Source organism: Oryza glaberrima, chromosome 7, assembly GCF_000147395.1.
Source record: "Oryza glaberrima chromosome 7, OglaRS2, whole genome shotgun sequence".
Lineage (NCBI taxonomy): Eukaryota > Viridiplantae > Streptophyta > Magnoliopsida > Poales > Poaceae > Oryza > Oryza glaberrima.
The window spans coordinates 10,620,842-10,692,930 of record NC_068332.1 but is presented as its reverse complement, the minus strand read 5'-3'; the positions used below and the strand labels follow the sequence as shown (position 1 = coordinate 10,692,930).

The window sequence follows — 72,089 nt, the reverse complement described above, 5'->3', positions numbered from 1 at the left end:
AAAGAAAAGGAGCACGACTTAAAAGCATGTGTGTTACTTGCTCAACTACAATGTGCTAAGAAGTGGTCTATGTGCTTCCACGTGGTTCTACTATCTTCACCATTAAATTTATAGTAAAATTCCGGAACCTTAAACCAACAATGGTATGGGATGTTACCAAAATAATCAAGATATGTCTTTTACACACTAAAAACAGTGTATTTCGTAAAAATACATTCTATACAGAAGTTACTTTAAAAAACATATAAATTTTTTATTCAAATCTTTACATATTATAAAAATTCAAGGTGTTTTTGCCAGTAAATTTTGTATGTCACCCCAATGGCGCACGTTTTTTTTTCGACTCCATCCCCAACTAGATCGCTCCCAATTTTTTGTGCAGCAAATTCCGGTAGAGGATTTTCGTCCGTTATGGTCCGTCGCCCACATCGCACACAATTGCCCCAATCTCAAATCATCACAATCCAATCAAAAACAAAATCCCACCTCCTCTCCAAATCTCAAATCATCACAATCCAAATCAAAAACAAAATCCCAGTCCAAATCCAAATCAGAATCAACCAAAAAACATCCAAAATATTATTACAAGAGATGATGAGAGGAGAGGGACGGGTGAGCCGGAGGCCGCCACTTGCTGCTCCTCGCCGGACCTCCTCCTCACCACCTCGCTGCCATGGGGATCCGCCGCGCCATCACGCCGCCGAGGAGCTGCCAACCCGGCGCTCCGCTGGATGCCGAGAGAAAGAGGGAGGAGATAGATCCCGAGCCGCCGCGCCATTGGAGAGCCGTCGACTTGCCGGATCCGACAAGGAGAGAAGGAGCTGGCGGTGGGGAGAGGGAGCGGCGCCACCACCGCCGCAGCCGCTCGCGGTGAGGGAGGGTGCCGCCGCCGCCGCTTGCAGGAGGGCAGGGCGCTGCTGCCGTCACCACTCGCGGTGGGGAAGGGTGCCGCCGCCGCTACTCGTGGGAGGAAGGGTGCCACCGCTGTCCTTGCGGGGGGAGAAGGGTGCTGTCGCCGCCGCCGCTGCTTGGTAGGGAAGGGCGCTGCCGTCGCCGCCCCCTGCAATAGTCGCTGCTGCCGCCACCGCTTTTTCAGAGAGAGAATGCGCGCGCTAGGGGATCAGGAAAAACATTTTTGGGTTAGGGTTAGGGTGCGGGTATTTATTTAGGCCCGGATCAATAAGGACTGTCCATCAGATCGGACGGCCCCGGTTTCTCCAGCGTTGGGCCAGGCGACGTTTTAGGCCGCCGCGCTATTGAGCCATCCCATGGGCCGCGTGTACGAAGCACAGAAGAACGTGCTATTCGGCCGGGCTTAAATCAATTTTTTCTCTCTCAGTGATTTTAAGTATTTTTCTATTTTTTTAAATAGCATTAGAACCATTTTAATTGTTTATGACTGCTTATTAATTTAATTCTATCTAAATTGAAGCAATGAGAATTTTGCTAGATGTTTCTCATGAAATGGATTTATTTTCAATATGAACTCTAAACTCCTTTCAATATTCTTTTTTTATTTCGAATTTCAATTCTTTTTCTAAATTATACTCTAGCCTCTTTTGGAGAATATTCTAGACTCCTCATCCAATATAATTTATAATTTCTGTTATTTATAAATTTTATTTCTATATGAACTCTAAACTCATCTTTCAATATTTCTTATTTTTAATTCCAAAATTCATTTCTTTTTCTAAATTGTATTCAACAAAAAAATAAAAAATAGGAATACTTTGTATCAATTTGTATATTTATATAGAGAGATTAATCTATCCAGCTTAGGCAATTTTTCCTTGCAAAAGATTTATTCTATGCAGATGTCCGATTGGACACTACATATATATAACGTGATCTTTTAGAAATAAAAAACAAAAGGAAAGTGTCCTCGTGTACTATGAGTTCTCCTTTTTCTTATTTTACTTTAATTAATTGGAAAATTTCTGGACCACGAGAGCTAATGTAAATGCTCATTTTTCTATTACTTTATAAGTTAATAGATAGATTATTACCATAATATTAGTTTTTCTCGTTGCAACGCACGGACATTTTTTCTAGTTACTATCTTCATTTCACAATGTAAGTCATTCTAGCACTTCCTACATTCATAATGATATTAATGAACTTAGATAGATATATATGTCTAGATTCATTAACATCAATATAAATGTAGAAAGTGATAGAATGACTTACATTATGAAACGGAGGAAGTAATAATAAGTAACACTTTATTAATTATTCACCTATGGTTTATCTCATTTTCCATGTCACTAAGCTAGCTAAATCTAACAAGTATGTCACGTGCGGAGGGCGTCAGTTTCCGCCTGGTTTTCGTCGACTTGTTTACATTAAAGATTTATTAATTGCTGATGTTTTTCAACGCTGGCATTGATTTTAAATGAACCGGCAGTGATACAAGGATTTAGATGGGTGTTTCTGTAGTACTCTCTTCGGACTAATAATATTAATAATATTAGTTGTTTTGAACAAAGGTAAAGTCAAACTTTAGATTAAATTTTTGACTATAAATAATTACTAAAATATTTATATTAAAAATATGAAAACCATATGTGTATATTTTTCTGAAAAAATACTTTAATAAAATCATATATTTGTTAATATTTCTATATATATTATAATAGAAAATAATTGTCAAAGCTACTTCGTGGAGATCGTGCTCTTGTTCAAAATAACAACTATTATCAACCCGGAGGGAGTAGCACTGCTCGGCAATAATACTACTGGAAGAGTTAACTATAGCTTCGTGAAGCCTAATAACATATATCCAGATCACATGACAAACACTACTTGAGAAGTGATCTTTGCCGGGTTCCTCAAAAACTATAATAGTCCTGGTTCATCAAAAATCGGGACTAAAAATAATTTTTAGTTCCGGTTTACAAGTGTATCGGGACTATGTGACACCACTAAATATGATTTTTAGTCCCAGTCGAAAAAGTTATCCGAGTCAGACCACAAACCGACTAACGATGAATTTTTATTCCCGGTTTTAATACCAACCGGGAGGAGAGCCGTAGAGGGATCGAGAGGCGCGCTAGCACGTCGTCCTTATCAACAACCGAGATCGAGAGACGTGCTCCACCTCTCGATTATCTTTCTCCTCCTCCCACTCCCGGCCCTCCTCCTCCTCCCCTTCTCATCTCTCCTCTTACTAATCCTCTCCTTTTTTTTCTTTCTTGTAGACTAATCCTCTTTTCTTTCTTCTTTCTTGTTGTAGCTGCGAGCCGCGCGCTGGGGGCGGCGGCGGCGGCGAGCCGCGAGCCACGCGCAGACGGGCGGCGGCGATGGCGACCCACGCGCACGGGGCGGCGGCCCGCGCGCCGGGCGGCAGCGAAGGGTGCGGCGACGAGCCGTGGCGGAGGGGCCCGGTGGCGAGCCACCACAGTTGCGGTGGGACGTGAAATTTTGGGGCGGCTGCCACCTTGGCGCCGATCTGGATCTGGCGATTTTTTATGTGTATTTTTGTTGTTTTTGATTTGTTGTTCTAGATCTAGAGTTGTTCATGATTTTTGGATGATTTGTCGTTGAGTTGTGGATGTTGTTGATTTTGTGAATGTAATTGTGTTGATGTGAATGAATTTGTGATGACCTGAGATTTTGCTTGTGTTGTGAATGAATCTGTGAGATTTTGCTTGTGCTTTGTGTGAATGAATCCTGATAACTTGCAAGCAAATAAGAAAAAGAAAAAGAACAAAAAAGAACTTTAGTCCCAGATGGGACCAGCAACCGGGATAAAGTTAATTTTTCAGTCACGTGGCGCTAAAGTTAATTTTTCAGTCACGTAGCGCTGCGATATTTAGTCCCGTTAGTCTTACCAACCATCATCATTCCCGGCTATTTTATCTGGGTCCCAGATTTGCTCTCCCGTTGTATAACCGAGTAAAGAGGGTTCTGAACCAGAGACAAAGATGCCTTCCCCAGCAGTGAAAATGCATTCCTGTAAAATAGTGAACGCATTCATGCGAAATATACATGCTTCCCACGATTATAACACGTTCGCCTGATTGTAAATACGTTCCCCAAAGTAGTAGATATATTCCTTTCAAACGTTCAAACGTTAATGGTGGAACTCAGGTAAAACCATTGGTTCTAGATAATATATCGTACTATTTGCGAGAGCTTGGGTACCATTTAACTCCTAGGAAGAATGGACTTGTCTTGAAATAGTTAAATTGAGAAAATAAATGTTTTGATGAGTGATTTAATCTGAATCAAGTGAGATGGCACGAGGGCCCAACAAATGATGAATTTAATCCCTTCATCGAGCAGCCTGTTGATGTTTGATATATATTCTTGCATTTACATATACTAGCAAGCGTGCACGTGAAAGACACGTCGACACATATTGAATAGAATAAATTAAAAAAAAACATCCATGATCCATTGCTAAAACCAATCTTGGCGCTACATGCAGCCGATCATTCTTTTAGAGACAACTCGACTTGGTTAGTACATCAAATGCAAATTATGTGCAGATGAAGAGTTTTTTGGGCAGATCATATTCAGAAAAAAAACAGCATTATATTCTAATTAACATTCATTTTTTCTTCAAATAATTAAGAATCTTATCGGGTAAATAAAACTGATAGAACAACAATCGTACGATGTTTCCTTAAACTTACTGAACCCATCAGGTAAAATAAATAAAATCATTGTCCACAATGCACAAGTTTTTTTAATTGGCAAGCATCTCAGATCAATCTTGCTCCCATAAGCATCAGCTAGATCATTGATGTAGCTGCTAGATCATCGATGTCCAAATATGTAATCAGCAACCTGGTCCAGGAAAGTGTTAAACAAGGATGTCAACACATTATAGTGAAAAGGGGCAAAAAAAAAAAAATTTCGTTCTTTAACATGTGAAAATTGCTGCTGCAATGAATCTCAGACAGAATGATCTATCTGCTGGGTTCAAACCATCAAACAAAACTATTAACAATAGATAAAAGTGATTACTGTATGAGGTAATAGAGGTCCTAGTTTTAGTCCATCTTTTCCATCCTTAGGACAATGATGTGGAGTATCACACGTCAAGTTGCATAGCCAAATGACAGATCGGCAATATCCATATAAAGCTCTATTTGATGTGAAACTCCATATTCCTCGTTCTGTAATTAATGAATGATATTTTGGCTTTTGGGAGTGAGTTGCAGTTCATCAAATGTATTTATATAGAATAGCTTTACCTGCATACTTTTATTGTGGAAAGCCTCTTTCCAGTTAAAACCAGAGTCAAGAGATACTTGATGCATGCTATTTAGCACATGAACATCGTTGTTCTGTACATTATCAGGTGTAGGCGAGCTGTTGCAGTTTATATGGCATATGCCGATGAAAAGGGAGTAATTCATTTTCCACAGGTGGTTGTCATTTGCAGCTGAATTCCAAGACCTTCTAAAAAAGATACTTGTCAACAATAAAGCAGTGCTTAATGAATTACATGGACAAAAGAAAAAAGAAGTACCAGAAGACAAGACCAGCTGCTACCAAAGAGCGCATGTCAAGAAAACAGAATATGAACAAGCACATCATATGGTATGTGTGTTGCTCCTGCAAAATGGGCCCAAAACAACGCAACATGATGACTGTCATTAGCTACTAAATATCTGTAAATGATGACTGTCAATAGCTAGTAAATATCTGTAAATTTGTTCTCTTAATTCTTGACAGAACACTGCAGCTTCAGCAGGTTAATTAGTTCAAAAAGTGTCAAAATCTACCCTAGCAATTAAGGCTAAAAAAACATAGAGAACAATTACCAGTTTCTAAATCATTGTTTACCATCTAGAGAGCAGTACACATGATAGTGTAAATGCGCATTATACATGATATAACACACTTGACTGGATCTTGTAGAACCCTAGCACGCCGCTTATGTGCAACCCCGGAATGCTTGAACTCTGTAACAGCTTGTGACTTCTTTTGCTTTGCTAGGGAACCTTCTACAGCTTGGAGATGACCATTTGCTGTGATTAACGCGTGGAGAAACCATATTTACTCCTGGTTGGAAACCCCCTTTAATCCCGGTTTTCCAACCGGGAGTAAGGATCCGGGATTAAAGATGTCCATCTTTAGTCCCGGTTAAAATAACCGGGACTAAAGATACATCTTTATTTCCGGTTGGTAACACCAATCGGGACTAAAGAGACAATAGCGGCAGTGCAGATGGTTCCTTTTTCTTTTTCTTTTTTCATTTTTATTTTCTCCCGAATCAAGTAGGCAAATCCCCAAATCAATCCCCAAATCTAACTAACATCTCAAATTCACATCACCAAATCCACATCACAATCATAAAGTTACTTATACACACAAATCAAATACATCACAATATCCTAAGAAATTACTCAAATACATCACAGATCTAAACAATGAATCACAAATTTCTAACTTCTCAGTAAAATACATCACATTGAATCATCACAAATTAAAAAAAACAGAAGCCGCTGCTGCCGCCGGTCGCCACGAACAACAGGCGCGGCCCGGCCGGCCGCCGGCCGCCACGGCCACGGCCCTGCCACCCGCCACGGCCGCCGCCACCTGAAACCCCGCCGCCGCCCCCACTGGGCGCGACCCCACCGGGCGCCGCCGCCCGCCGCCGGCCGCCCGCCGCCGCCCTCCGCCGGGCGCCGCCCCGCCGCCGGCCGCCGCAGCGCGCGGCCCCGCCGCCGGCCGGCCCGCCGGATGGGAAGGGGAAGCCGGCCGGGAAGGGGAGAGAAGGGGAGGAGAGGAGGAGGGGAGGAGTTGGAGAAGAGAGTTAGAGAGGATAGATCTGAGGAGAGGTGTGAGATTCGATCTGTCTAAGTTGTAACTATGGAGGAGAGGATAAGGGATAGGGATTATATACTACGTGCTTAATTTTAGTAGTGATGATCTTTAGTCCTGGTTATTGACATCAACCGGGACTAAAGATCCTCGGCCCCCTGACATACATCTGACAGCGGATGAACCGGGACTAAAGATCATCTTTTGTCCCGGTTGGTGTTACCAATCGGGACTAAAGATCAAAATTTTTATAACCGGGACTAAAAACAATCTTTAGTCCCGGTTCTTTTTGGATCCGGGACTATTGTGGATTTTGCCGGACCAACCAAAGATAGTTTCTCCACCTACGTGCATATCATGTTTGCACACTACCTCATATAATGAGTTAATACAAGCCCCTGAGTGCCAACTGTAAATACAATAGAACAATAACATTAAGTCAGAAATGTAGCACCAAACTACAACAAAAAAAGAGTAACTTATGAGTAAACCACCTGCAATGGAAGTTGGACTGAGGAAATACAATCAAAAAACCTCCTAGGCAAAAACCTCCTATAGCGTCGCTACTTTGCCAAGTTGATCCCGTGATCGATTAGATCACCGGATTGCTTGTTACTGAACACCACTTGTAACTTCTGTTTATTCATTCCAATATGTTTGATTCGCAAATTGTGTTTATTGTTCATCTTGTTCTTGCTGGTTCTTGATTGCTAGCAGGAACAAATACCCTTATGGTTGGGCTGATCATGCATCCGTCGAGATTCACGACCGCCTTTGAAGTTGGTGTAACGATTGCTAAGACGCAACATCCTTGGATAGTTGTAGTCGGATCACCAACGTCGCTCCATTCAATTGACTTATCCTTCTCATCGAAAGATCGGGACACCCTTGCGCACATCAAAGAGGCCGTGATAGGACCATTCGCACAACCCCCTCTAACCAATCGCACCACACCGCAAGTTTCGCCCCCGTCCCCAGCAGGCAACGGGCAGCCCCCCCTCCCCCCTCGTGCCATGATGAATCCGGCAGCCGATCAATCGGACACCCCGGCCAACCCAACTCCATCACGCCCACCCTATCCTAGGTACGTTAGCTAGAGGAAAGCTACACTACAAGCTCGGCCGTTACCCATGCTAGCTTGTGGTAAGTACGATAAGTTCTTCCAGGGTTTCCCGCGAACCAGTCCTTAATTGCCATGGACACGACTAGCAAAACCATGCACCCACAGCCCACCATGTAGTGTATTTTAATTAACAAACACCTTTGCGGTGGCACCAATCCAAAGCTATGCTAAAAGCCAATGTCTATGCATTAATGTTATTCCCCCTTTGTGTGCTAATTGAACTAAGAATGGCTAAGCAATTCCTAAACTAACATCAAAACATATTAAACCCCAGGTTAGCAAAGGAATATGACATACAATTCATAAGGCCGAGAACAGTAGGTAAATAGACTATTCCGTGACATTATAAAACGATGCAGTATTTAGAGAAAAGTAGAGCATTTGCAATATGGGAGCAATATCATCAATTAACAAGCATGACTTGCCTTGCTCTCGTGCTGACCACAGCAACGTCTTCAAGGAACCGTGGAGCGACGAAACGGCCGAAAACTACACGACAAACAAAGCACACAAGCAAAACATGCTATAAGACTACTGAAACAGGAAACAAAACCATTTTCAATGGATTCTACGGATTTTTATGAATTTACTGAGACTTGAATGGACTCAAGTGGAGCTCGGATGAATTAGTTATGATTTTTAGAAGATTATCTGTGTTTTTACTATCGAAAGAAAAGCCTTAATTAATTTTATTGCGCAATAAAGCCTAGGGCTGACGCCATCAGGGGGCGGTGCTGGCGAGCGGGCCCCGCATATCAGCGGTTTATAGGGGAGAGAGGGCCTCCTGGCAGGTGGGCTGGTCCACTGTGGACCGGGACCACGCGGGTGGTCCACCACCGGTCCACGGGAACAGTCCAGATCGGCCCCGAGGCTGATCAGACAGCGCCGGCGATGGCCGCCGGGCTCGGCTCGGCTTCAAAGCCGACCAGCTGGCCATGGCGACGCGGCGGCAGCGCGCGGCCACCAGCGGTGACTAGCGGATGGCGAGGTGGTGGTGACCAGCGTGAAGGCGGCGGCGCACAGCCGGAGCGGCGGCGCGGACAAAGGTTGCGGCGCACGCGGGAAGAGGAAGAAAAGGAGGGGGAGAGAGACCTCACCGGCGAGCTCGGAGGCCGGAGCGGTGGATGAAGACAGTGACCACGGCCCGACGATACGGAGGGGAGGACGGACGGGCGGCTACGGCACCTAAGGAGGAAATTGGAAGGGGTTAGGAGCGGAGAGGAAAACCACGGTGGCTTACATCGCTGGCCAGAGATGGACAAAAATGGCGGGCTCACCGGCGAATGTGGGGAATGGATCTCTGGCCGCAGTTGACGGCAACCGGGTGACGGACGAGGTAGCTCACGTGGCGGTGATGCTAACGGCAGCGGTTGCACAGCGCGGTGGTGACCCTAGCAGCAGCGACGCGCGGCTGAAGGTGGTGGTAGGTGGTGGAGCTCAGGAAGAGCTATGCGGGCGCGATAGGGCACGTGGGAGATGGCGGTGAAAAGGGGAAAAGGGAGAGGGAACACGGGGGATTGTTTTGTAGGCATGGGAGGGAGCGACATGGCCGGGAAGGCGCCCGATTTGGCCGGCGACGTGGGGGATAGTGGAGTGAGAGAGAGAGAGAGGGGGGGATTCAACCTCCATGTGGGTGCGCTTGAGCGGGAACCGCGGGGGAGGGGCAGTGATGTGGGTGCGGCGCGGGAAAGGCGCGGGATGGACGCGGACGGAGTGGATAAGGTGGGGCACCGGCGATTGGAGCTCCGGCTCCAACGGCTGGAGGTAGGAGACGACCGATAGGTGGGGCCCACCTGTCGGCGACCCGGAGGGACGAAGCGAGGGGTAACAGGCCGGCCCAGCAAGCGATCAGGCGCGGGAGGGAGTGGGCCGATGGCCCAAGAAAAGAAAAATGAAGGAAAAGAAAGAGGGAAAGGAAAAAGATTTTCCTAGGATTTAAATATTGCAGTTTATGGACTTTAATTGGTTAAAATTATTTCCAAGGCTCAAAAAATTCCACTAAAAATCCTGTTAATATATTGTGACATGTGGAACCCAAGAAATATCCCACAATTCCATTACCAATTATTGAATGCATTTATTAATTAAGGAATTAGCTCTAGGTTAAATTAAACAATTTATTAGCAAGAAAGGGGGAAACTTTAGGGCGTGACACATTTGGATTTGTTTCGGGAAAAATCTTGGATTCGTTCCTTTGGTATATGGGGAAAATATTGATCACTTATTCAATTAGAGTTTCAAGACTAGTGACAGTCTACTGTATTAGTAAATTTATTTGGAATTTATTTGACGGTCAGTCGGGAATTAATCGGGAGGAATGCATTAGGTCCTAATTAAGATTTATTGGTTGCAAATCTACTTATGTTGTTGTTGTTGTTGTTGTTGTTGTTGTTATTATTATTATCATCATTATATCTTTTTTTCACATTACTTTATTGCCTAGTTGTATCGATAGCATTTACTTGCTCTTACCTGGTTATTTATTTGAGTTCTTTACTGCTTTATTTAATTTGGATTTGAGCATGCATTGATCTCCATCCTTTGTCTCCTATAGATGGCTGACTATCCCTCTACACACCGTGGTGAGATCATGGACGGCTTCATGGCAGAGCCTGGCCGCATGACAATGGTGGTGGGTTCCCTATATGACCCAGAGTACACCAAGCTACGTCCCCTCAGTGGCAAGCTCCCGCACCAGGTTCGCTTGGAGGTTCACGGCATTCCCACTGTTCTGCCCAACATGGTGGTGATGGCTATAGGAGGCACCTTCGAGCATGCTTGTTAGGAGGTTGCTTCCAGGATGATTGCCAGGATAAGGTGTCGCGTCCCAAATCGACCCTAAAATACATCCCCTAAATTATGCCTAGAATAATTAAAATGCTTGTGAAAGCCTTCAAAAATTAAAATGTGCAAAGTTAAAAGTCAAATAGGGCTTGGAGGATTTTTGTATATTTCCTAAAAGCCTAAAATGTGTAAATAAATTTTAGTGGAATGTTCAGAGCACAAATAAAAATTATTAAGAAATAAACAAAGTTAAAATGATTTTATAAAAAGAAAAACCCTAAAAATCATCCTCTCCCCTCTAATGGGCCGGCTCGGCCCAGCTCCCTCCCTCTCCCTCCTCCTCTCCGCGGCCCATTCGGCCTCCTCCCCACGCGCGCGCCGCTGACGGGCGGGCCCGCCCGCCACCCTCGTTGACGGGTGGGGCCCACCCGTCATCCCCTTCCTCCCGCCGCCCCCGCCGCCTCGCCCGCGCCTAGCGCCGCCGCCGCCGCGAATCCCGCCGCCTCCCGCCGTCCCCACGCGCAATAAAGTGGGGGGAATTATTCCCCGGGATACCCTCCCCCTTTCCCCCCATTTTTCCCTCCCTCTCTCCCTCGGATTTGTTTGGAAACCTCTCCCCTAACCTCGCCGGCGCCATTAATGGCGGCCGGGTCTCCCGCGCCCGTTTCCCCCTCCTCCGGCCGCCCTCTCTCACTCCCAACCCTATATAAACCCTCCCCGAGCTCCCCACCACCGTTTCCGCCACTCACCGCCCTCTCTCCTCGCCGGAATCGAGCTCGCGCCGTCGCTCTCTCTCTCCGCCGTCGCCGCCGAGCTCCGGCCCGCCGCCGTCGTCGCCCCGGACCACCTCCCACCTCGGCGCCGCCTCCTTCGGCTTCGCCGCATCCTCGCCGACCTCGTCCACCCCTCCGTTTCGCTCGCCGACCGCCGGAGCGCCGTCGACCCCGTCCACCCAAGCCGCGCCGCCGCCTTCCTCCGCTCCGGTCGCCATTTCCGTCGTCGCCGTTGACCCGGGGTGAGCCATGGACCGCCGCTTCGTTTCCCCCTTTCCCCGCCCTCTCCCGGCCGCCACTCCGCCGTGCCTATGGCCGCCTCCGGGCGCGCCTAGCGGCTGCCGCGTGGGGCCCGGCCGTCAGCCGCCCGCCCCCTCGGGTGCGGCTGACGCGTGGGGCCCATGGCGCCGGCCGGTGTGAGCCGGGTGCACCCGGTCCACCGTGTACCGTGAGGCTGCCGCGTGGGTCCCACTCCCGTCGACCCGGTCCGCGCGCCCTCTCTCCCGGCTGACGCAATAAATATATTTTTAAAATTAAAATTTAAATGAAGAAATTCGCAAATATTCATTTAAAGAGCATATAAACTTCAAATGGTCATAACTTGGCCATTTGAACTCGGAATTGGACCGTTCAAGTCTCTAATTTTTCCTTAAGAAGTCAAGAACCCATTTTTGTGCTTTGTTCCTGCTTGTTATATGGAGTTTATTAGAGTAAAAGCCCTTTTATTTTCCGTTGGTCGTGTAGACGCTGCAGCTTCGGAAGATCCGCTCTTCGTGGAGGTTGAAGCCGACGTTTGGGAAAGCGAGCAAGGCAAGTCACATCATCCTTGAACATACTGAATCCCAGTTTATAAAGTTATTTTGATTTAAATTATTGCATTACTGCTTTATTTAAATTCCCGCGTTATCACTGTTTTATTTAGCCATGCCTATTTACCTTTGTTATGAACTTATTATTGTTATTGTTATTATTACCTTGTTCACCCTAGGATAAACAAAACCCCAACTAGTGGACATTTTATTCATGGTTCCACTAGTATGAATTTAGGTAGATTCTTCGCTGTTTAATAGGACAACATTAGGTGGTTTTATAACTCTAGACTTTGGCAATATTCATATCACTTGGACACCATGGAATGGTTGGATTATTGTGGAATTGGATTCACACCTCTCCCTCTATTCAAAACCCTCAAAATGGTTTTAGGCTGGGCTCGGGGTGCATGGTTTTGATGGTAGCACCTCGGCCATATAAGGACCGGTCTTCGGGCCTCTGTTGCAAAGCACTACCGTACTACCACATGTCTAATGGGTAAGGCTTAGTTTGTGGCTCAGTCTGGTTATAAACAAAAGTACACGGATGGAGATGGAGGAAGTCGGGGGTCGATGGACATCTCTAGGGCAAATGAAGGCTACACGAGCTGCGGCCCGGTAGTCGAGATGTCATGGCACAGGGCCGGTGTCCTGCTGCTAGGGGCTCAGTCCTGCCTACCTGTCCCGGGGGTTCCGGCCGTAGGTGGGGTTGGGTCGGTACTCTTGTCTATGGCTAGGATGGGTTGGAAACTATGTCACGTCTTCCGTCCGTATACCGTGGTGGTATGTGGCACGTGGTTACACGTGAGGAAGATGTGTCTTGTGGGTAAAGATGTACACCTCTGATCAGAGTATAATCTATTCAAATAGCCGCGCCCTCGGTTATGGGCAAGCCGAGCAATGTACCCAAGTTAGTGTTTTAATCCTTAGAACCTGCTTAAAAACTAAAATGTGGAATGGTTGGCCTGGGTTGGCTTGGGACGAGCTGGGACCCAGGGTCGGGTTGCCAGTTCGGTCTGAATCATCGTAGGCCTTGGGTTAAGGCAGGTTCGTGTGGGTTTACGGCCTTGTTTAATAATATTAAATAGTTCTAGGATCATGTTTTAAATTTAGCTTTGAGCAACTAAGGGTCTCTTAAATGCTGTTTATTGCAAAACCTAACCTCTATACTATAACTCCATTGTACTCCCTTGCATTTATTCTGCACTCATGGGTGTGTCTTGTTGAGTACGGTGGTTGTACTCAGTCTTGCTCAATTTTTTCCCAAACCCAGAAGAGGAGCCCCTGGATGATGAAGGCTTTGGTGTCTAGCTCGTGCCTGCCGTCAAGCGCCTGTGGTCGTCGCCTTAGTCTTCCGCTGTTTTTTTGGTTGTCTTTGAGTGTGCTGGGCCGTCGCTGCCCATGTAATAATTATTTAATTACGCTTCCGCTTGGTAAACTCTGAATTGTATCGACTTTGGGTGTACCTTGCCTCCTGGGACAAGGAATAATGCACGCACGTAAGGAACGCCCGTTGGGTTATTTCCGGTCGTGACAAGTTGGTATCAGAGCCCCCTTGACCCTAGGACGAGCCTTAGATCCCAAGCCTTAGCAATATTTTCGAAATAAAAATCCTCTCTTATTTGTGAAAATCCTTTAGTCTCTCTCTGTCTTGCTGCTTCATTTATCATCTAAAGCTGATCTTTAAAATATTTTCTCTCGTTTGTCCTTGCTTGTAGATGGCCGGCAGCATCAACCGTCGTGGCCTGGATCTGACCGGCTTTGTTCTGGAGCTGCGGGGCATGTGCGTTGTCCTGGGATATCCGCATGGAGTGGACTACCAGGGCAAGCAGCTCCCGGAGCAGGAGGGTGACGATGCAGAGCCCCACGTTGCTTGGGAGGTCACTGCAGTGATCCTCACTGGCTCACCTGAGAGGACTTCGTTGGCAGTCACCGCGGGAGGAGATTCCTTCTCCGCCGCTTGCCAGAACGCCGCACTCCTCGCCATCGGCACTCTTCACCAGCGCTACCCGGACGAGTTGCAGCACTCGCCCTACCGCTACCACCCTCGTCGCGGAGGAGCCCGCGACCACGCCACCTTCCGGGATGCTAGCGCGAAGGATGACGCTACCATCATGCACCTGGCGCGCATGGTGGAGGCGTACGATGCGGCCCGTATTGACTTCCATCATATGGTGCGCCGTGGGATGGTCGAGAACAACATGAAGATCCTGGAGCTGCATCAGGAGAATCTGCAGCTGAAGAAGGATCTAGACGCGCTGCAGGCGCAGCTGTGTCAGCTCAAGGTCGCCCAGGGAGAGGTCTGCCGTCCCAAGCGCCGCCGCGTCTGCCAAAGCCAGAAGATCACCGCCCGCAAGAGCACCTCCAGGCCTGAGCTTGTTCGTCAGTCCCTGGCGTGGACCTGCTTCGTGGAGACCCCTCGTGCCGAGCCCGCGCCCGTGGTTCCTCAGGAGGGGGAAGCCTCCGGCGTTGGTAGCACGGAGGATGCGCTGCTGCTCACCTTCCGCCCTGGCCCGTCGCAGAAGTATACGAGCAGTTAGTAGGCTTGCACGTGTGTTCTTTCTCGTTTGTCTTCCTGTTGGAGTCGTGTGGGGCATGGTTGTACCGGTGTGTGGTATAACTGTGTCGGAGCCTGTCTTTATTTTTATCTGCCTAAGCAACTTGAACCTTAATGAACCCATTTCAATAGTAGTAATAAATTCAAGAATTATGGTAGTCGTGGGTGATTAGTTTTAATAGTCTGTTCTCTCTCTTGGCTGGTTCTGTATGGGATATTCAAGATGGTGACAACCAGGAGAAGTGCTGCTACCGGTGATGGCAACCAACCCGAAGGCAGCAACCACAACAACCATGGCAGCCCACCTCCCCCTCCTCCCCCGCCTCCACCACCACCACCAGACACCAACACCATCGTCACCCAAATCCTTGCCCAGCAGGCCAACATGATGGCTGCTTTCCTCCATCACATCCAAAATCCGCCACAGCATAATGCTCCACCTCCACCCCCACCCCCGCAACATTCTGAACTCGCCGAGTTCCTCCGCATCCGTCCGCCTACCTTCTCTAGCTCCAATAACCCCGTGGATGCTTTGGATTGGTTGCATGCCGTGGGGAAAAAGTTAGACACCGTGCAATGCAACGATGAGGAGAAAGTCATCTTTGCCGCTCACCAACTGCAGGGGCCCGCATCTCTATGGTGGGACCACTTCCAGGCTACGCAGCCAGAGGGGCAGCCTATTACCTGGGCCCGATTCACCGCCGCTTTCCGGAGGACCCATGTGCCCGCCGGAGTCTTGACCCTTAAGAAAAGGGAATTCCGGGAGTTGAAGCAAGGCAACCACTCTGTGATGGAGTATTTGCATGAGTTTAACAACTTGGCCCGGTACGCTCCGGAGGATGTTCGGGAAGATGAGGAAAAGCAGGAGAAGTTCTTGGCAGGAATGGACCCTGAGCTTTCTGTGCGTCTCGTTTCCGGGGACTATCCGGATTTCCAACGTCTGGTGGACAAGAGCGTCCGCTTGGAAGCCAAGCACAAGGAACTGGAGTCGCACAAGCGTCGCTTGGCGAATTTCCGCAATCAACAGGGGGCTAACCGAAGGGTCCGCTACACCAATCCCTATCCAGGGGGATCCTCCTCGCAGCAGCAGCAGCAGCAGCAACCACGCTCCGCGCCCCGACCTCAATTCGTGGTGCGCGTCCCACAGCTGCAGCAACAGCAGAGTCAGCAAGGTACCCGTGCACCCCGTCCCCCTGCGCCCGTTGTGCAGCCTGGTCAAGGCCGCAGAGACGTTCAAGGTCAGCAGCGTCTGTGCTTCAACTGCTTCGAGCCCGGACACTTTGCGGATAAATGCCCAAAGCTGCGGCGCCAGCAAGGCCAAGCGCCTCCCCGCCCCAACAACGGTGGTAAGGACGTCGCTCGGGGTCGTGTGAACCACGTGACCGCCGAAGATGTGCTGACGACTCCGGACGTCATCGTTGGTACGTTCCTCATTCATTCCATCCCTGCTACCATTTTGTTCGACTCTGGAGCTTCCCACTCATTTATATCTGTGCCATTCGTGGGGAGAAATCAGCTGGGGGTAGAAAGGCTTAGGAACCCTCTGCTCATCACCACCCCTGGAGGGGTTATGACAGCAAAGTATTATAGCCCTGCCGTTCCTATAGAAATCCAGGGAATTCCTTTTCCCTCGGATCTGATTCTTCTAGACACCAAGAACTTGGATGTGATCCTCGGGATGAATTGGTTGGCTCAATTCCAAGGAGTAGTGGATTGCGCAAGACGCACTGTCACTCTGTACCGAGGGCCGGAACAACCGGTTGTTTTCTTTGCACCCCCAACCTCTGTTAGCAGTTCAGAACTTCATCAGATAGGACTGTCAGAAATCCCCATCGCCAGTGAATTCGATGACGTGTTTCCGGAAGAACTACCCGGTATGCTGCCCAAGCGGGAGATCAAGTTCCGGATAGATCTTGCTCCCGGAACAACTCCTCTGTACAAGCGACCCTACCGTATGGCAGCAAATGAACTGGCCGAAGTCAAGAAACAGTTGGAGGAGTTGAAAGAAAAGGGGTATATACGGCCGAGCACTTCCCCCTGGGGTGCTCCCGTGATTTTTGTGGAAAAGAAGGACAGGACAAAGACGATGTGTGTTGACTACAGAGCTCTCAATGAAGTTACTATCAAAAACAAGTACCCTCTTCCCCGGATCGATGATCTGTTCGATCAGCTTAAAGGAGCCACCGTCTTTTCTAAAATCGATCTTCGTTCCGGATATCACCAATTGCGTATCCGTGAAGAAGATATCCCGAAGACCGCATTCACCACGCGTTATGGACTGTATGAATTCACGGTGATGTCATTCGGTCTGACTAATGCTCCTGCCTTCTTCATGAACTTAATGAACAAAGTGTTCATGGAATACTTGGATAAGTTTGTCGTGGTCTTCATCGACGACATCCTGGTGTACTCGCAATCAGAGGAAGACCATCAGCAGCATCTCTGCCTGGTGTTGGGAAAGCTGCGGGAACATCAATTGTATGCCAAGCTTAGCAAGTGTGAGTTCTGGTTGTCCGAAGTCAAATTCTTAGGGCACGTGATATCTGCTAAAGGAGTTGCTGTGGACCCTGAAACAGTGACCGCCGTCACTGATTGGAAGCAACCCAAGACGGTCACCCAAGTCCGCAGCTTTTTGGGTTTGGCAGGATACTACCGAAGATTCATCGAGAACTTTTCCAAAATCGCTCGACCCATGACACAGTTGTTGAAGAAAGAAGAAAAATTTGTGTGGAGCCTGCAATGCGAGAAGGCGTTCCAAACTCTCAAGGAAAAGCTGGTTTCCTCGCCAGTTTTAATCTTACCAGATACTCGCAAGGACTTCATGGTGTTCTGTGATGCTTCGCGCCAAGGATTGGGGTGCGTGCTCATGCAGGAAGGTCATGTGGTAGCCTATGCCTCACGCCAGTTACGGCCTCATGAAGGCAACTACCCTACCCATGATTTGGAGTTAGCCGCTGTGGTTCATGCTCTAAAGATCTGGCGGCACTATCTCATTGGGAATCGCTGTGAAATATATACTGATCATAAGAGTTTGAAATACATCTTCACTCAGTCGGATCTGAATCTTCGGCAGAGAAGATGGTTAGAACTCATCAAGGATTATGATGTGGGAATCCACTATCACCCTGGTAAGGCCAACGTGCTCACAGACGCGCTGAGTCGACAAAGCCATTGCAACACTCTTGGCGTCCGTGGCATTCCACCGGAACTTAATCAACAGATGGAAGCCCTGAACCTAAGCATCGTTAGCCATGGCTTCTTGGCTACGCTGGAAGCCAAGCCTACCTTGCTCGATCAAATCCGCGATGCTCAGAAGAATGATCCAGATATGCATGGGATCCTCAAGAATATGAAACAGGGTAAAGCCGCTGGTTTCACAGAAGATGAACACGGAACCCTATGGAACGGAAATCGGGTATGCGTTCCAGACGACAGGGAACTTAAACAGCTGATACTTCAGGAAGCTCACGAAAGTCCTTATTCCATCCACCCTAGCAGTACGAAGATGTACTTAGACTTGAAAGAGAAATACTGGTGGGTTAGTATGAAGCGGGAAATTGCAGAGTTCGTGGCTCTTTGTGATGTGTGCCAGCGTGTCAAAGCAGAGCACCAACGACCGGCCGGACTTCTCCAACCTCTCCAAGTACCAGAGTGGAAATGGGACGAAATTGGAATGGATTTCATCACCGGACTTCCAAAAACCCAAGGCGGATATGATTCTATATGGGTGGTCGTGGACCGACTAACCAAGGTAGCTCGGTTTATTCCTGTGAAGACCACCTATGGAGGGAACAAACTAGCCGAACTCTACTTCGCTAGGATCGTGAGTCTCCATGGCGTTCCTAAGAAAATTGTATCTGATAGGGGAAGCCAATTCATCTCTCACTTTTGGAAGAAGCTCCAAGAAGAGTTGGGTACCCGATTAAATTTCAGCACCGCGTATCACCCGCAGACAGATGGACAGACCGAGCGTCTGAATCAGATCCTGGAAGATATGCTCCGTGCCTGTGTTCTAGATTTTGGGAAGACCTGGGATAAGAGTCTCCCCTATGCCGAGTTCTCCTACAATAATAGCTACCAAGCCAGCATACAAATGGCACCCTATGAAGCGTTGTATGGACGTAAATGCCGGACACCGCTATTGTGGGACCAAGTTGGGGAAAGCCAAGTGTTCGGGACTGATATCTTGAGAGAAGCTGAAGCTAAAGTCAGAACCATTCGGGATAATCTCAAGGTGGCACAGTCTCGGCAGAAAAGTTATGCAGACAACCGACGCCGTAACCTGGAGTTCGCAGTGGGCGATTTTGTGTACCTTCGGGTCACGCCATTGCGGGCGTACACAGGTTTCAGACGAAAGGGAAGCTCGCACCTCGGTTCGTGGGTCCTTTTCGCATCATTGCTCGACGCGGAGAAGTTGCTTACCAGTTGGAGTTACCCGCATCCTTGGGCAACGTGCATGATGTGTTCCATGTGTCGCAACTCAAGAAATGCCTTCGAGTGCCGTCCGAGCAGGCCGACTCAGAGCAGATTGAAGTTCGCGAAGACTTGACCTACGTCGAGAGACCGGTGAAAATCCTGGACGTCATGGAGCGCAGGACCAGGAACCGGGTAATCCGTTTTTGCAAGGTCCAATGGAGCAACCACGCCGAGGAAGAAGCTACCTGGGAGCGTGAAGACGAGCTGAAGGCAGCCCATCCAGATCTCTTCGCCAGTTCTTCCGAATCTCGGGGTCGAGATTCCGTTTAAGGGGGGTAGGTTTGTCGCGTCCCAAATCGACCCTAAAATACATCCCCTAAATTATGCCTAGAATAATTAAAATGCTTGTGAAAGCCTTCAAAAATTAAAATGTGCAAAGTTAAAAGTCAAATATGCTTGGAGGATTTTTGTATATTTCCTAAAAGCCTAAAATGTGTAAATAAATTTTAGTGGAATGTTCAGAGCACAAATAATAATTATTAAGAAATAAACAAAGTTAAAATGATTTTATAAAAAGAAAAACCCTAAAAATCATCCTCTCCCCTCTAATGGGCCGGCTCGGCCCAGCTCCCTCCCTCTCCCTCCTCCTCCCCACGGCCCATTCGGCCTCCTCCCCACGCGCGCGCCGCTGACGGGCGGGCCCGCCCGCCACCCTCGCTGACGGGTGGGGCCCACCCGTCATCCCCTTCCTCCCGCCGCCCCCGCCGCCTCGCCCGCGCCTAGCGCCGCCGCCGCCGCGAATCCCGCCGCCTCCCGCCGTCCCCGCGCGCAATAAAGTGGGGGGAATTATTCCCCGGGATCCCCTCCCCCTTTTCCCCCATTTTTCCCTCCCTCTCTCCCTCGGATTTGTTTGGAAACCTCTCCCCTAACCTCGCCGGCGCCATTAATGGCGGCCGGGTCTCCCGCGCCCGTTTCCCCCTCCTCCGGCCGCCCTCTCTCACTCCCAACCCTATATAAACCCTCCCCGAGCTCCCCACCACCGTTTCCGCCACTCACCGCCCTCTCTCCTCGCCGGAATCGAGCTCGCGCCGTCGCTCTCTCTCTCCGCCGTCGCCGCCGAGCTCCGGCCCGCCGCCGTCGTCGCCCCGGACCACTTCCCACCTCGGCGCCGCCTCCTTCGGCTTCGCCGCATCCTCGCCGACCTCGTCCACCCCTCCGTTTCGCTCGCCGACTGCCGGAGCGCCGTCGACCCCGTCCACCCAAGCCGCGCCGCCGCCTTCCTCCGCTCCGGTCGCCGTTTCCGTCGTCGCCGTTGACCCGGGGTGAGCCATGGACCGCCGCTTCGTTTCGCCCTTTCCCTGCCCTCTCCTGGCCGCCGCTCCGCCGTGCCTATGGCCGCCGCCGGCGACCATAGGGGCGCGGGCGCGCCGCCTCCCGCCGGCCGCGCCGACGTGGCCGCCTCCGGGCGCGCCTAGCGGCTGCCGCTTGGGGCCCGGCCATCAGCCGCCCGCGCCCTCGGGTGCGGCTGACGCGTGGGGCCCACGGCCGGCCGGTGTGAGCCGGGTGCACCCGGTCCACCGTGTACCGTGAGGCTGCCGCGTGGGTCCCACTCCCGTGGACCCGGTCCGCGCGCCCTCTCTCCCGGCTGACGCAATAAATATATTTTTAAAATTAAAGTTTAAATGAAGAAATTCGCAAATATTCATTTAAAGAGCATATAAACTTCAAATGGTCATAACTTGGCCATTTGAACTCGGAATTGGACCGTTCAAGTCTCTAATTTTTCCTTAAGAAGTCAAGAACCCATTTTTTTGCTTTGTTCCTGCTTGTTATATGGAGTTTATTAGAGTAAAAGCCCTTTTATTTTCCGTTGGTTGTGTAGACACTGCAGCTTCGGAAGATCCGCTCTTCGTGGAGGTTGAAGCCGACGTTTGGGAAAGCGAGCAAGGCAAGTCACATCATCCTTGAACATATTGAATCCCAGTTTATAAAGTTATTTTGATTTAAATTATTGCATTACCGCTTTATTTAAATTCCCGCGTTATCACTGTTTTATTTAGCCATGCCTATTTACCTTTGTTATGAACTTATTATTGTTATTGTTATTATTACCTTGTTCACCCTAGGATAAACAAAACCCTAACTAGTGGACATTTTATTCATGGTTCCACTAGTATGAATTTAGGTAGATGCTTCGCTGTTTAATAGGACAACATTAGGTGGTTTTATAACTCTAGACTTTGGGAATATTCATATCACTTGGACACCATGGAATGGTTGGATTATTGTGGAATTGGATTCACACCTCTCCCTCTATTCAAAACCCTCAAAATGGTTTTAGGCTGGGCTCGGGGTGCATGGTTTTGATGGTAGCACCTCGACCATATAAGGACCGGTCTTCGGGCCTCTGTTGCAAAGCACTACCGTACTACCACATGTCTAATGGGTAAGGCTTAGTTTGTGGCTCAGTCTGGTTATAAACAAAAGTACACGGATGGAGATGGACGAAGTCGGGGGTCGATGGACATCTCTAGGGCAAATGAAGGCTACACGAGCTGCGGCCCGGTAGTCGAGATGTCATGGCACAGGGCCGGTGTCCTGCTGCTAGGGGCTCAGTCCTGCCTACCTGTCCCGGGGGTTCCGGCCGTAGGTGGGGTTGGGTCGGTACTCTTGTCTATGGCTAAGATGGGTTGGAAACTATGTCACGTCTTCCGTCCGTATACCGTGGTGGTATGTGGCACGTGGTTACACGTGAGGAAGATGTGTCTTGTGGGTAAAGATGTACACCTCTGATCAGAGTATAATCTATTCGAATAGCCACGCCCTCGGTTATGGGCAAGTCGAGCAATGTACCCAAGTTAGTGTTTTAATCCTTAGAACCTGCTTAATAACTAAAATGTGGAATGGTTGGCCTGGGTTGGCTTGGGACGAGCTGGGACCCAGGGTCGGGTTGCCAGTTCGGTCTGAATCATCGTAGGCCTTGGGTTAAGGCAGGTTCGTGTGGGTTCACGGCCTTGTTTAATAATATTAAATAGTTCTAGGATCATGTTTTAAATTTAGCTTTGAGCAACTAAGGGTCTCTTAAATGCTGTTTATTGCAAAACCTAACCTCTATACTATAACTCCATTGTACTCCCTTGCATTTATTCTGCACTCATGGGTGTGTCTTGTTGAGTACGGTGGTTGTACTCAGTCTTGCTCAATTTTTTCCCAAACCCAGAAGAGGAGCCCCTGGATGATGAAGGCTTTGGTGTCTAGCTCGTGCCTGCCGTCAAGCGCCTGTGGTCGTCGCCTTAGTCTTCCGCTGTTTTTTTTTGTTGTCTTTGAGTGTGCTGGGCCGTCGCTGCCCATGTAATAATTATTTAATTACGCTTCCGCTTGGTAAACTCTGAATTGTATCGACTTTGGGTGTACCTTGCCTCCTGGGACAAGGAATAATGCACGCACGTAAGGAACGCCCGTTGGGTTATTTCCGGTCGTGACATAAGGGAGTTGCCCGACCATGACCTTCCCAACACTGCTTACCGCTACCACCCTCGCCGTGGCAGTTCTACTGAGGCCAACACCTTCAAGTCAGTGTTTGAGGAGAATGACACCACCTTTGGACGCATGTGCTTTGTGATAAAGAGTTTGGATAAGATGCACGCTGATCTCCAAAAGGGTTCAAAGGTTCTCAACAACAAGAAACTCGTGAAGATACCTAGCCTAGAGGACGAGATATCCTATCTCAAGAAAGAGAACACCATGCTCCAGGGACATCCAGCACCAGGTGGGCTTAGGATCCACACGATGCCGAGGAAGTCCACCACAGCTCCAGTGCGCAATCAGCTGGCGCACAGGCACCCACGTCCACCGCCTCCAGCAGTCCCAGCACTAGCTCTAGCCCCAGCTCTAGTTCTGGCTTCAACTCCAGCTCTTCCACCTTCACCAGTGGCAACTCCTGCACCAGCTTCAGCCTCTGCTCCAGTGCCAGTTCTCACCTTTACTCCAACGTCAGCTTTTTGGGGCGCAGCTAGTGGCAGCGGTGGTTGGTTGCTTGCTACACCTAGTGGCAGCAGCAGCTCCAGTTTAGAGGCAGCCAGTGGCTACACCTACCTGATGGACTCCAAGAGTCGCTCAGAGGAGCCAACAGACGAGCAAGAGACCGGCTATGACTCCACCGACCGCAGGAGCTGCTCCGAGTATTAGGCTTGCTACCCTTTAATTTATAGCTTTGCTTAGTTTGCTTACTGGTTAGTTTCCATGATTAGGTCAGTTTGCTTGTGAATTAGTTGGCGGTTGATACCACGTGCCTATGGTATGGTTGTCTTAATAAGGATTTGTTTGGTGTCTTTTAAGTGTTTTTCATATCAGAACAATTGCAGTTTAATTATAATGTAATAAAGCTTAGTTTTTGAATTTTCTCCTTTTCCATCTCCTTTCTGCTTGTTCCCCCTTCAGATGGTCAACACCAAGACTAGCAGTCGTGTAGTTGACGATGGCAGCAGTTGTGAGGAATAGGCTGGTGATGCTCATGTCAATGGTGCGATAGGCAACGGTGCACCTCCAACACCGGAGAATCCAACTATCGCTCAAGTGCTGGCCAACCAGACACAGATGATGACCATGATGATGCTGCAGATGCAGTAGCAGCACTAACCGATGCAGCAGCGGGCGTAGTGGTAGCAGAACCAATAGTTTGCTCCTCCACTCCACCTCAATCCAAGCTGCCGGAGTTTCTCTGCGTCAGGCCACCTACTTTCTCAAGCACCACCAACCCCATAGAGGCCAACAACTCGCTTCATGCTATTGAGAAAAAGCTCAACCTTCTGCAGTTCAACGACTAGGAGAATGTTGCCTTTGCCACACACCAGCTGTAGGGTCCCGCTTCTGCTTGGTGGATAACTACTTAGTCACCCATTTAGCCGGAACAGAAGTCACTTGGGTGGAATTCTGTCGCAACTTCAGGATGGCTTAGTTTCCTGATGGGATAGTGGTATAGAAGATGAGGGAGTTCCGAGCACTCAACCAAAGCAGCAGGACAGTGACAGAGTACCTGCATGAGTTCAACCGCAAAGGGATTTCGCACTCTCACAGCGAAGGTGAACGGTTTACGGCGTAAATCGACAAAGATGGATGAACTAGGCTAGAACTAGCAAAAGGTAGATGCGATATTGGAAAAGTGATTCAATTGGCTAATTGCGTTGAAAGTAGATTGTCCTCCAAATAAACCGGCCATGTCCCTTATAAAGGGGTTGGTATCGCCTACTACAGTCCACCTGCACGTCCAACTCAGGGTAGAAACCAATGAAAACTCGAAAAATACCTTCCCAAGCAAGGAAACACGAGACCTGATGAAAATAGGCTCGGACTCGGACTCTGCCAGTCTGACCGGCCACATGCCGCCGGTCAGACCGGCCCCGTGAAGAAAACCCGATGCCTCCCGTGAAAGAACTCAGTGCGTGTTCAACATCAATTTCAGTTTATTTTCCTGCTGAGCCAGCCATGGATGACATTTTCAATCAGTATGGGATGCAATTGGCAAAGTGTATGGAGGTAATTGACAATTTGGCAGCTAGGTTTGAGGCGAGGAAGACTCAACCAGGTGTGTTAGTGGTGGACATTCCTGTGGATTCGATATGCAACAACAGATACTACCCTAGGCCCACCTCCTATCCCAGCCCCATCTCATGTCATGCCAACCAATAGTCATGCATGGCACGATGAGTTCTTGATCAAACATGATGAGCACACCACGGACACCGATGGCATGGTCAAAAGGTCCAGCTACACTTGTGAGATAATTCGTATTGTGTTATGGTCTGCACTAAACTATTGTGAACCAAATAGCAAGGTGCTGGACCTAGGCATTGGTATCTTCAAAACCGATAGTGTTCCTTATATCCTTTGTGCTGACAACATCATCCCAACACCATCCGTACTACTCCTATCAAGGAGATGGAACTCAAACCATGGCCTGATCCAAGATCAATCCGAGGGGGTGGATGGGTGGTCGCAAACTTTCTACACTCGTGGCCACCCCCTTCTCAATTGAGACGCGATAGTACACAGGTTGAACATCAATCATGGTTACCATTCAAGCTGAATCAAGGTATAGTGCAACCAAGGAAATATTTTACTCCAATAGCTCAAGTATGTATGCCTGTTTATCCATTGGAGTCGCTGCTAAGAGAAATGTCAAGGTTGGAGTGGTGTGAGTTGAAACTATGTCCATCCCCTTCTGAAGTCAAATATAAGATTCCTGGATGAAACATTGGCAATCCTTCTGTTTGTCATTTGGGGAAAATTTACAATATCATTGGAAGTTCTTTTGGGAGGAACACATGGTTCTGATCAGTTGTCCAAATTTGCATGAAACAGAGTTAAAAGTTCTATGTCCACAACCAATCTTGGCTATACATATATGTGGAATATTGGCTGATATAGTTGCTCTATTTCACTATCCTCTTCTGGAGCTGCCGTTCCTTGGGTTTGTGTTCATCGTTACTAAAGAGCTTGGGAAATATATGTATTACAATCAACTATTTGTTGATGAAGATTATGGAGCTGACAGTACAAATGGATGTTTTGGTGTTGCATGGTTAATTGGAGTGGAGAAAAGGTATGGATTCCCTGGTTGCCAAACATAGCGAGTGGCGAAGGTAAGGGGGGTGCCAAAGGGTGCCAACACCCCCCTATCCAAACACTACCATCACTACACCTCCATGTTTTTACTCTATATTAAGTTAGCTAAGATAAGTATTTATCTAGTTTATTTTGTGTAGCTTGAAAGTATTATCAGTTTAGTTAGTTAGCAAATCTAAAAATATTAGCAAGAAACATGATCTACAAAATTAGTTTGTGATTTCTCATCTTTTTCAAAGTAAAATAGATGATACTTATTTGTGAGATTATTTAATAGTTTATATTAAAAGAATTTAGCAATAAAGACTAGTTTTAAATTTCCAATGATATTATTAAAGAGCTAAAATTCAAGTTTTTCTTAAAGGACTAGTTTACGCATTGCTTGTTATTGACGGTGACTATTCTTAAAGGACTTATTCGGTCTCATGGTTTATCTTCACCCCACACCCCCCTAGCTAATCTCAAATCCTAGCTTCGCCCCTAAACATAGCCACTGTATACCGGAAACAAAACGTGTTATCTGTTATAAAACCAACCCCGAAATCGACATCGGTAGCTAAACACGGAAGAAAATGCCATAGGAGATCCAAAACGATGACGACACCGAGACACGATATTTGGTAACGGAGTTGTTTTTTCCGCGTTTAGCTACCGATGTCGATTTCGGGGCTGGTTTTATAACAAGTGGTATCAGAGCCTGCGAGAGATCCAAGGTAGAGGTGCGAGGGAGGTGCTCCACGCCGCGACGACCGCATAGGGTGTCTAGGGACGGAAATGGACGCAAGGTGGAGCACGGCGGCGATCAACGGAATTTGATCGGTGGAATCGGACACTTCAGGCGGCGGTCTGAACCGTTCGATGGCTGCTTTCAATAGGGAGACGACCAGACGTGGTGCTCGGGTTGATGGCAGCGGAAGCGATTGGCGATCCAATCGGTGGGTCAGACACTTCGGGCGGGTGGCTCGAACTTTCCGGTGAGCTACTCTCAACAGTGAGATGTGTGGCCACACGCTCGGGGTTGATTGAAGCTGGAGGCGATCGGCGTTCTCGATCGGTGGAATCGAACACTCTGGGCGGGGTGACCTGGGCCTTTCGATGAGCTGTGTTCGATAGGGAGATGGCTAGACGTAGCACTCGAGTCCGGGGCACTGATTATGGGTGCTCCTCCCCGATCCAGCATATACAGCGTATCAGAGTTACAATGACTCATGTCCGGTCGATGCCGGCAGCCGCTCCCTATCGCTATGCTAAGTCGCCATGCTCTAATTCTTTGCTGGCAAATTGCCACCATCATAGAATTATCTTGCGAGTTCATATACTACTTCAAGATTTCTTAGTATAATGCACCACATGCTGGCCTTCAAAGGTTCTCAACTTTCTCAAGAACCTCTACACAAAATAAGTAGCTTATCCCATCCTATACTTATATCTCTCTCTGAAATTGTGTCACCAAACATTTTATCTTGTGTTGGAATTGGAGTTTCTTCCCTGTGCATGTTGTTAAAATGTGATATTCGAGTTGGATCGTGACATATCGATTGAAGGATAAATTCATGTTTGTGAAATTCTCAAATCCAGTAGTTATTGTATAGGTTTTTCATTAGATTTTTCAGTTCGGTGAAGTCTTTAAGAGGTACCAGCAGGTCATACACTTCATATGTAGGTAGAAGGTGCTAAAATGTACATTATAAAATGTGATATTTTTTATTTTATATCATAACCTTAATTGAGGTTTATAACAGATCTCTTTATATTATGGCGTCCTTGAGTGCTATGTTCTTTAATCTTTAGAGCCCATTTCTTTTTTAGGTGCAACCTAAGAAAACATAACCGATGTTGAGTTGTGATCCAAATTCATTTGCACTTAATAAAGGCCAGCTTCTATCGGAGTGAAGCGGAGGCCCGTTGCCGGAGGCTTGGGCCGGAGCGAAGTGGACGGATCATAATACCTTTTAGGGTTTCACCTCATATATATATCTCTTGTAAGCCGTTGTGCGGCATTGTAACCTCACCCTAATATAGCGAAGATATTTTGCTGGCTGGCGCCCATGGTTTTTCTCTCCTGCTTTAGGAGGGTTTTCCACGTTAAATCTCGTGTCTTCTGTGATTGATCTATTGTTTTTTATCGTTTGTTTGCCTATCATTTCCTAGCAACCGAGACATCTCTTATACCAATTGCAGTCTGCTGATTGTAGCATGTTATTGGGCCACATGGCAGCCTGAAAAATTAGCTAAACATCTTCCCAATTGTGCCACGTGTCAATCCGATATAATCTCTAGAAAATTCATTACTTTAACTGTCTCTTTGAGAACATGAAGAGGTGCAGTCAAAAAGGCAATAGTAACTCCACACCCAAAAAAAGGAAATCAATCAACTCCCCAAATCGACCACCACCGCGTTTGCTCCATCGCCGCTCAAATCCATCTCCGCCGCCATCGCTATCCGCTTCTGCTACTGCCGCCATTGCTCGGCCACATCGACCGACGCCGCCACAATCTCTCCGCCATATCCATCTCCACCGCTATCGCCGTCCGCTTCCACCACCGTCAACATCGCTCAACCACATCTACCGGCGCTACACACCCAAAGGATATTTATTTTTAACAAACCCAAATCAGAATGCAAAGTGGGCTTATATGATGTGTATGTAATTAATTTTCTCATCAATGGTTTCTACAGTAAAAAAATTAAACGATGTGTTTTTTGCAAGTAAAAAAATTGGGTAAGTTTCTTTTAAAAAATCATAATGATCTATTTTTAGATTTAAAATAATTAATACTCAACAATCATATGCTAATGACTTACTACGTATCTTTTCATTGCCATTCTTCTCTTTACTCCTTCACTTAAACACCCTGAGAAGTTACTTTGGGATAAATTTTAAACCCAAAAGAATGGTTATTTGGGGATGGAGGAAATAAATTAGAATGTGAAGTGGGCCCTTAGGGTGTCTACATAGTTAATTTTCTCATCAATTGTTTCTAGGGTAAAAAAATTCAGAGAAATATTAATTAAAAAAATGAAAGGACTGAAATAGAGAGCTGAAATATAAAATCTACCGTAGGTACACTAAGGCTACTGTTAATTATGATCGTATGTTCTATATGAAGCCTTATTCCACATGTCATTTTTTTTTATTTGGCCACTCATAAAAGTTGCTTCCATTGGAACATACTAGCTGTAAAGAGAGCACACCAACCAATATGTTTATTTTTCCAAAGAACCGGTTCTTGCCTTCTTGAAGAATTGTTAATTATATCAAAGACTTGCACATAAAACGTTTACATAATTGCTCCACTAAAACATTCTACATACTAGAATTAACATTTTCTACTTGTCCCATTATGTAGAAAAGTTGTCTCTTTTGAGATATTATTTTGAGTCGGCTCTTGCCTACTCGAAGAATCGTTAATTATATCGAAGAATACTGCACGTGAAATATTTGCATAGTTGGCCCATTAAAACGTTCAACAGGCTAGAGCTTTTTTTTTTTGGGTAATTTGGAACCATGCCATTATAATTTTTTAAAGTTTGAGATATGGCATCGGTATCTCAATGACATGTAGGACCCACATGAGTCAATGACATGTGGGTCAGGATGGCATATCTCAAATTTTATAAAATTATAATGGCATGGTTATAATTTTTCCTTTTTTGTTCCCGTTTCCATTTATATAAGTGTAATATGTTTGTCGGGAAATAAACATTTTCAGAATTGTTTCTAAAATAGAAGTATCACAAATACCAGCTATTATCGTCGCTTGGTTCATTTAGGATACAAGAAATTAAACTAATCTCAAATAACTCTACAACATTTATATATTCCAAATGAAAAATATAAACAAAATGAAAAATATAAACATTCATAGGCTATTGTTAAGTGGTGCGCCAAAGGCGTGTCCATTTTCTAGTAACAACCTATGTTGGGACCAACATGTAATGAGTATATAACAATAGATACAGTGTTGTAGTGCAATTTGTCTGATAAACAATATTTCTTGTTTGGATCCAACTGCAGTAAGACTGTACTGTTCATATATATATTCTTAATTTGATTTGCCAAAGAGGGCCGTTTAGTCTCAGCCCACATGGACTGGAACTCTGGAAGTCGCATGCCTAGACAGCATTCCTGGCAGGTTTTATTGGGAAAAAAAGTAATCAAATCGAACTGTTTTTAGTTTTTTGTCTATACTTTTCTAGAAACTCGAATAAACAAACTTGTTTGGTAACCTGACTCGAACGAACGAATCTAGTCAACTACTATTGTTGCCAAAATTTACCAAAATTTTGGCAGGATTTCTTATATAGTTACCAAAATTTGACAGCAAACTAAATGTAACCACTTTTTTAATAACTTTACTAAAAATTTAGTAAGGTTTTTTTAGCATCAAAGTCAACTACTATAGCTACCAACGTCTCATCTCAATTAGTCAGCTAGTCACCTACCCAAACGTACTTAATTAAACAAACAACATTGTCAGCCTGTCAGACGCAGTAGCTGCGAACTGCGATTACCTTGCCGGCCCTGCCATCACCTACTATACATGCACCCGCTTATATATAGAGAGATCAGCTGCAACCTAAGCCGCCCGGGCTCAGCATCCTAATTAAACTGCCAAGCTACCTGCCAACTTGCCAAATGCCAAGAGCAGCAAGGAGCAGAAGCCAGGCTGCTCTCGAGCAAGGACCAAAATTCAAGGTCAGTTGCCTTCTTTCAGTTCAACCCTCGGTTGGCTGAACAGATCATCCTACAGACTACAGTTTTTGTTAAGTGATTTTTTGTTTTGTTTTATGTTATTAATACCTCCGTTTTATATTATAAGTCATTTTAACTTTTTTTTCTCAATTAAACTTCTTTAGGTTTGACCAAATTTATAGAAAAACATATTAATATTTTTAACAGAAAAAAAAAGTTATCAAAACATATTCAGTGTTGGATGTAATGAAACTAATTTGGTTGTACAAGTGTTATTATATTTTTCTATAAACTTAGTCAAATTATAAAAAGTTTGACTTTAAATAAGTCAAAATGACTTATAATATATAATTATAAAAATACTAGATGAACATCGAATGGAACGCAGAAATTAATATCCATACATTCATAGGTGCTTTTCTTCTTCGAAATTTGGGAGTCTGCAGGGATTTCATTAATTGTAGGCCGTGTTTAGATTCATTTTTTTTAAAAAGAACATCACATCGAATGCTTGACACATGCTTGGAACATTAAATATGGATGAAAAAAACCAATTACACAGTTTGCATGTAAATTGCGAGACGAATCTTTTGAGCCTAATTACGCCATGATTTGACAATGTGATGCTACGGTAAACATGTACTAATGACGGATTAATTAGGCTTAATAAATTCGCCTTGCAGTTTACAGGCGGAATCTATAATTTATTTTATTATTAGTCTACGTTTAATACTTCAAATATATGTGTATATACTTCAAGGTACTAAGCACAGCCGTAGCTACTAGCATATGCTTGTTTGAAAGATGTCACATCCACATCTGACATATGGTCCTCCTACTCCCTCCGTCCCACGAAATCGAACCCAGAAGATGTTACATATTCTAATACAACAAATCTGGACAAAGAAATGTCTAGATTCATAGTACTACGATGTGTCGTATCCAGTACTATGTTGGTTTTTATGGGATGGAAGGAGTACCTGATATGACTATCTGAGACGGATGACAACTTAGGCCCTGTTTAAATCCCCTGGCAAAATTTTTCACCCCGTCAGATTGAATGTTTGGACACATACATGGAGTATTAATATAAACAAAAAAAATAACTAATTATACAGATTACGTGTAAATTACGAGACGAATCTTTTAAGCTTAATTGCTCTATGATCTGATAATGTGGTGCTACAGTAAATATTTGCTAATGACGGATTAATTAAGCTTAATAAATTCATCTCGCAGTTTACAGGCGGATTCTGTAATTTGTTTTGTTATCAGTCTATGTTTAATGTTTCAAATGTGTGTCCGTATATCCGTTGTGACACACCAAAACTTTACGCCCTGGATCTAAACACAACCTTAGTGAGAGACATGAGACATATATAGCTGTGTCGTTCACTGTTTCAGTAACAGTTTAAGTTACACATACAATTGCCAATATATTAATGTGTTTGTAATAACATCTGAAACATTTGTTGATTTTTTAAAAAAAAAATTATAGTTTTGTGATAAATTTGGTACTGAAATTATATTTTTGTGATACATCGCTCTTGTCGATCAAAAGTTCTGTGATAGTTGGATCAGATCAAAGTACATGTTGTTCTGGGAAGAAATTTTACTATTAAACCTTTGTATGCTGTCTTCAAATGATTAAGTCTCTTTAAACCAACCTGTACTTAGTTGACCCCCTTTCTCTTTAATAATTCATGCAGTTACACGTACGCTTAAAAAAAATGTAACCCCTTACTTGTTTCAAATTTATGTCCAACATGTAACATGCTACAATATACTCTTATGCCAAATATAATACCCATCATGTCGGCACCCGGGGATAGAATTCCTAAATATCTGGAGCGTAGACTGTACTAGTCCCATGATCAGTGACTAGTACACTCATCCACAACATTGCACATACAATGCACATGGCACATAAGTAGATAAAGTGACTCTTATAACTTAGCGATGTAAGAGTCATACAAAATGGTTGTGTCAACTGGGCAAATGAAAGAGTTTAAAACGCAACGGAAAAGATACATAAGTTCTTCGGTATGCCTATCTACCAAACTACTAAGGCAACCGACTTGGAATCACCCTAGAAAGAATCATCTTAGAAATTCCGATAACCGGCGCAAGCACTCGCTACCTGCAATTAAACATGACTAAAAACAACAAGAACGAGGTGGTCAATACACAATATATTGGCAAGTCCTACCCAAACCTTGGGAAACCTAGGACTATTGCAAGCCGAGATTAAAGATGGCTATATTTGTGGCTCATTTTCAGCATAAAAGCAAATGTTGTTTCGCAATAGTAAATAGTAATATATTGCAATAGAGTTTTTAAATCAAAGAGTAAACCATAATAAATGTAGCACAAATATCATCATAGTATCATCCTTATGCCTTCCATGGCAGCAAATAAACATTCTATTCTCAGCCCATGCTGGGCAAAATCATCATTATTATCCACCATACCCATTTCACAGATCATTTAGTAAATCATCAACACTATACTTGTATCATTTCACCAAGTTGCTCATGACCGTGAACACGGCTAATTGATTAGTTTTAGATTCTGCAGAGTTTGTAAAACTTTACCCATATATATGAACACTTTAGTTTGTTTTGTGCTCGTGAAGCAATACCACACTCTACATATTGAATGCGGTGTAGAGGTCATAATGAAGCCGTATCATTACCTAATGCCTAACCTTGCAGGAGCACGGAGAGTACAAAACCTCTCGATCCCTAGTATGCTGAAGGCGGCTAGCCAACCACCCTTAACACCGTGGGTGGAACAATTCATTGTCCCCAACGAGGCACTATTCCACTATATTGGATATGCTTATACGCCCATGCCATGAGATGATCAATCTGTCACTCAAGGTCACATGGGTAGCTCTGGTCAGTTGCTCAGGCATTGCCTCGACGGACAACCCTCCCCCTACTGTCCCTGGCCTCCCAAATGCAAGGCTAGACATTAAGCAGCTTAATAAGCTAAGGTTGCTCCATAAACAACACATGTGGTTGCATGGTAATCTTAGTTGGTGACACATAGTTTGGTCCTTAATCGACCTGGGCGAACACTCCCCCTATCGGTGCGTAACTACCACCATATGCACATCACTTGCCACCCAAGCCTAAAAACCATCATTTTCAGTTTTCAATTTTCACAAATAACAGAGACAACCACTTTGTACAACATTTTCAAATATCCCATTTGTAAAGAGTGGATATCTTGTGATAGGTAACCTTCGAAGTTTTTAGGCATGGCTAAGCAATAGCTATATTAGTAGCTCGAATATACCCACATCTATGCTTGGATAGCACCACAACCCATCCTAGGTCTATCAACGATAGGGTGATCAATAGTCAAGGTGGATAATACAGCAAATAGGAGTTGTTCTACAAAAATCCCACATTTTATAATCCATCGCATGCAATTTGTAAATAGTAAAGCATTTGCAAAAGAAATATAGGATTCAACAAGATTAAAGGAGGAATTAAATAGGACTTGCCTTGCTCAGGAGTTACTCAAATATCTCTTGGTGCACTCTCATCAACGGCAACAATCCATCTGTCCTCCATTTTAATTTAAATGTACATTTGAATGAACATCCAATAAAACTCCAACATAAAATATGATGCATGATGCATAAACATGCTCAATGTATGGAGAGTGATTTAATATAAATTTAGGAAAAAGAAACGGCTAAATTCAATGTCGTACATGAAAATTATCATGTTTTTAAGATTTAAAGTACGATAAATGCGAAAGTTACTATTAAATTTAAATTAGTGAAACTTTTCATAACAGTGGTGCAAAGTTGAAATGAATCTGACAAATTCGGCTCCCCTCAATCATAGTTAAAATGAATTGGCTCCCCTCAATCGGAGTTAAAATGAATTTTCTAGGATTTTCTAAACTTGGACCAATGGCATATAGGAGAAGAGTCAATTTTCAGTGACATATAAGGGATCAGACCAATTTTCAGTCGCATATGAGAGATTCTCTCTTCTGGTGTAGGCATCCAATTTGGAAATAGTGGGTCCACTATTGGTTTCTCGGCGATTTATATATTGATCCCTAACTTTTCCTCTATTTGTATATAAGTCCAAGGTCCCACATGTAAGTGTTCTAGTTATTTTGTATTTAGAACCGTATAGTTTAAGTTATTTACGAAAAGGTCTCATCTTCTTCCCCATGACGGAACTACGGGGAGCGTGGGGGCAGCACGGGATGGGGTCGCCAGCGGTGAGCAGCTGCAGGGCTAGCTAGGCCGGAGACAGGGGCGGATAGAGGAGGTCCTCGTGCATACCCTGGATGCGGCGGGGCGGCTGGGGAAGGCTAGAGGCGGCGAGCGCCATGGCCGGCGGTGGCAGTTGTACGAGACGGCGGTGTGACGGTGCTACGGCTAATGACGGCTTGGTTTAAGGGATAGGGGAGCACCTAGGGACTATGAGTAGGCGGAGGCGGTCCGAAGTGGTGCGGCGACTTCTCGGGGCGGTGGACGACAACAATGGCGGCGAGGCTCTCCAGTGAAGGGGCGCTAAGTTAAGTTGAGGGAATGGGTTCAGGAGGCTCCTAGGGTCATGCTGGCGCACGAAGAAATGGAGGGGGCTCACCATGGGGGCTGCTTGATGTGCGCGGGGTGGCCGGCCCAGACAGTGGTAGTGGCACGGCCGTTCCCAGAGAACCAGAGGGTTTCAAAGATCGAGTGTTGTGTGGGGAGTTAGCTGGCACGAGGGCTCGATTTATAGGCAATGGAGGAGCGAGGGACAGACGCGTTGAACACTTATTGCAACTCTTTCGGTAGGAGCTCGGCGGCAGTGGGAATCATGGCAGTAGGGATACGGCTTTGCAGGCGTGCTCTCAGTGGGGGGGGATGGTATCAATAGGGAAGCGGGAGGGCTGGCGTGGAAGCTATAGATGGCAGGCTTGGTCGGGCGTCCGCTCTTAGTGTCGTGTCGTGCCAGTCATCTCGCGCGGGCGTCAAGGACGACGACATTCCGGATGTTGGGCAAGTTAGCTTTGCATGTTCGGCATTGGCTTTGCAGACGCTAGTCACTGGCTTTGCAGAGGGAGGCAGTGGCGGTCGGTCTCGTGACTTCGGGCAGAGGGGCGGCGTCGGTTGGCGGAGGAGCGCGGCGAGGTCAGCGGCGGTAGCGGCAGGGCCTCGGGCTGGGTGGCATAAGTATTTTAGGCCTGGTCGGGTTTGTCATGCCGTTGCGTCACAACGGGCAGAGAGAGGGAGAGACCGGTGGCATTGGATCGGTGGCGATGGGCGGTGGATTCAGGTTGGCCACGGCGGGCTGCGAGCTCAGCGCCTAGGCGTGCAGAGCATTGGGCAGGGAGGCGCCAGACTTGGCTTAGCTTTGCCAGCGGGAATCGCAGGCGGAGGTGGTTGGAGCTTGTTTAGGGAGCTTAAGATTCTGAGAAACAGCTAGTTGGTTGCCAGCTTCTGAGAATCTGGAAAAGCTGGGTTTCCAATCTTCTTGCTTCTAATTCATTTTCTAGGTTCTACAACTATAACTTCTCAGAATCCGAACCAAAAGCTGGACTGTTTGGGGGAGCTTCTGATTCTGGGAGAAGGTGCAGCAGCTAGAAGCTCCCCCAAGCAGGAGTCGGCTTGGAGAGGGCGACCTCGGTCTTGCAAGCTAGGTGCTCGATGAAAAGTCCAAAAGGGAGAGAGAGGGGAAGATGAGAGGGAAAATTGATAGTTTGGACAATTTTTTGGGTGTGCAATAGTGCTAAAAAACTTGTGCTATAGCCATGAACTCCTTTTGATGAATTTTTGAGATTTTTCTCATGTGCAGTTTATTTTTGAAAATACAAACAAGCTCCCTGTTTTTATTTCAATTTGAACTAATTTTGAATGTTTTCATCTTTTTGCTTGAGTTGCATAAACTGAGGTATAAATTTACCAAACGTTTCCAGAACATTATTCAAGGTGCCTAATGTTTATAAAAAATGATTTATTTTTATCCCTCTTAGATTTAACACTTCACTTTTCTTTTCGTACTTAATGCATGCAAATGCATTATGAGATGCATGGAAAGTCCAAGAGCACCAAAAATAAATTCATAAGACAAAATCAAAATTAAATTTTTGGTAAGTCATTCTTTTCTTTTCTTTTCCTTCCAATATTTTAAGTATGTTACAGACCTACCCTCCTTAAAATGAATATAGTCTCCAAGATTCGGATAAGAAGGAGGAACTGGGTGCATGGCCCACTTACACATACCACTCTGCTTACACTTTTGTCCTCATTTCATGTAAAATGGTTAACCCGGGAGTGATATGGTTGAAGGATGTGGCCTTATAAGTTGGTTCCACCTTTGCTAGACTAGCAAAGTGGTACTAAACATGCACACAGCTCACATGGGCCACACAGGCCTCATCTTAATTAGGCCAGGATGTCACATATGCCTAGGGTTCTAACTTCTAAGTCTAACCATAAGATGAGATAGGGTGACGATGGAATAGGTGATCAGTACAACTTTATCTGTTGACCTTTTATAAGTATAAGAAGCATACAGAGTATAATTTTGAAAACATGACATGTTCAATATGTCTAAAATAATTAAGGATACGAACAAATATTATAGTTGTGTGAACAGTAAATTTCTGCGTATTTCCAAATAATCATTCGTACTTTGATTAATCATATGCTGGTATCATATCTGTTCAAATCGTATTCTGACTTTTACAACTCAACTATAGAGCATGAAAGAGGATTAAAGTAAAATCAGGTGCTAAATGTAAATGGACCTGCTAAGGGAAGATCTATGCTAATTATGTTAATCTCGGAAGCCAAAGTTATACCAATCTTTTCATTCTCACATCATAAAAAAAAGTGCGTTTAGGGTCATGGATTGAAATTATCTGGAGAGAAAAAAAACACTAAGTTGCACATACAAGTAACTAATGTTTTCATATGCTTTTCTTTTCACTAGGGTTTGTTGGGATATAATCAAGGTGAAGCTATAGGGTGGAGATTATAGCAAATTGGTATTGCAAAAGCTTCTGGTAGTGCATGAACGCCTTATGATACAGCGTAGAAGTGAATCATCATCATACGTGGAGTTCCCCACAGGGGCAATGGCCGCAGTCATCCCCAAGCTGAGCAAGCTGCTCATGGAAGAGTATGGACTACAAAATAGTGTGAAGGAGGGGATCACTTTTATCAATTCTGAGCTTGAGAGCATGCAAGCTGAGGTTGACAAGATCTCAAAGGTGCCACTAGATCAACTTGGCAGTCAAATCAAGATTTGGGCTAGAGATGTTCGAGAGCTATCTTATGACATCGAGGACAATGTTGATACATTCATGCTATGTGTTGATGATCTTGAGGCACGCAAGAAGCATGACTTCACATGGTTAATTGACAAGTATTGTAAGTCATTGTCCGAGCTAAAGATCCGTCACAAAATAGCCAATGACATCAAACATGACATGATCCCAGTAAAGGTAGTTGTGGAACGACATGATAGGTATAATGCTGATGATGTTGATTCTAAGCTTCCATCAATTATCGACCCTCGCATCTTGAAACTTTATGACAATGTCACCAAGCCTGTTGGTGTTGACAAGGCAATTGGTGATCTAATTAAGAAGTTGTCCATGGAGACCGATGAGTCATCCCAGAAGCTCAAGATGATATCGGTTGTTGGGTTTGGAGGATTGGGCAAGACAACTCTTGCCAAAGAAGTTTTTAGCATGCTTAGAGTGCAATTTAGCTATGCTTGTTTTGTTTCAGTGGGTCGGAAACCTGATATAAAGAAAGTTTTGAAGCGCATCCTGATTGAAGTTAATAAGCAGAAGCACATGTCCAATCTAGCAAAAATAAGTGAAAGACATCTGATTGATGAGATCCGAGAATATCTCGAAAACAGGAGGTATGTATATGTCAATGCATGTTTTTAATTATTTACATATGCTGACGAGTGTTCTGTTTGCTACTAAAAAATGTTTCATTAATTGGCTGTTGGTTGCTAATGTTGTATATATTTTAAGTAAATATATATTGGTGAGGATCTTTATCTATATTGGTCTACATTTAGTAATTGGAGGCTTTCGCATTTTAGAAACCCTCAGGTCAATTAAAGAAGGGTGAAAAATGCAAAAGATCTATTTGGGCAGATCAGTAGATGTATTGTACAGCTCTGATTTATCCTCTCGCCAAGTAGTAAGTAGATTATAGAACTGGCCAGGGGCAGGTCGGATTTTGAACTTGTATATATATTTGAAGAAGGAAGGGTAATTTTTTTTCCTACAGCTAAAAACCTAATAGTTGGCTTGTACAATATCACACACTAATAATTGTATAATATATAGCATATATAACACAAAATTGAGCATAAGTTCATATATTTTTAGGGGGGATACTACCAGGCATTTGCCTAGTAGTGTAATTTTATAGATAAAAAAAATGATTTGGACAAAACAAGAACAAAATAGGGAACCAAAAAACAAGAATTACAAGAGTTGTAACCAATCAACAACTAATTGGTCATATATTGATAAAATTAATCATCAATTGAAATTGTTTGCTATATATTCTTGCATTTACAAATATACTATAGACAATTTCACTAATTCATTCCTCGTCTATTCCCTCCTGATAGGTATTTGGTTGTTATGGATGACATATGGGAGATATCCACATGGGACATTATTAAATGTGCTATCGTAGATAGTAATTGCGGAAGTAGAGTAATTACAACTACTCGTATTTCCCAAGTTGCTGAAGAAGTTGGTGATATTTATAACATGGAGCCACTTTCTGATGATAATTCAAAAAGATTATTCAATAGAAGAATATTTGGTGCTGACTGCATAGGTACAACTAATAATCAATCAATTGACGCAATGGAAAAGGTACTAAAGAAATGTGGTGGTGTTCCATTGTCTATTATTACAATAGCTAGTTTGTTGGTTGATAAACCTCTGGAGGATTGGTCTAACGTGTATGACTCAATTGGTTTTTGGCTAGAAGATAATGAAGCAGTTCAGAACACGAGGAAAATACTATCTTTTAGCTACAATGATATGCCTTCATACCTAAAGAATTGTTTGTTGCACCTAAGAATTTTCCCAGAAGATTGTTGGATTGAGAAAGAGTCTTTGATATGGAAATGGATAGCCGAAGGCTTCGTACATGTGGAACAAGGAAAAGGGTTATTTGAGGTTGGTGAAAGATACTTTACTGAGCTTATTAACAAAAGCATGATCCAACCAATGGATTTGATCAATTATGAGGGCACCTTGGATGGTTGCCGTATCCACGATATGGTTTTGGACCTTATCCGCATTATTTCAACTGAGGAAAACTCTACACTAGTTTTTGATAAAATGCATGAAGAGCACAACACATCTCTGTTGAGCAGAAATGTCCGTAGGTTAGCACTGCATATTAGTTGGAATCAAGATATAGACAATAACCTTCCTGTGGACATGGCACGTCTCAGGTCATTCAACGCCTTTGAGTGTCCTACAAGCATGATGCCTCCACTTCTGGACTTCCATGCTCTACGTGTGCTAGCACTAGAAGATTGTGATATCACCGGAGGTTTCTTTCTCAAGCATCTTGGGAACCTACAACAGTTGAGGTATCTAGGAATGAGAAACACTGGTAAAGTTGAGCTCCCACAGGAAATAGGGAATCTTAGGCACTTGCAAACATTGGATGTCAGGGATAGTTTTCTTGATGCACTTCCAGTAACTGTTTATGAACTAAGCAAGCTGCTATGCTTATGCATGCACTCATTCACTGAAGTTCCTGCTGGTCTCGGGAATCTGAAGTCCCTACAGGAGCTTTGGGTCTATGTATCGGATGACAGCTGCCCAAACTTTGCTGCGGAGCTGCGCAAACTAACTGATCTGAAAATTCTCCACATTAATTGGTATTGGGAAGTAGACGATGTCTCGCTGAAGGATTTGGTGGAGTCTCTCCGCAGCCTGCGTGGAATCGAGGACCTAGATTTTTTTTCCTGTTCAGATGCTGAGATGAGTGGCTGGGAAGGTTGGGAGCCTCCCCGGCAGATGCGCAAGTTCTCTATAGACAATGTCCGTGTCACCCTGCCACGGTTGCCGTCGTGGGTGAACTCTACTTGCGTCCCACATCTCTCCCACCTGGACCTTCGAGTGAAGGCCATGGAGATGCAGGACCTTGAAGCCCTTGCGAGAATATCAGATCTCCGCTTCCTCTCTGTGAATGTCGAGGCAGGATTTTCATGGACCGTCCCCGGCGGTAGTGGATTATTCCCAAACCTGAGGCGCTGCCGCACGGACATTGCGCTCACATTTTTGCATGGGGCGATGCCGATGCTCATGGAGATTGAATTGTGTGTGGTGGCATCCGGGGGTAGTGCCACCAGCTATGACGTTGGCTTGGGGAACCTCTTACTCCTGAAGACCGTGGAAGTTTGGATAGCTTGTGAGGGTGCGACGTCCAGTCAGGTAGAGGAAGCAGAGGCGGTGCTGAGGCATGCTGTTGATGTTCACCCCAACCGTCCCACCTTTGATGTGCACCAGTTTAACCGATATGTATGATTTTATTTAATTCCCTAATATACATCTTCTTATATGTCCTTATTATTTTTTCTTAAAAAAGTACGAGCAACGTACTGATCATGATATCTACCTCTCAACTTCAATTTCAGTGGCTGATAAAGGAAGACAAAGAAGATGGTGATGATGAGGATATTTCAGCAACCGACCAAGAGGTGCGTAGCGTACATCACTTGCATGCTGCGAGCATATATACACGACAGTACATGCAAATCTGGATGCAGAATTAACTACTAGTTACTGCTTTCTTTCGCCTTTTCCAGCATGACAGTTGTGCGATGAAGGAGGCAAAGAGGACACGGCTTTCAGATTAATTGGCGAAAATAAACACACCCTTGCACCGGCGAGAGGAGGAGCTCCTTTCTCCGGTGAGCCATTTTCTGGGCCAGCGTCAAGGATGGGGGCGCCGAGCCGGCCAGCGAGGTGACAGGCAAGCGGCGGGGCGAAGGAGGCTGGCGGGGTAGAGGTCCCGGCGGTGAGGCGGGGCTCCTGCGCACGGGCTGCCGGATCTGGCTCTCTCGCCGGATCCGGCACCCCCTCCCTCCCTCCCACTGGATCTGGCCTCTCCGGCAAGGAAGGCCAGCTCCCGACGACGAGACGGCTACAACAGAGGAGGCGGTGGCAGCGGGGCGTGTAGCCGTGGTGGTGACCGGCGATGGTCGTGGACTGGGCTCGGGTGCTAAAGGGATGGTGTGATGGTCCGGCAATGGTCGTTGTGCAGGATGGTTGTGTGGAGCTTTGACTGGAATCGCTGGCGAAAGCCTTGCCAGGCCATGGGCCAGCATGAGGATGACGACGCCATTAGGCGTCGTTCCCCTTCTAGAAGGTGTCGTTCTGGCGTTGACCTCTCCTGGCACCAAGAACCTTCCATATGCAACGGGTCATTGGTGGACTCCTGCATTGCCTCTGAAGCTCTACAAGCCTAAGGTGTTTGACGAGGTCTTCTCGGTCTTGGTTCTGTTTCTTGCTCTACGACGGGTGTTCATCATTCTTATTTGGTTACTGCTGGGTAGAGTCGGAGCTGCTTTGTTGTAGGGGTGCGACGAAGCTCGGCAATGATGACACGCTGCAATTTTTTTATAAGGTTGTTGATGCTAGCTGTGTGTAGGAAGTGGTTCCTTGGTTGTTTGGGTTGATGTCCTTCATGGGTATTTTTTTGGCGTTAGGGTAGCATCGCAGTGAAGTCGAAGCTGTTGTGTCGCTTGGGCGGCAACCTCGGCAACGATAACATGTGTGCGTTGTTGTGTCGCCACTATGACAAGCTTGGCCGATGCCTTGTGTCGGGCTCCGTCGTGGTAGTTTAGGTTAGTTTAGTTGTTAGTGTGGTGTTGTAGTTGCGGTTTTCGTTTAGTTTTCCTTAATTAACTGGACACTGTAAGGTTTGGTCCTGTGTGCTTCTTAAAATGGGACACCTTTCTCTTAATATAAAACATCGGCAACGGCATGACCGTTCGAAAAAGAAAATAAACACACCCTTTTGCTGCTAAAATATATAAACGTTTAAAGTTGAGGAAAAGAATTGGGCAAGCATGCATGGTTTGTGCAATGTGCATAATGGTCGGGAAAGCCAAGGATCTGGAAAATATCATCTGTAGCTAGCTGATTTACTGTTATCAGATATGTTTGGGAACTAATTAAGTGGTTTTTTACATTTTTAACGCATGCAATATCGTGTTCACCATGTAGAATGTGACTATACTGGTAAATATCCCACTAGTCTGATACTTGCTATCTTCATTGTGTTGTCTGTGTCTAGCCCTGCGGGTGAATCTATCACACACGCATGCGTCATGCTTGATGGTTGACGCAGAAGAAAATGCCCCAGTGTTTGTCATATAATCAGGTTTTATGGGCTTATTCATTGGATTTTGTTGGTTTTCAGGACTTTTGATTGCTTTCAACTGCAATGTCAAGTTCACTGAACAGATTTCAGATGCAATGCCAAGTTTGCTTTATATCCGTGTCAATCATTCAATGGATGAGAAGGGAAAACAGGAATAACAAGCACACTCAATCTGAGCGAGATTATAAATTGCTTCACGTATATTTTCTTTCGTGTCTACGCTGATGGTTTGTATATATTGTAACTGAAAACTGGATGATATATAACGTATTTATTATGAAATATTTAATAATTTATTTGCTTCCAAAATTTTTTTACTTCGTTTGGGTTATGTCCAAGTATTTAAACCGACAAAGAGAAAATTGAATTAATTTGGGCAAACATTTTGTCAGTGTAGGGGCATGCTATGACAAATAATTGAGTGACAAATGTGTAGAACAAGAAGGTGGTAGCATTAATTGTTGACAACCTCGATGCCATTGTTGGCCTGCAATCAACATCCGACTATCGAGTGGCAGACTTATGGGTGGATGGGCTTACAAACCCATTAAAATAAGTTCAAATGGGCCCAACTGCCACACCATTAGACTGAGGATCCATCAAGAGACGCACCAGAGAAAACATGGGTTGTTTGGGCCAGGTGTAGCACCCGTATTTTATGTGCTTTTATTTAAAAATTTGTCATTTAAAATTTGGAGTTTAATTTGGATCTTATTGTTTTTGTGCCATTAGATCTCAAAATCCTCTCTTATAATTGTCTTCAAATTTCTGTGAAACCCTAGGTCAAAATTCAAATTCAAATCCCTCCCAAAAATCTCCCCAAAATTCAAACTCTAAATTCCTGAGATAATTGTGAATTGTCACTGTGCGAGTTGGGCCTCTTCTTCTCTTTTCTTTCACTCAGCCCAGCTCCTCTCCACCCTCTCCTCTCTTTGGAAAAAGTACACCGAAGGTCCCTCAACTTGTCATCGAGTAACAAAATCGTCCCCCAACCGCAAAACTAGATATCCGATGTCCCTTAACTAATCAAAACCGGTCACAATAGGTCCTTCGGTGGTTTTGACCCCGGTTTTGTCCTACGTGGCGGCTGAGTCAGCGTGGGACCCACATCTCTCTCCTTATCTCTCTCTCACTCTTCTCTTGTCTTCTCTTCTCTAACTCGGCCGGCAGGGGGAGGAGCTGCGGGGCGGCGGCGGTGTAGAGGCCGCGCGTGGGCAACAGAGGAACAGCGCATGGGCGGCGAAAGGAGGAGCGGCGAGTGGGCTCCCCCGCCGGCCGTCGCCCATGAGGCCCACGAGGGAGAGGAATGGTGGCCGGGGGAGAGGAGCGGCGGCTGGGGAAGTGGACTTGGGCGGTGGTGGCGGTGGCGGTCGGCTTAGACCCAGCAAAGTTGCCGTCGCCGTTAGACCCAGCAGAGACCCAGAGGAGGTTGACGATGGAACCTGCACGTCTCGCTTCCAGTTGGCCGCCGCCGGCGGCGGCGATGGTGGAACCTGCGTGTCGTCGTAGGCGCTCGTGTCCACGTCCTTGAGGAACCTGCACACCGCCCACCCTGTCCTGAGCACCACCACGCGCGGCTTCTCCCCCGACTGCGTCGGCCTGAGGTCCAGCACCGCCGCCGTCGCCGTCGCTGTCTCGTCGTCCAACTCCTCTGAGGAAAAGCGATGTGCTTCTAGTAGTTCTCTTTTCTCACTGGGCTCCATTTTCCAAGGAAAAGCGAACCCAAGTCTCGTTCGTGTATCATGTTTTTTGGGTCACTTTCTTGTGTGTATATATATCCCTCATGCTGTTGTTGCCATCAGATCAGTTATGTGAGATTCAAATTGACAATTCTGTGAATTGATCTGCAGGTTCTGGTGGTAATTCTTTAATTGTTTTTTTGAGTTGTTCTTGTGTGTGTGTGTGGGGGGGGAGGGAAGCAGATGGCGTGGTCGAGGATTGCGAGGGGCTCGCAGCTCACGCAGCCACTCCGGCGGCATACACGCTGCACAATCCGGCGGCGCTGGGCCAGCGCGCCTCGTCGGCGTTGGCGTTGTCGTTCCACAGCCTCGCGTTGGCGGGGCTTGCCGACAAGTACACGGCCACCGCCGCCAGCCGAGCAGGGGATCAGCACGACGTCACCTGCGCTGCGCTCCGTAGCGGAGGCGGCGACGAGGATGGTGGAGTGCTCGGACACCGCTGACAAGACGGCGATGGTGGCGGTGCCGGACCTCGGGCCGACGCGGCTGGGGGAGAAGCCGCGCGAGGTGGTGCTCGAGATGGGGTGGGCGACGTGTAGGTTCCTCAAGGCGGCGGCCGGCGGGGGAGCCCGCCCGCCGCTCCTTCCCCCGCCGCCCCTCCCCCGCTGCCCGCCCCGCGGCTCATCGCCCATCGCCGGTCGCCGACGCCCTTTTCCTCTGCTGTCTCGCAGAGAAGGGAAAGAGAGATAGAGATGAAGAAGGGTGAGAAGAGGGAAAAGGAGAGAGGAGGATGATGTGGCCGCACTGACACGTGGTCCCCATGCTGACTCAGCTGCCACGTAGGACAATACCAGGGTCAAAACAACCGAAGGACCTAAAACGAACGGTTTTGTAAGTTGAGGGACGTCGGATATCTGGTTTTACGGTTGGGGGACGATTTTGTAACTCGATGACAACTTGAGGGACCTTCGGTGTACTTTTTCCCCTCTCTTTTCCTCCCCTAATAGGCCGGCCTAGCCCAGCCCAGCCACTATTCATCTCCTTCCTTGAGACAGCCAACTCAAGCGCCCACAAGGTGTACGACATAATCTCTCGCCCGGACGCCGCACCATTCCACCCTCATTTCCATGCCGCAATGCACCAAACCACCTTCCCGTGCACCGCACGTCGTGCCCTCACCCGTGCCGCACCAACTCCACATCGAGCCGAGGCTGCGCTGCGCCAAAACCGAGTCGTGCCAAGCCGCCCTCACCCCGGTTTTCCTCTGGGAAACATGGAGGAGTCCCGTCGCTGTCCTTCCATCAAGTCGCCATCCCGTCGCCCATCGCGTCAACGCCAACGGATAACGGCCGCCACCTCGCCCTCCATCACCCCTAGCCCTAGGCTGAGTCATCCTCGGATTACCCTTATCCGTTCGCCATTGCTTCGTAAGGAAGGAGCTTATCCGATAAGCCCCGTCTCTCTCTCGCATCGATTCACCACCGCCGCATGCGCCATCCTTAGTCCCATCGCCATCCATCCGTTGTCGCAGGCATCACCTCACGTCGCCTCGTGGTCCCATCCCGGACCTCCGCGGACGCGCATCACTTCGTCGTCTCCTTGCCGTCGCTTCGCCATCTTGTCGCCCGTCTCCTTCCGAGAAGCCGCCAATCTCGCGTCCCTCTCTCTCGCTCATCTTGTCGCCACCGCGCGTGACGTCACCCGTGTCACCTCGCTCTGAGAACTCTACCACCCAAATTCTGGCCGTAGCCGCCGTCGGCCGCGCGTCACCCACGTCTCGCTGCCAATCCCGCTCTCCGTGTGTCGCTTCACATCGCGTCGCACCATCGCGTCGCCTTGCATCACCTCGCGCGTCCCCTCGCTGTGATCCCGCTGATGCCGCGCCACCGCAGCGCCATTGTGTCGCCATCCTATCCTCCCAGGAATTCGGCCGAGCAGCTAGCCGCCTACCTCTCGGTTCCCCGCATCTAGACCGCCAGCTCGCCACCGTGTTGCTCACCTATAAAAAGGAGAACACGAGCTCCCTTCTCGCCACACCATCCCAACCCATCTCTCTCCTCTCTTTCTCTTGTTTGCTCTTTCTGTGCCGCCACTCTAGTTGCCGTGTGTGGAGATTATGGGTACCCATACCCACACGGCATGGTTATCAGACTAGTTATTGGGGATAACTTATATGTATGGAATATGTAACAGATCATGACTTGGGTATTATGTTTCCTTGTATATTATGGAACGGCCTAAAGTCCTGGTTTGATAATATTGTAAATTAGATATAGGAAACTGATACCGTATTGGTTAAGGCTTCTATCTTGTAATCCTGCCCCCCATCCTATATAAGGTGGGCAGGATGCCCTCTAGGGGGCATGAGCACATATGATCATCAGATCTATAATACACTCGGCAGATTCAAATCCCCAAACAGGAGTAGGGTATTACCTCTCATCGAGAGGGCCTGAACCTGTCTAAATCCTTTGTCTCCACATCCATCCACTTTTAGGTCTCGTGCGCTACCCCATTTTATTATTGCCGAATTCATGTTTCGACAGTTGACGCGCCAGGTAGGGATGTGTCGAGTTTTCCGTCGAGAAGTGTGATGGAATCAATTTCTGGAGATATGCTAAGATCAATCTCGGCAAGTTCGATGGATTCAATTTCCGCCACCGCTGAGTTCTTTCCTTGATCAGCAAGACCAGAAGCCTCTACTACAAGCATGCAATGCAATCTCAATTGTTCGTCAAAGGAATTGTTATCGTCAATTCAACTTTGTCAGTGAGATCAATTTTCTCGTCGCAATATTTGTCGGCTTGTCGAAGAAAGCAACAATGTTCATCATCTAGGCTAGCTCAATTAATTTGGCAATGTTAATTTACATCCCAGCCACCGTGCAACAGACCAACTTCTATTTACCGGTGTCTTTTCTTTCCAATATTAATTTTTCCGGCGAGATTCAATTATCAGTTTGAAGCGGCCGAGATTGACGTGGATTCGGACTCCAAACCAGAGCCATTAAGCAAGTGCACGTCATCAAGCGATCAAGAAGGAATAGACGGAATAGTCTAGTCATATATGCTCTGGATGGTGCATAACTTGGCCTACAGCTGTACAGTACGTGTCTCCAATCAAGAAGCTATCAACCGGCCAGACATTCTTTATTTTTCTATAAAATGCAAGCATGCATCAACGCACACAGCTTTGTATGGAGGTTATCAAGATCGCGATCTGACTATTCCAAGCCAATTTATATTTTCCACCAAAATTCCGGCTGCTAGACCTTTGAATCAAGAGCTTTTGGATTACAAACCAGACGCCTTCGTCGTTGCTGACTGATTTCTTCACCTCCACAGTTAGTGTATGCCACCGCCGTTGTTAGGCGTCTTCATCTTCACCCACCGGCTTGCCTTCGCCGCCGCCGACTGGTGTCTCCGCCTACACGGCTGGCCTATTATGCCGCCGTTGTTGGGCGTCTAAGACTTCACCGCTGGCCTGCTTCTATCGCCGCCGACTGGTGTCCTCACCTATACGGTTGGTTGGTCACACCACCGTTCATGGGTGACCACATCTTCACCGACCGGCTTGCCTTCGCCGCCGCCGACTGGTGTCTCCGCCTACACGGCTGGCCTATTATGCCACCGCTGTTGGGCATCTACGACTTCACCACCAGCCTGTCTCTGTCGCCGCCGACTGGTGTCCTCGCCTATACGGTTGGTTGGTCACACCACCGTTCATGGGCGACCACGTCTTCACCGACCGACTTGCCTTCGCCGCCGCCGACTGGTGTCTCCACCTACACGGCTAGCCTATTATGCCGCCACTGTTGGGCGTCTACGACATCACCGCTGGCCTGTCTTTGTCGCTACTGAGTGGTGTCCTCGCCTATATAGTTGGTTGGTCACACCATCGTTCATGAGCGACCACGTCTTCACCGACCGGCTTGCCTTCGCCGCCACCGGCTGGTGTCTCCGCCTACACGGCTGGTCTATTATGCCGCTGTTGGTGGGCATCTTCGCTTTCGCCATCGACCGCCTTCGTCGCCGCCGACTGGTGTCTTCATTGTTATTGATGAACGACTTTGTTCCCACATTGGCCACATCTACCATCACCAAGGAGAATATTACAAAGCTAAGTCATCATTAATTTTCTTTATATGATATTCTCTTTTTCCTCTGCCTTACTACATCAACTGGTTCGTTGTTGACTAGTGAGTCGGGGGCTACAGATGTTATATCATATTTTTTAAACAATTTTCATAATATTTATCTTGATTGCTTGCGACATAATCTGAGTACAAAAGTGCCTATCGAGTTATGGAGTTCTATCTTCCTATGCTTTCCGTTTGGTTTGTCGATGGATAGTTGCCTTTGGGCCGATTCCTAGCACACGGGGGCTCGTTGGATGGACCGAGTAACGCAAGGTGCTAAGTATTACTCAGAATAAATCAAAAGCATAGAGATAAGATAAATTTATTTTCTGCTCTTTACAATTGCAAAAGTACCCGAATAGTAAATTCTGATTCGTGAAACTTTGTTCCATTAATGACGAACTCATGTCACTCATATGCATGTTTGGGAAGTGCCTAGGCCGACTCCCGATGCTTAGGGCTATGACTAGTCGGACAGAGTGTTTCAACGTACGGAGTCATCTGCTCGGGGAAATCAAAATTGACAAAAGGAGAAATACATATTTATAAGTATTTTAAAATACTTGAATTTTTCTCGAGTATTATATTTACATCAGATATTACTCATCCTATATGTTTGTTCTACAGGATCCAGATCCAAATATGCATAATAGGGATTCATGGCTTTCAAAGCTTATGTCCTACGCTTCAGGAATGGATCAGTCAGAACATCACCGACCGGCTTGCCTTCGTCGCCGCCGACTGGTGTCTCCACCTACACGGCTGGACTATTATGCCGCCGTTGTTGGGTGTCTACGTCTTCACCGACCGGCTTGCCTTCGCCGCCGCCGACCGGTGTTTTCGCCTATATGGTTGGTTGGTCACACCACCGTTATTGGGCGTCTACGTCTCCACCGCCGGCTCGCCTTCGCCGCCGCCGACTGGTGTCTCCACCTGCACGGTTGGTTTATTATGCTGCCGTTGTTGGACGTCTACATCTTCACCGACCGGCCGCCTCGTATGACGCCTACTGGTGCTATCGTCTTCACGGTTGGCCACGTCGCCACCACCGCTAATAGGCGTCATCATCTTCAACGCAAGCTGTCTTCGTCTGCTGCTGACTGGTTTCTTCACTTCCATGGTTGCATGATTAATTCTACCACTACTGATGGTCGTCATCGTCTTCATTGCTGGCCGCCTTGTCTAATGCCGACTGGTTTATTCGCCTCCACGGTTGCGCGTCTTCGTCATCATTGACTAGCGTCATCATCATCGCTGGTTTGCCTTCGCCGTCGTCCATGGTGTCTACACTTTCACGGCTGGCCTATTTTGCTGTTGTTTAAGGACGTCTTCATTTTCGTCATCATTCTACTTCTTCCGTCGTCGACTGGTTATGCCATCGTCGACTGGCATTTTTATCTTCACAACTACGTGTCTTCGCTATTGGTTTGCTTCTGTTGCCGCCGACTCGTGTTCACTTCATCACGGCTATGCAACTTTGTCACCATGGTGGAGCGACTTCATCTTTATTGTCTTTTGCATTGGTGTCACGCCCGGAATTTCTATCCAAAATTCCAAACGCTCACATGTGTGTTAAATCCTCATCCAGGAATCAGCCGAGGCACACAATAACAAATTGATAATAGAGTACTCTTAAACAACTAATTAATATTCACAAAATAGCAAATTATTACAGAGGTGGATAGTTCCTCTCAAAAAATAAAATTCTACGCAGCGGAAAATAAAACAAACTACGGAACAGCTATGGCGACTCCACTCCGTAGGCAACTTAACCCGGACCAAGCCTAGTCCTCCAGATCATCACCTTCACTGAAGTACTCCTCCTCTGATGATTGAATATTGCAAGAATGAGCATATGACATACTCAACAAGCCACACAGCAAATATGCAAGTGCACAGGATAACAAAGGATGGCATAATATAGCTCATTTGCATAAACAGCATTTAATAAATATTTAAGAGAGTAGTAAAACAGTTGAATAATTAATCAGTATTAAGTAAACACTATACAACACACCCGTGTTGCATAGGCCCAACCCCATCTGAACAACCAACCCCGGTTGTACAAATCAAACCTCTATACCAGGAATATACCATTCCAAACCAGGAGTCAAATTAATTATCACAATTACCAACAATGAATAATGTGAGACTAATCACGAAAAACATTGTTAGACCCGCCCATAACCGCGGGCATGGCTATTCGAATAGTTTTACTCTGGCCAGAGATGTACCACTGTACCCATAAGACACAGTTCCACAACATGTTACCATGCGCCTCAATACCACCACGGTACCTCGGAAAGGAACTGTGACAATACCCCTCACACAACACAACTCACCACAGTGCACCATACCTGGATCATAATCACCCCCTCTACAACCAGAGGCATGGACTCCCCAGCGACCCCCACGGACTTCTCGCCGCTTCTCAGTCTGGCACCCCATAATGAATCATGCTATACAAAAGGTAAAGCTGTTGCCCACGCTGGCTTGTGGTTGGCACGGTAAATGTTTCACAATAGTAGCTCGTGAATCGGTCCTTAATTGTGATGAGCACGACCATCAAAACCATATGCTCACAACCCACCTTAATCAGGTTTTAATTATCAATTAATTAACATAACGCGATTAACCATCGTGAGCTACCATTAAATATAATCGTGAATAATAAGGTAGTTTGATTCATCCCATTAATGAGCTTATGTTTCTAAGCATGGCTAAGCAATTATACATATATAGCATTTAGCTGAACCAAACCATTATATAAGGTTCTAGCTAATCAAATTATAACCCATAGGAAAATAAAGTCATCTTCGAACATAATTAAATGGGAAAAGGCTCACCACCCGATGACATTAGAAAATAATACATAAGTTGAAATAAAACATTAGCTTTAAACGGGTTCAACATGCTCAAAGGGTTGTTTGGGATCTGTGTGACTTGCCTTGAGCTTCCACAAAAACCTCTGAACCTTCCTCAACTGAAACGCTGTCCTCCGGAACGTCGGAAACTAAAGCAAATAAACAAAATCAACAAAACAGTACAAAAACAAGCATGAACAATACATGTGGATATTTTTAACATGCAGATCTTGATTTTAGAAAAATTTAGCAACTTGAACCACCTGAAACGGATCTACGGTTATTTAGTTATGATTTTCCGAGGATTTAATCTATTGGAAAAAACGAGAAAAAGAAAAACGATGATGACGTCATGATGACATCATCAATGGCCGGACCAAGATGGCGACCTCGCCGGAGATTGGATGGTCGGCTGCGAATTTGGAGGGCATGTACACGTAGAGGACGACGAGGCGAACCCAACGGTACTCACCCTCGTGCCAAACGACGACCGACGACGGCCGGCGAAGAAGAGGCGACGACGGCGGCTCGGGATAACCGGCGACGGCGAGCTACGGCGGCCGGCGACGAAGAGGGAGGTGCGGCCGGGCTAGCCCTCGGTCACGCGCACCCGACGGCGGCGAGAGGAGGCAGTGGTGACGGCTAGGGCGACGGCGCGGCGCGGCTGGTGGTTGGCCGGCGACGGCAGCGGCTAAAGCGACGCGGCGGCGACTCTACGGCGCACTAGAGAGCTCGGGAAAGGGGGCAAACGAAAGAGGAGGACTAGGGGGTCCTTTTTATAGCCTTGGATTGAAGAGATCGGACTCCTCCCGCAAGAAATCGCTCCGGGAAAATCTAAACTCGGTTTTGGAGATAAACTTGAAAACGAGTTCGATTCAGAGAGATTACTCAACGGTTTACTCCGATTCTTGAGGGGATACGAAAGAGGGAGATAAGGGAAATATTTCCCCTCAACAAATTTTAGGAAAACACAAGAGAAAAGGTTGGATTTGGAGGAGAAAAACCGAGCCAATTCGGTCTCAGTTCGGCTGCTAGAGGTAGAAGAAGAACAATGCCGAGGGAGGCAAATTAGACTTTCGGCTGGGCTGAGAAGGGGAAGAGCAGCTCAGCTTGGGCCGGCTTGGGCTGCACAGCACGCACACGAGGGGGAGAGATGTTGGGCTGAAATCAGCCCAACGGCTTAGGAGAGGATTTTACAAACTTTTCTAATTAAAATAATTCGTGAAATGATGTTTCATTATTTAAAAATACTTTCCTTGCTCAAATAATTCCCAGAAAAATCTAGAAAATAGATAAACAAGCAAAGTATTTAATGAGATTTTATCTAACTCAATTTTATGTTACAATTTCTCCTAGATTATTAGAGTTTTACTTGAAGGCTTTTTAAAATAATTTCTAGAAATGATTTAAAATATGGATTATTAATTTAGGCGATTTTTAGGGCGTGACAAACCTACCCCCCTTAAACGGAATCTCGTCCTCGAGATTCAGAAGAACTGGCAAAAAGATGAGGATGAGCTGACTTCAATTCATCTTCTGAATGATTGCTCCACTGGACCTTACAGAACCGTATGACGCGATTCCTGGTGTTTCTCTCATTCACCTCCAAAATTCTGATTGGCTTCTCAACATAAGTTAAATCTTCTTGAAGCTCTATACGCTCAGGATCTGCTTCCTCCGTAGGAACATGCAAACATTTCTTCAATTGCGACACATGAAACACGTCATGTATTCCCGCCATTGATGGAGGCAACTCTAGCTGATAAGCTACTTCACCTCTTCGACTCACGATCTTAAAAGGTCGCACAAAACGCGGTGCCAATTTCCCTTTGGTCTAGAAACGATGAACACCTCGTAACGGCGTAACCCGAAGGTATACATAATCCCCTTCTTTGAAAGCCAAATCTCTGCGACGATTGTCGGCATTGCTCTTCTGACGCGACTGGGCCACGCGCAACCTTTCTTGAATAATCTTCCCTTTTTCTTCTGCCTCTCGTAATATGTCTGTCCCAAAAACTTGACACTCACCGGTTTGATCCCAAAGGAGCGGCGTGCGACACTTTCGGCCATACAATGCTTCATACGGAGCCATTTGAAGACTAGCTTGATAACTGTTGTTATATGAAAACTCCGCGTACGGCAGATTCTTATCCCAACTTCCACCAAAATCTAGAACACAGGCTCTCAACATGTCTTCTAAAATTTGATTCACTCTTTCCGTCTGACCATCAGTTTGAGGGTGATAAGCAGTACTGAAATTCAAACGGGTACCCATCTCTACTTGTAATTTTTGCCAAAACTTCGAAGTAAACTGACTACCTCTATCTGACACTATTTTCTTGGGAACGCCATGTAAACATACAACTCTTGCCATATATAACTCTGCAAGCTTATTTCCCGAGTAGGTTGTTTTGACAGGTATAAAATGAGCAACTTTAGTAAGCCTATCAACCACTACCCAAATAGAATCATGTCCTACCGACGTTCTGGGTAGACCGGTGATAAAATCCATTCCTATTTCCTCCCATTTCCATTCTGGAATCTTCAACGGTTGCGGCAGACCGGCTGGCTTCTGATGCTCTGCCTTGACTCACTGACACACATCACACAGAGCCACATATTCTGCTATCTCTCGTCGCATACTGGCCCACCAGAATTGTTGCTTCAGGTCTTGATACATCTTAGTGCTTCCGGGATGAATGGAATACAAAGTTTCATGAGCTTCTTTCATGACAGTATCCTTCAAATCCTTCTTATCAGGCACGCAAATTCTTTCTCCTAGCCACACAGTTCCTTGCTCATCTTCCACATAACCGATGGCTTTTCCTCTTCTGATGTTCTTTTTAATTTCTTGAATATCAGGATCATTCACTTGAGCTTCTCTAACTTGATCAAACAGAGTGGGTTGAGCTTCTAAAGCAGCCACAAAACCTCTACTGACTATTCCTAAGTTCAACTTTTCGAATTCTTGGCACAATTCCCAAGGTAGATGTCGTCCTTTTGACATATTACAGTAGCTTTTCCTGCTGAGGGCATCTGCTACCACATTTGCTTTACCCGAGTGATAATGGATTCCCATATCATAATACTTGATCAACTCTAACCATCTTCGCTGACGCATGTTTAAATCAGGTTGAGTGAAAATGTACTTCAAACTTTTATGATCCGTATACATCTCTGTACGGTTACCAAAAAGGTGATGACGCCAAATCTTCAATGCATGCACTACCGCTGCCAACTCTAGGTCATGCGTTGGGTAGTTATTCTCATGAGGATGTAACTGCCTAGATGCATAGGCAACCACCTTCCCATCTTGCATCAAAACACAACCCAAACCAAGTCGGGATGCATCACAGTACACTTGAAAACCTTTCCTTGAGTCAGGCAAGATTAACACAGGCGCAGTCACTAGCCTTTTCTTCAGTTCTTGAAAACTTTGCTCACACTCCTCCGTCCACTTATACTTCACTTCCTTCTGAAGCAGATGAGTCATTGGTCTGGCGATCTTTGAGAAGTTCTCAAAAAACCTGTGGTAGTACCCCGCAAGTCCAAGGAAACTACGAATTTCTGAAACCGTCTTGGGTTGCTTCCAATTTAACACTGACTCCACATTGCTTGCATCTACTGCCATTCCTCCGGCTGAGATGACATGACCAAGAAACTTCACTTCTGACAACCAAAATTCACATTTACTGAACTTGGCATAGAGCTGATGCTCACGTAGTTTCTCTAAAGCTAGACGAAGATGCTCTTCATGTTCTTCTTTTGTCTTGGAGTAAATAAGAATGTCATCAATAAACACCACGACAAACTTATCTAGATATTCCATAAACACCTTGTTCATCAGATTCATGAAAAAGGCCGGGGCATTAGTGAGTCCAAATGACATAACGGTACATTCAAACAAACCATACCGAGTGGTAAAGGCGGTCTTTGGTATATCCTCCTCACGGATTCGAAGTTGATGATATCCGGAGCAGAGATCTATCTTGGAGAAAATTGTAGCACCTTCCAATTGATCAAACAAGTCGTCAATCCTGGGTAGAGGATACTTATTCTTGATAGTGACCTCATTCAACGCTCGATAATCCACACACATTCTCTGAGTATGATCTTTCTTCTCCACAAAGATGACTGGTGCTCCCCACAGCGAAGTACTGGGTCTGATATATCCTTTCTGAAGCAAATCATCCACCTGTCTTTTCACCTCTGCTAACTCATTAGCTGCCATTCTGTATGGTCTCTTATGGTTCTGGGTACTAAGTCTATCCGGAACTCTATGTCTCTCTTAGGTGGCATACCTGGCAAATCCTCAGGAAACACATCTGGGTAGTCTTGTACTATTGGGATCTCTTGTAAAGCGACTTGGTTTAATGTCACACCATGAGATTTAGGAGAGGACACAAAGAAAGAAATTGTTTCCCCATTGCTGCTAGTTAAAGTCACCTTACGATTGGCACAATCGATAACTCCTCTGTGACGAGATAACCAATCCATCCCTAAGATAACATCTAGATCTTTGGATTCTAGCAAGATAAGTGAGGATGGGAAAGGAATTTCTTCTATCTCTATAGTAACGGAAGGACAATACTGTGTCGAAGATACTTGATTGCCTGGGGTATTAACTAGTAAAGGTCTCCCAAGACTAATAATTTCCATTCCATGATTGCTTGCAAAACTTTTAGACAAAAAGGAATGTGTAGCACCGGAATCAAAAAGCACAGATGCGGGTATAGAGTTAACAGGAAACGTACCCAAAACCACATCTGGTGCATTCTAGCTTCTGCCGCTGCAACATGATTAACACGAGCCTTCGGTGCTGGAGCATTGGAGTTATTCGGGGCTGGAGCATTCTTCACACGTCGTGGCTTTGGACACTTATCAGCATAATGCCCTGGATCACCACAATTGAAGCACACCCCTGGCTTGCTTCCCTGTTCCTTCCTGACAGGCTGACTCTGAGTTGTAGTTGTTGCAGGACGGGCGACCACGTTGCGATTGTCGTTGCTGCGACTACCAGTGTTGTTGTTGTAGAACTGGCGTTGAGGGCGAACAACTGACGAGGGTCCTCCCTGAGGGTATGATGCAGCTTGGGGTCCCATAACAAGACGCGGCCTCTGGTTACTGCCCTGTTGAGCCTTGAATTGGGCAGCCCTGCGCTTCTTCTGCTCCATCCGGTTGTACTTGTCTTCCTGGCGAATCGCCTTGTCCACCAACTACTGGAAATCCCGGTAATCCATAGACATCAACGCATAAGACAACTCATCATTCAATCCCTCTAAAAACTTCTCCTGGCGTTCTTCATCTGAGCGAACATCTTCTGGAGCATAGTAAGCCAAGCGATTAAAGTCATGGAGGTACTCTGTGACGGAACGGGATCCCTAGTTAAGTGCTCTGAACTCTCTTTTCTTTAAAGCCACAACACCCGACGGTATGTGTGTCTTCTTAAAAGCAGCTGTGAACTCCTGCCAAGTGATGGGCTCTCCCTCAGCTCTGTTTTGTCGAAAATGATCCCACCACTCAGCAGCAGGACCATGCAACTGATGCGAAGCAAAGGAAACTTTTTCCTGCTCAGTACACTGGATCAAATCCAACTTCTTCTCAACCGCATGCAGCCAATCTCCTGCCTCTACTGGGTTGGTGGTACTTGAGAAGGTAGGTGGTTTCACACGTAGAAAATCTGCCAGCTTGTTTTGTGGAGGTGGGGGTTGATTCTGGTTGTTTGCCTGCTGGTTCTGCGCTTGTTGCACTAACAAATTGATTAACTGAGTTTGCTGGGCCAGAATCTGGGCAAGTGTGGGATCTCCTTCATTGTTACCACCTCCGCTTCCACTTCCACTTCCGGTGCGAGTGTTCACCATCTAAAGGTAAGCACAGATAAAAGGAAAGAACGACAGAGAGATACCCTTAGAACGGAGGTCTTTAATTAATTTAAATTCTATATTGCTCTTAACTGTGTAAAATTACATTTAATTTGCATTAACACTATCTCACCAACTAACTTACTCTCTGACAAGCAAAAGAACTAAACTCATGTAGTTACATCCCACCAATGATCTAAACATGCTAAACCCCACACACACACAAGCAAACTTAAGCAAGCAAACTAACATAGCGAACTACGTTAACGGTCTAACTAGGCAACTACTCTCGCCTTGCGTCGGAACAAAGAGACGGATCTTCTTTCTCTGGAGTAGCTGGCTCTCTTTCTTCTGGGTCTTCCTCTTCTTCCTCATCACTTAAGACATGGATGACAGGTTCAGCATGATCAGGCACAGCGTCTCCCATCACACGAGTCTTTGAAGCTAACTGGAGACGAGGTGGTGGACAGGTTCTCTTCCTTGCGGTGAGGCGAAGCTTGGGTGCTGGCGGCGGTGTTTCTCCCTTAAGCTCAGCTAATTCCTTCTGTAGACGATACACCTTGCTCTCCAACTTGCAAATCTTGCCTTGATTCCAGTTTTCCCTGTCATGAGCTGCTTTCTCTCGCTCCACACCTATTGCATCCATAGCACTAAGCATGCACTGCATGCGTCAGAGTGGCAGTATCTTCACCATCAGGACAGGTGTAAGTTCCATAGTCTTGACCATGAGGCTTGTGAGGATGGTACTGGAAAGCTGATGAATCTAACTCCTCTTCAAAGCGATGACGCAATTCTCCAATGGCCACCAATGCTGCTTCTTGACAAGCATGGCTGTACTTTCTTCCCCCAGCTTCGAACTTAATGGACGGAAGGTCTTCACGATCACTAGCCAACGTTACACGAACACGACACTTCTCCTCGTTGGGGTCATGGGGTATCTGACGATACTCGGGAGCAACTTCATAGCCTACTTCAAAAGCCATCAATCTCAGCTCCCTGACAAATCCTAGCACCTTGATCAAGTTTTTTGGTGAATGAGGCGGCATCTAAAGAAACATGGAAAGGAGGAATTAATGCATATTTTTAAGTTAGCTGCACAAACTAGACTTAATTGATTTGACCTAGAAAAGGAAGAAAATAAAAGAAAAGGAACTTACAAAACTATTATATTATTTTTTTTTAAATTGGAATTTTAACTTTTGGACAGAGACAAATCAGTTTAGACAAGTGAATAAAATAAAACTAAAATACTTAAGATCTACTATAAGCACGGTAAAGTGTCACCATAAGAGGGATGAGTAGTACTAGTGCTATCATGATTGAATCGATACCATAATAGATGTACAGTGCCGACTAATCAATGAGGTTCAGGAAACTATTTAATACTCTGAGCAGTAAAGAAAAGAAATATTTTGGAAAAGAACAACTTTTTGCTTTAAAAGAAAAGAAATAGAATTAAATAAATTTTTGTGCATAACCTTGCATGTGCTGCCAACTTAATTAATTTGTAAGAGAATAGAAGAGCAGTTCTATTTTTCAAAATATTTTGAAGGCCACTTAAGGTTTACCATTTGGCTTGTCCTAAGGTCAAGGAGGCTCTGATACCAACTTGTCACGCCCGGAATTTCTATCCAAAATTCCAAACGCTCACATGTGTGATAAATCCTCATCCAGGAATCAGCCAAGGCACACAATAACAAATTGATAATAGAGTACTCTTAAACAACTAATCAATATTCGCAAAATAGCAAATTATTACAGAGGTGAATAGTTCCTCTCAAAAAAATAAAATTCTACGCAGCGGGAAATAAAACAAACTACGGAACAGCTATGGCGACTCCACTCCACAGGCAACTTAACCCGGACCAAGCCTAGTCCTCCAGATCATCACCTTCACTGCAGTACTCCTCCTCTGATGATTGAATATTGCAAGAATGAGCATATGACATACTCAATAAGCCACACAGCAAATATGCAAGTGCACAGGATAACAAAGGATGGCATAATATAGCTCATTTGCATAAACAGCATTTAATAAATATTTAAGAGAGTAGTAAAACAGTTGAATAATTAATCAGTATTAAGTAAACACTATACAACACACCCGTGTTGCATAGGCCCAACCCCATCTGAACAACCAACCCCGGTTGTACAAATCAAACTTCCATACCAGGAATATACCATTCCAAACCAGGAGTCAAATTAATTATCACAATTACCAACAATGAATAATGTGAGACTAATCACGAAAAACATTGTTAGACCCGCCCATAACCGCGGGCACAGCTATTAGAATAGTTTTACTCTAGCCAGAGATGTACCACTGTACCCACAAGACACAGTTCCACAACATGTTACCATGCGCCTCAATACCACCACGGTACCTCGGAAAGGAACTGTGACAATACCCCTCGCATAACACAACTCACCACAGTGCACCATACCTGGATCATAATCACCCCCTCTACAACCAGAGGCATGGACTCCCCAGCGACCCCCACGGACTTCTCGCCGCTTCTCAGTCTGGCACCCCATAATGAATCATGCTATACAAAAGGTAAAGCCGTTGCCCACGCTGGCTTGTGGTTGGCACGGTAAATGTTTCACAATAGTAGCTCGTGAATCGGTCCTTAATTGTGATAAGCACGACCATCAAAACCATATGCTCACAACCCACCTTAATCAGGTTTTAATTATCAATTAATTAACATAACGCGATTAACCATCGTGAGCTACCATTAAATATAATCGTGAATAATAAGGTAGTATGCTTCATCCCATTAATGAGCTTATGTTTCTAAGCATGGCTAAGCAATTATACATATATAGCATTTAGCTGAACCAAACCATTATGTAAGGTTCTAGCTAATCAAATTATAACCCATAGGAAAATAAACTCATCTTCGGCCATAATTAAATGGGAAAAGGCTCACCACCCAATGACATTCGAAAATAATGCATAAGTTGAAATAAAACATTAGCTTTAAACGGGTTCAACATGCTCAAAGGGTTGTTTGGGATCTGTGTGACTTGCCTTGAGCTTCCACAAAAACCTCTGAACCTTCCTCAACTGAAACGCTCTCCTCCCTAACGTCGGAAACTAAAGCAAATAAACAAAATCAACAAAACAGTACAAAAACAAGCATGAACAATACATGTGGATATTTTTAACATGTAGATCTTGATTTTAGAAAAATTTAGCAACTTGAACCACCTGAAACGGATCTACGGTTATTTTGTTACGATTTTCTGAGGATTTAATCTATTGGAAATACGAGAAAAAGAAAAACGATGATGACGTCATGATGACATCATCAATGGCCGGACCAAGATGGCGACCTCGTCGGAGATTGGATGGTCGGCTGTGAATTTGGAGGGCATGTACACGTAGAGGACGACGAGGCGAACCCAACGGTACTCACCCTCGTGCCAAACGACGACGGCCGGCGACGATGGGGCGACGGCGCCGGCTCGGGATAACCGGCGACGGCGAGCTACGGCGGCCGGCGACGAAGAGGGAGGTGCGGCCGGGCTAGCCCTCGGTCACGCGCACCCGACGGCGGCGAGAGGAGGTAGTGGTGACGGCTAGGGCGACGGCGCGGCGCGGCTGGTGGTTGGCCGGCGACGGCGGCGGCTAAAGCGACGCGGCGGCGACTCTACGGCGCACTAGAGAGCTCGGGAAAGGGGGCAAACGAAAGAGGAGGACTAGGGGGTCCTATTTATAGTCTTGGATTGAAGAGATTGGACTCCACCCGCAAGAAATCGCTCCGGGAAAATCTAAACTCGGTTTTGGAGATAAACTCGAAAACGAGTTCGATTCAGAAAGATTACTCAACGGTTTACTCCGATTCTTGAGGGGATACGAAAGAGGGAGATAAGGGAAATATTTCCCCTCAACAAATTTTAGGAAAACACAAGAGAAAAGGTTGGATTTGGAGGAGAAAAACCGAGCCAATTCGGTCTCAGTTCGGCTGCTAGAGGTAGAAGATGAACAGTGCCGAGGGAGGCAAATTAGACTTTCAGCTGGGCTGAGAAGGGGAAGAGCAGCTCGGCTTGGGCCGGCTTGGGCTGCACAGCACGCACACGAGGGGGAGAGATGTTGGGCTGAAATCAGCCCAACGGCTTAGGAGAGGATTTTACAAACTTTTCCAATTAAAATAATTCGTGAAATGATGTTTCATTATTTAAAAATACTTTCCTTGCTCAAATAATTCCCAGAAAAATCTAGAAAATAGATAAACAAGCAAAGTATTTAACGAGATTTTATCTAACTCAGTTTTATGTTACAATTTCTCCTAGATTATTAGAGTTTAACTTGAAGGCTTTTTAAAATAATTTCTAGAAATGATTTAAAATATGGATTATTAATTTAGGCGATTTTTAGGGCGTGACAATTGGCAAACTCTATTGCCTCCACTTTGCAAGGTTTGCTACTTCACCAACCACGACGTCTGCAAGAGCTCCGACATTTCAGCATGCGTCACCTAATATGATGCCGTGTTATTTTACTACAAGAAGTGGTGTTCTAATCTTCAATATTTCTACTCGGACATCTTCAACACGTATCTTCACTCAAGCAATGACTACTCGACGACAAGAAGCTACAGTTTTCGACTCTATGTTCAGTTGTTTCTCAACTAACCTAAGAGTTGGGGGCTACACAAATACAAGACTTACTCTCAAAATTCGACAAGCTTTATGTGAAGATGAAGCAATCAATCAATCAACGAGTCAATTCGGGGAGTTATTATCTTCGTCTTCGCTTCAGAGCTGACATTTAATTTCAGCGACTCCAATTATTACACCGGCAATTTTGGCTTCTTCACGCCGCAACAATCTACTCCAAATTTTTCTAGTATCAAGTTTGAAATTTAATCTACAAGTTCGGAAATTTGGAGTTATCAACCAATCAGCTCAGTTTTGATGAGTTGGACAACAGCATCTACTTTCCTCCAAGTGAACCATTTGCAACAGCTATAACACCAAGTTCTACTGCCATCTTCATAAATCAAGGAGCTTTGCATCAATCTTCGTTATACACATGCTCGCGCCAAGGAAACTACTCGAGCTTCGATATCTTCTCAACAGTTTGATGGATTATTGTCACTGACATCATCACCAGCACCTCTACTTCATCGGCCCTGACGTCTCCACCGTTACTAAGGGGTGACTACATCATCGCCTTCGGTTGCTTTTGTCATCACCGACTTTCATCGCCGACTTGTTATTTCGTCTTCACGGTTGACCTACTATGCAAACGCTGATGAGCGACTTCGTCATTATCATCGGCTGCTACACCGCTATTGACTGGATCAACGATATCATCATCTTCATCAACATCCTACCATGCCTCTTCGGCTATGCCTACTCTGCTGCCGTTGATGCGCAACTTCGTCATCATAGTCGATCATCTCTATTGATGCTAATCGTCATTACCGTCAGTTGCATTTGCCATCGCCGACTATTTTCTTCATCTTCATGATTTGATGAGGACATCCTCCACTATTACCCACTGGCAAAGACGCAAAAGTCGGGCGGCGACCATGTGAGCCTCTGAATAATCCCACCTTACTTAGCTTGGGAGGAGGAAGCCACCTTAAAAGGGAGAGCCACCCTTCCCCTATTGGACTAGTCTTTTAGGGTGATTGCGCCTTTCCCCAAGTGGGTGTGCCTAAAAACTGTTGGGGTCCGGGCAACCTTAATTTGTCGGGCCTCGGCCCACCCCGCCTGGGCCGGATTGTTATCATATCAGAGCTTTTCGTTGCTCGGTGAGTTTTTATCTACCCATAACCAGAAAATAACCACAAAAAAATTGTATCATTTACCTAGCCATATTGTGCCATTGCATTTTTCTTTTCAGTTTTTGCTTTGTTGAGTTTTCTGTTGCATCGTCGAGTCATGTTGCTGGTCTTAGCGTCTAGTTCATTTAGAGTTTCGAGTTCTAGTCACGTTTAGTACCACTGTCACCGCCACCACGTGTGTTTGTTGTCGTCGGGACCTAGGAAAACTGAATCATCTTGTTGTCAGGGTTTCGTTTTTCTAGTTTTCAGAAGTTTTTATCGGTCGGTCTTGTAGTTGCTGAAGCTGCATCTGGGGTTTGCCATCTGCATTCGGCCGTGCTTGTTTCTGTTCATGCGAGGACGAAGATCTATTGCGCGTGGTTAAGGAGAAAGAAAGGATAGCAGATCGGTTTTTGGACTTTGTTTCCTTCCATGCGCGATTTCCAGATTTTTAGCTGATTCCCACCCCCTTGCGTGCGGCTTCCCTCCCCCTCTCCCGAGTCCGACTCCCTCCTTTTTTTTTCTCTCGGTTTAGATCTACACCGTGAGTTCTCACATAGCTGGGTGAAAATTTTTGAAGTGTCGGATTGGAGATGCGTTTGCAAAAACGGAACCTTCGGGACGAGTACATTCCATTTTTGTATAATTTTTAATTTCAAGGTTTGCACTTTTAAAGTTGAGTCCTTGTAATTTTAATATTTACATTTGAGTCTCTATGACCTTACATTGAGGTCGTTGAGTCAGTTTTTGTTAAAAAAAGGAAAAAAAAAGGCAGAAAGGTGCGAAAAAAAAAGAGAGAAAACAAAAGCCGCACCAAAAAAAAGAGAAAGAAGAAAAAAGAAAAGAAAGAAAAATAAAGAAGAAAAAGAAAAGGAAGAAGAAAAAGAAAGAAGGAAAAGAGAAAATCAGTTGCATCATTGAGATTTCTTTTATATATCAAAGCATGCTTGAGTTGTTTCTAGTTCTATCTTGTGGTATCGTTTGTGTCTAGGCTCACGTCTCTAGTACATTCTAGCCTAGGACCGGCACGGTACTTGACTTTGAACAATTTTTCAACTTTGCATTCTCTGATTTGAGCATTTGCTATTCCTTTGCTACATATTTAAGCCTACTCAGAGCTCCACAAATTTGATTGCAGCTGTACAATAAGTGTTTACCAAGGCATCGATATATCCTACCTCCATTGGGGTGCTTGGTTGAGTCGGTGTACGTCACCATTCCGCTTGCTTTGGTAAGAACTTGTAAGAGCTTGTTTAAAAGCTTGAGTGTGTGTGATTTGTGAGCGTATATATTTAAATAATGTAGTTGATATGAACGTATATATTCTTGTATATGTTTCTGGTTTGCTACTAACTATGGCAGGGTTACACAAAGTGTTTGGAGCTGTTCGTGCTCAATGTGGACATTTTCACCTTCGACAACACATGGCAAGTGACCAACATGACGCAAATAAGGTACATGATCATAATCTTGCAAGAGTAGAGTCTGTTTTGCCATCTTTTGATGGAAAGTATGATTCCACTGCATACGTTAATTGGGAGCTAGCAGTAGAAAAACAATTTGATGAGTATGATTTTTCTAATGCTCAAATGATTAAGGCTGCTAGTAATAAGTGTACCGGTTCTGCATCTTTTTGGTGGCATACTGTGGGAAATAAGCTTGAAACTTGGGATGAATGCAAATACTGATGAGAAAAAGATTTGTGTTTTCATACTATAGACGTGCTCTCCTTGAGAAATGTGAACATCTAAAACCAGGTGACAAAACTGTTAGGGAGTACTTTCATGATTTTAAAATTTGTATCACTTATAGTGGTTTACAAGAATCTAATGAGAACACAATGACTAGATTTTTCAGAGGGCTTAATTCCAATATTCAGGCTGGGCTTGTTAATGTGACATATAATCATATAGGCCAATTGTTCATGCTTGCTTGCAATGTTGAGCGCAAAATTTTGGAGAACCCAACGGAGCAACAAGCTATGCTTGTGCCTCCTATCACTGATGTTTTGCAGGAAGTTCAGAACAGTCCCCAAAATGAGAAGAACGATATGTTTGAGATGTCACTTTCATCACTCGCGAATAAGGAGAAGGCTGATGCACCTACATTATCTGAAGAGGGCATAAAAGGTAAATTAAATTGTGCAGAAATTACTCAAAGTGAGTATGCTTATGATGAATTACATTTTTCTACTTTTCATGCTAGAGAAGAGCAACCATTAGTGGAACCAATTACCAAGATGCCTTTGTCACAAGTTGATTTACTTGCTGTTCCTTGTGATAAAGAAGAGTTGTGTAATAATGCTTCACTTATATCCATGCCACAACTGGTGAATGGACATACTATTTCTAGTATTTCTTTGTGTGCTAATTTTAAGAATTTTGTTTACATTGCTAATGAAGTAGAGGAACGTGAATTGCTATCTTTTTTAAATACTTGGGGCTATGTTCAGTTTGATGATTTTTGTGAGCTCGATAATTTGGATGATGAATTATTTGCTAAGTCCGATTTGCCATGTCCAATTAATGCTATTTTTCATATCTTTGGTGAATATGATGATGGAGGAATACGTGTGGTGCATAGAGTTTATATATGTTCGGATTTAGAACCTCCTGTACATGTGGATAAAACTTGCAAACTAGAGAAGCATGTTATTTCTAATCATATTACTTCCAGTTTGTCTTGTTTTGATTGGATGAAACAGGTTGTTTTAAATCGACCACGCGATGAGCATCATATGGAAAAACTGAGGACGGTTTTCCGTGAAGAAGGGGAGGATGATGTGACCATGGCTACTACGGATACAACCATTGCTCACATCATGGATGAACAAGGAGATATCAAGATCAAGTCCTCCAAGTGCTGGAATCCGATTCGGCCACCTACTACACTGCTGACTTCAAACGGCCGCCGAATCTACATGCGACCTCCGTTTTCGGCCCGTGAGTACTTGATGGAAAGCTCTCGGAGCCCTCTTTCCAACAGATCCAGCCTATTCTCTGAATCAGGTGAGTTGTGATAACTACGATTTGGGAGAAACGTTGACGATCCGACTACAACCGTACAAGACGTTGTGTTGCACCTTAGCGATCGATACACCTCTCCGTGGGTTGTTGATCTTGCCGGTGCAGATCAACCCTATTCCTGCAAAAAAATCAAAGAAACAAGCAAGAACAAGATAAAAGCAATATGATATTACAAATAGGAATTTAATACAAATGATAAGTTGGGGTTCCGAAGAACAAGCAGACGGACGGTCTAGCCGACACGCGCGCTGCAAGCAAGTAGCAATGGCTAAACTTTAATCTATCAAAACCCAAGAAACTCTTAAGGGCTACCTAGCTATTTAAGGAGGTGGGAGGTCCTCTAGGTCGTGCTCCACCAGCTTGGGGCGCACCGCACATGGGCCCCACTTGGGCCGGGGTCCCAAACAAAGTTACAAGCCCAAAGGCCCATGATAGGTGATGCAACACCTTGTTTCTGCAATTGTGGTCAAAGGAGATGGAATTCGCAAATGAGACTGGATCCGTTGGAAAGAGGACTCCGAGAGCTTTCCATCAAGTACTCACGGGCCAAAAACAGAGGTCGTATGCAGATTCAGCGGCCATTTGAAATCAGCAGTGTAGCAGGTGGCCGAATCGGATTCCAGCACTTGGAGGACTTGAACTTGATATCGTGCTGTTCATCCATGATGTGAGCAATGGTTGTATCCATAGTAGCCATGGTCACATCATCCTCCCCTTCTTCACGGATAACCGTCCTCGGTTTTTCCAAATGGTGCTCAACGCGTGGTCGATTTAAAACAACCTGTTTCATCAAATCAAAACAAGACAAACTCAAGATAATTTTGTTAGCAATAACATTTCTCTCTAGCTTGCATGTTTTATCCACATGTATCGGAGGTTCTAAATCTGAACATATGTAAACTCTATGCACCAAATATATTCCTCTATCATCAGATTCACCAAATATATGAAAAATAGCACTAGTTGGACAAGGCAAATCAGACTTAGCAAATAATTTCTTCTTCAAATTATCGAGCTCACAAAAATCATCAAACTGAACATAGCCCAAAATATTTAAAGAAGATAGCAATTCACGTTCCTGTACTTCATTAGCAATGTGAACAACATGCTTAAAATCGGCACACAAAGAAACACTAGAAATAGCATGTTCATTCACTAGTTGTGGTAGGGATATAAGTGAAGCATTATCACACAACTCTTCTTTATCACAAGAAACAACAAGTAAATCAACTTGTGACAAAGGCAAATCGGAAGTAGTTTCCACCAAAATTTGCTCTAGATTAGCATGGATAGTGGACAAATGTGACTCATCAGAAGCACACTCACCTTGAGTAATATCAGCACTATTTAATTTACCTTTTATGCCCTCTTCAGATAATGTAGGTGCATCAGTCTTCTCTTCTTCCTTTGTTAGTGATGGAGATGACATCTCGAGCATATTGCTCTTCTCCTGATGGTGAATGTTCTGAGCTCCCTGCAAAATGTCAGTAATAGGAGGCACAATCATAGTTTGTTTCTCCCTTGGGTTCTTTAAAATATTGCTCTCAACACTACAAGCAAGCATGAACAAGTGGCCTATATGATTATATGTCACATTAATAAGCCCAGCCTGAATATCCGAATTAAGCCCTCTAAAAAATCTAGTCATTGTGTTCTCATTGCTTTCTTTTAAACCACTATAAGTGATACAAATTTTAAAGTTATGAAAGTACTCCCACACAGTTTTGTCACCTTGTTTTAGATGTTCTAATTTCTCAAGGAGAGTACATTTATAATATGAAAACACAAAATTTTTCCTCATTATTGTTTTCAATTCATCCCAAGTTTCAAGCTTATTGCCAATAATGTACCACCAAAAAGATGCAGAACCGGTACATTTATTACTAGCAGCCATAATCATTTGAGCATTAGAGAAATCATACTCATCAAATTGTTTGTCTACTGCTAGCTCCCAATTAACATAAGTGGCGGAATCATACTTAACATAAAAAACTGGCAATTTAGATTCTACCCTTACAAGATCATTATCATGTACCTCATATGTGATGCGTGAAGAAGTCGTTGTATCTCGTTGATGGTGAAGAAGTCGAGGTTGAGCATGACCATCTCGTATCCCCTTGCGCAATCCTGCCATGGTTAGTAGCAAACAAGAAACATACATAAGAATATGCACGCTCCTATCAACTACTAGGTAGTGGCAGCTGAAATATCACACACACTCAAGCTTTTACCAAGCTCTTACAAGTTCTTACCAAAGCAAGCGGAATGGTGACGTACACCGACTTAACCAAGCACCCCAATGGAGGTTGGATATATCGATGCCTTGGCTGCAATCAGATCTGTGGAGCTCTGGGTAGGCTTAAATATGTAGCAAAGGGATAGCAAATGCTCAAATCAGAGAATGCAAAGTTGAATAATCGTTCAAAGTCAAGTACCGTGCTGGTCCTAGGCTAGAACGTACTAGAGACGCGAGCCTAGACACAAACGATACCACAAGATAGCACTAGGAACAACTCATGCACAACTCTGATATATGAAGTTCAGCTCAATGATAAGAAAAATGATTTTCTCCTTTTCTTCTTTCTTTCTTTCTTTTTTTTTTGTCTTTCCTGCTTTTCTTTTCTTTTTTTTGGTGCGGCTTTTTTTCTTCTTTTTTTAAACACCTTTCTGCCTTTTTTTTAAACAAAAACCGACTCAAGGACCTCAATGTAAGGTCATAGGGACTCAAATGTGAATATAAAATTTACAGGGACTCAAATGTAAAAGTCCACACCAAAATTAAAAATTATACAAAAATGGAATGCTGAATTTATGCCGGTTCCGTTTTTCCAAACAGATATCCAATCCTACACTCCGAAAATTTTCACAAGAGGTCTAGTAACTCACGGTCTGTGTTGAAACCAAGAGTAGAGAGGGAGGGAGTCGGACTAGATCCTGTAGCGGTAGTGGTGGGCGGCGGTGGAAGGATAGAGCCTAGATTTAGAGAAAAATAAAAGGAAACTGATTGTCACGCCCAGAAATTCCCGAATAGAATTCCAAGCAGAATGTGCATTAAAATCCCCGTCCAAGACCGGACGGGGTACACAAACGACAAAGTTGACATATAGATCCACGTATTATAAACATTATAAAAGTCTTACAAAAATGCAGCGGAAAACAAAAAATAACTAGAGCTAAGCCTTGACTTGATCTGCAGCGGGAACACCACTCCACAGGCATCCTCGATGGCACGGACGAAGCCTACTCCTCGGAGAAACCACCATCGGACTCATACTCAAACTCTGGGGTTGGGGAAAATAGAGCAAGACTGAGTACTACCCGCTGTACTCAGCAAGTCATACCGGAATGGGGGTATGATGCAGGGAATTATCAAGGAGAGCTAGAGTGGTTCATTTGCATAAAGCGGGCATTTATAAACAGAAGTTTAAAGAAGTAAACAGTCGTAATAATAAATCAATATTAATCATCCGCTGTCCAACGCTATCCCACGTTGCAACAGGCCCAACCATCTAACTATACTATCCAATTTCATAAGACTAAACTAGGGTGAAACTAATCACGGTGAATCTGGTTGACCGCCCATAACCGCGGGCACGGCTATTCGAATAGTTTTACTCTGATCAAAGGTGTACAACTGTACCCACAAGATACAGCCCCACGACACGTTACCGTGCGCCGACATGCCACCACGACATACCGGAAAGAGGCCGTGACAGGACCCTTCGCATAACCCCCTCTAACCAAGCACACCACACCTCAAGTTTCACCCTCACTCCTCGCAAGGCAGCGGGCAATCCCCTCTCGTGCCTATGTGAATCCGGAAACGACAGAGGCCGTCGCAGGGCCCGCCCCATTCCATCACGCCCACCCTTACCTGGGTGCGTCAGCTAGAGGAAAGCTACACTACAAGCCCAGCCATTGCCCACGCTGGCTTGTGGTAAGTACGATAAGTTCTTCCAGGGCATCCCGTGAACCGGTCCTTAACTGCCATGGGTGCGACTAGTAAAACCATGCACCCATAGCCCACCATGTGATTCATTTTAATTAACCAACACCAAAACGGTGGTACTAAACCAACCTTACCAATTGAACCTAAAGTCTATATTTCAGTGAGCTTTCCCCATTGTGTGCTAGTGGAACTAAGCATGGCTAAGCAATTCCTAGTCCAAAATCTATTCATGTTATAACCCAAGCTAACAAAGGAGCATGGTATCAAAAATGGCATGGCTGTAACAATTGGTAAACACCCCATAGTAACATTATAAAACAATGCAATATTTGAAGAAAAACAATAGAGCATTTGCAATATAGGATCAACATTTTCAAGTGACAAGCATGACTTGCCTTGCTCTGCTGCTGGAGGAACCTCGGCGACTATTTCGAAGTACACCGGAGCGTCGGAAGAACCGGAATCTAAGGACATACAAAGCAAACAATACAAACAGGCTATAAGACTACTGAAACAGAGAACAAAACCATTTTTAATGGATTCTACACATTTTTCTTGATTTACTGAGACTTGAATGGGCTTAAACGGAGCACGGATGAATTAGTTATGAATTTTAGAAGATTCACTGTGTTTATTACTATAACAGAAAGTCCTTAAATCATTTATTGCGCAATAATTCCCAGGGCTGACGTCATCAGGGGGGCGGCGCCGACAGGCGGGTCCCATTGGTCAGTGGCTCGGGAGAGAGGGGAAGGGGCGGCGGCACGTGGGCCCCACTCGGCACGGCTGCCAAGCGGACCCCGCGGCCCCGGCTCCACGGGCCGATGTACCGGCCAGGCCCGGCATAAAGCAGGCCGGTCGACCATGGCAAAGCGGCGGCGCGCGCATGCGACCGCCGGCGACGGCAAACGGCGGTGCGGACGGCGGGCGGCGACGCGAGCGGCGATGGCCGAACGTGACGGCGAGCGCGCGAAGAGGGCGGCGGCGCACGGGGAAAAAAAAGAAGGAAAGGAAGGGGAGGGAGACCTCACCGGAGGGGCGGCAACGGCCGGTGGTGGAAAACGAGGGAGACGGCGAAGACCGGCGATGCCGAGGTGCAGACGAGCGACGGCGACACCTAGGGAAAAAGAGAGGAGGAATTAGGACGGAGGGAAACCCTCACGGCGACCATCCACGCCGGCCAGAGTCGGAGGGGAGAGAGAACTCACCGGCGACACGAGGGAGATGGGGTTTCGGTGGGATTCCGGCGACGCAAAGTGGCGGCCGGGAAAGGTCTTGCGGCGGCGAAGCTAGGGGTGGCGGTGGCTTAGCGCGGCGACGGCTCTCGTGGCGGCGGCACACGTCCGGAGTGCGGCGGCGCAAGCGGCGGCGGCGCGAGCTTGGTAGGGGGCACGGGATGGAGCGGTGAGAGCGGAAAAAGAGAGAGGAGGGCATGGGTATCATTTTATAGGTGGAGGGGGAGGTGGACGTGGCCGGGAGGCGCCCCGATTTCGCTGGCGACGTGGGGGAGGAGAGAGAGAAGGTGGGGGGAGATTCAAAATCGAATCCCGCCCCTCTCGTGCGCGGGCGCGGCCGGACGACGCGGGGAGAGGGGGCGGCGACGCGGCGTGGGCACGGGCGACGCGGCGTGGGCGCGGGGAAAGCGGAGGAGTGGGTGCGGCGGCGGCGGTTTCGGCGGGGTGGTGACCGGCGCGGGCGGCGGGAGGTTGGGGGAGGACCCGACAGGTGGGCCCCACCTGTCGGCGACCCCGGGAGAGGAGGGAGGCGGGGTGGCCTAGTTGGTCCTTGGCCTTCGGCCGGCCCAGCGGGAGGGGAGGGGA

At 45.7% G+C, this 72,089-nt stretch overlaps 1 protein-coding gene across 2 annotated transcripts; it reads left to right on the top strand.

Annotated features, from left to right (window-relative positions):
- Nucleotides 1-30,475: 30,475 nt before the first annotated feature.
- Nucleotides 30,476-43,175, top strand: LOC127779948 (disease resistance protein RGA5-like). Of its 2 annotated transcripts, XR_008018744.1 has the most exons (6): nt 30,476-30,563; nt 37,514-38,455; nt 39,185-41,105; nt 41,222-41,284; nt 41,393-42,056; nt 43,012-43,175. XR_008018744.1 is itself a non-coding variant. In XM_052306881.1 (5 exons), exons 2-5 carry the CDS (start codon nt 37,605-37,607, stop codon nt 41,441-41,443), a joined length of 2,886 nt encoding a protein of 961 aa, XP_052162841.1. In that variant the 5' UTR covers nt 30,476-30,563; nt 37,514-37,604; the 3' UTR covers nt 41,444-43,005. The 2 variants fall into 2 exon arrangements, 1 of the variants encoding a protein (XP_052162841.1); XM_052306881.1 differs by lacking the exon at nt 43,012-43,175 and having other exon boundaries at nt 41,393-43,005.
- Nucleotides 43,176-72,089: the final 28,914 nt, after the last annotated feature.

What these genes read in the sequence shown, in the direction of transcription:
- LOC127779948 (XM_052306881.1), top strand. Translation starts at nt 37,605, where the DNA reads ATGATACAGCGTAGAAGTGAATCATCATCATACGTGGAGTTCCCCACA. An exon ending in GAATATCTCGAAAACAGGAG is followed by an intron (nt 38,456 to 39,184) that starts GTATGTATATGT and finishes CCCTCCTGATAG; the next exon opens with GTATTTGGTTGTTATGGATG. An exon ending in TGCACCAGTTTAACCGATAT is followed by an intron (nt 41,106 to 41,221) that starts GTATGATTTTAT and finishes CTTCAATTTCAG; the next exon opens with TGGCTGATAAAGGAAGACAA.